The sequence below is a fragment of the Hyla sarda genome, chromosome 4 (genome assembly GCF_029499605.1).
Source record: "Hyla sarda isolate aHylSar1 chromosome 4, aHylSar1.hap1, whole genome shotgun sequence".
Taxonomy (NCBI): Eukaryota; Metazoa; Chordata; class Amphibia; order Anura; family Hylidae; genus Hyla; species Hyla sarda.
In genome coordinates this window covers 4,334,324-4,406,412 of record NC_079192.1, presented here as the reverse complement: position 1 = coordinate 4,406,412, position 72,089 = coordinate 4,334,324, and the positions used below count along the sequence as shown (strand labels likewise).

General features: G+C 43.6%; 2 protein-coding genes across 2 annotated transcripts; both read left to right on the top strand.

The window, feature by feature from the left end:
• The first annotated feature begins 16,149 nt into the window (after positions 1–16,149).
• On the top strand, positions 16,150–17,085 carry LOC130366717 (olfactory receptor 11L1-like). Its single transcript, XM_056569038.1, has one exon. It carries the CDS (start codon positions 16,150–16,152, stop codon positions 17,083–17,085), a length of 936 nt encoding a protein of 311 aa, XP_056425013.1.
• A 4,148-nt stretch (positions 17,086–21,233) lies between these two features.
• On the top strand, positions 21,234–46,832 carry LOC130366716 (olfactory receptor 11L1-like). The gene is made up of 4 exons (XM_056569037.1): positions 21,234–21,669; positions 40,333–40,497; positions 40,676–40,710; positions 45,903–46,832. The coding sequence occupies exons 1-4, from the start codon at positions 21,234–21,236 to the stop codon at positions 46,830–46,832; spliced, it is 1,566 nt and encodes a 521-aa protein (XP_056425012.1).
• The last annotated feature ends 25,257 nt before the right edge of the window (positions 46,833–72,089 follow it).

Genomic DNA, 72,089 nt, shown 5'->3' with positions numbered 1-72,089 from the left:
GACGCAAAAGATAGACTCCTGTTAAAGTCAATAATTATACAATTGCATAATCTAAATGCTAGTGTGTATAGTCACTATCTCAGTCTACACGTCTCCAATATATAGCCCGACGCGTTTCTGACAACAGTCAAATGTCTTCCTCAGGGGCATAAGAGGAGACAGTGACTCAATAGAGCAAAAATTAAATCAAGTCCCAGTCGTCGATACAGTAGCGACTTGGGTTGTGCCTGACATAGTTAAATACAGTACACAAATGAAAAAGGGAGCTGGGAATGCCTCATGTGGTCCAGTCTGTAGACCCTGCAATAAAAGAAACACATATGGACAATATGCAATGAGGCTCATCGGTTAATCCATTAGACCTGTGGAGATAACATCAGAGCTCTTACTTACTGTTTGAGTTCCTGCGTCCCCGCTCGTCTCCCGCAAACCCGCTGTGGCGGGGATCCGTGCAATTGTGCCGGCTACTGTGCGCACGAGTGAGCTAGAGCGGCGTCTGATCTCATATCCGCTTCTGGAGCGGCGGGTGGAGCCTCGTAAGGGACGTGTGCCACAGCTGACGCCGCAGCAGCGCACACATCACTCGCGCACAGGAAAACCCTGTGAGCGGACGAAACCCTGTTAACTCCGTCGCTCCCGGATTTGGATACATAGTGAAACAGCTGCTATTATCGCAAGTTAAGATACATATCACTGCTGGTAATGTTTTTAAAAGCAGGCTAATCTCCGAACATACCACAGAGGGATCAGAATCCACTCAGTTTATATAGATGTAAGGCTGATAGTAGAAACATATAGATGAATTAAGGTACTTCCCTTATTTACTGGGAAAAAAAAGATATATATATCTCCACAAAATATATATATATATATATATATATATATATATATATATATATATATATAGAGAGAGAGAGAGAGAGAGAGGCTCTGTAGGTGCATGTGGGGCTCGAGGAGGGGAATAGACAGGGCGGGCAGAAAGGGATAAATTGGATCAGAGGACCTATGTATTACGAAAAAAATATATATATATAAATATATATATATATATATATGTTTTATATATATTTGGACTTTATTACAAGTGCCGACAGTAGGGTGGGATATATTTTTCGTAATGCATAGGTCCTCTGATCCAATTTATCCCTTTCTGCCCGCCCTGTCTATTCCCTTCCTCGAGCCCCACATGCACCTACAGAGCCTCTATATATATATATGTTTTGTGGAGATATATATATATTTTTCAGTAAATAAGGGAAGCACCTTAACTCATCTATATGTTTCTACTATCAGCCTTATATCTATATAAACTGAGTGGATTCTGATCCCTCTGTGGTATGTTCGTAGATTAGCCCGCTTTTAAAACCATTACTAGTGTTGCTCGCGAATATTCGTAATTTTTTTTTCACAGTACATATCACAGTGATCATCCCTCTCTGCTTCCAGCTTGTGTGGTGTACAGAAGGCTCTAATACTACTGTGTGAGACTGGCGTACGAATTTTCGCATAATCGAAAATTAGCATATGCTAATTTTCGCATTTGCGAATTTTCATTTATGCTAATTTTTATTTATGCTGATTTTCGCATATGCTAATTTTGTATTCGCGAATTTTCGCATATGCGAAAATAAAACAAGGATATTACAAATATGCGAATATTCGCTAATATATGACGAATATTCGTCCATATATTCGCGAATATTCGCGAATTCGAATATGGCCTATGCTGCTCAACACTAACCATTACCAGCAGTGATATGTATCTTAGCTAGCGATAATAGCAGCTGTTCCACTATGTATCCAAATCCGGGAGCGACAGAGTTAACAGGGTTTCGTCCGCTCACAGTGTTTTCCTGTGCGCGAGTGATGTGTGCGCTGCTGCGGCGTCAGCTGTGGCACACGTCCCTTACGACGCTCCACCCGCCGCTCCAGAAGCGGATATGAGATCAGACGCCGCTCTAGCTCACTCGTGCGCACAGTAGCCGGCACAATTGCACGGATCCCCGCCACAGCGGGTTTGCGGGAGACGAGTGGGGACGCAGGAACTCAAACAGTGAGTAAGACCTCTGATGTTATCTCCACAGGTCTAATGGATTAACCGATGAGCCTCATTGCATATTGTCTATATGTGTTTCTTTTATTGCAGGGTCTACAGACTGGACCACATGAGGCATTCCCAGCTCACTTTTTCATTTGTGTACTGTATCTAGCTATGTCAGGCACAACCCAAGTCGCTACTGTATCGACGACTAAGACTTGATTTCATTTTTGCTCTATTAACAGAGTATTGATCTGTATATGCTAAACCTTATTGATTGAGTCACTGTCTCCTCTTATGCCCCTTAGGAAGTTTATTATTTTTGAGAAGAATCTCTTTGGGTGGTTCACCATCCTGCATTATAGAGTCTTCTGAACTGCTGTATATGCGCTTGTTTTTAAAAAACAGGTATTTTGTCAGTCAATTTCAATAAAATGTTGTGGTTTTTGGAGGGGATTGTGAAGCCCGGGTGTGTACTCGTGCATCAGCCAACTCCAGGGTGTGTCCTTCAGGCAATGTATGGGTTCCTGAGGTGGGGCCTGGGTCTGGAAATTTCTAATTTTTGGATAGCGGGTGCTACCTATGAGAAATCTTTGTAAAAAATGTCATATATTGTGTTTTTTTTTTTTTTTTGGGGGGGGGGGGGTATTGTGAAGCCCTGGTGTGTAGTGTACTAGTGCATCAGCTGCCATTCAGCCACTAAATGGTCTCCTCTTGCTGCCGCCACCTCCACGCTGTGCCATTCAGCCACTATATGGTGTCCTCATGCTGCCAACACCTCCACGCTGTGCCATTCAGCCACTATATGGTGTCCTCATGCTGCCAACACCTCCACGCTATGTCATTAAGTCACTATATGGTCTCCTGACACTGATGCCACCACCGGGCTCTGTCATTGTGCTGCTGTGCGGCAGTGATTCTAAGAGCGATGCCGGTAATCTGCATGCTATTCTGAATAACAGTATTATTTCACTACCCCAGCACACTCCATATGCATTTTAGGACACAGTAAAGTGTTCTATACCCCTACAGAGGCTGTATGTAGGCTACAAATAGCCTTTTTTAATATTGATTCGCCGCAAACAAATTTGGATAGAAACGAACTTTTCGGGAAAATTCGGCGAATCGGCCGAATCAAATTTTTGAAAATTTCGCTCATCTCTAGCCTCCACCCTAAAAAGGGTAGTAAATAACTTTGCAAAGTCTTCCATTTCGTGGATGGGAAGAATATCTACAGCTAAGATGATTCTGCTACCTAAAATTCTTTATGTATTGTGAAACATGCCAGTAGTTATTCTTAATAATGAAATAAGAATACTACAAAGAATCTCAGATTTCATATGGAAGGGGAAAAAGGCTAGAACATCAGTGGGTATTTTGAGCCTTCCAACAAGCAGAGGGGGAGTTGGATGCCCAGATATACAGCGTTACAATCAGGCAATCATTCTAGATCAAGCATGTTGGCGGGGAGACCTATCTAAGCAATGGGTTGTAATGGAACAGGAGGAGTCTTCTGCTCCTTCATTGGAGAGCCTACTGTGGGAAGCTCGACTAACAATAACAAAATGTAAACAGTATTTACCCACAACATTAGCATTACTGAGAACATAGTTAGTGCCAAAAATCAGTGAGAGTTTCCTGCCGTTATCCATTAAGGATCTACCCATTGAAGTAATTGAGAGACAAATACCAATTGTAACCCTCCGTAAGTGGAAAGAAAGGGGGATAAGCAAATATTCAGATATATCTGATAATGCAGGGCTTTTACCCTTTGAGGTAATAAATAAAAAATTTAACCCACCTCACTCTGAGTTCTACAAATATTTACAGATACGCCATTTCATGACAACACTCCCGCAAATTAAAGAGGGAAGGCACCCGTTTAGTGTAAAAAAAATTCCAAAATTTCCCTGCAAAAGGGTATATCACAAATATATGAAGCCCTAGCCCCAGAGTGAAAACATTTGCAAAAGGGTATATCCCAAATATATGAAGCCCTAGCCCCAGAGTGAAAACATTTGCCCTCAAGTACAAAATGGGAAAGAGATTGGGACAAAACTTGCAATAAAGAATAATGGGGAAAGGCTTATAACTTACCAGTAGAGATGTCTAAATGTACTTCCCATTTAGAAATACATAGAAAAATGTTATATAGATGGTACCAGACCCCACACCTGCTTTCTAAAATGTATCCATTAACCCCTGGTTATTGTTGGTGGTGCAATAAAGCTAGAGAAACGCTCATCCACATATGTTGGGATTGTGAAGTTATAAGAACTCTATGGAAGAAAATAATAGAGCTGTTGAAGGATATAATAGGTAGACCTTTATCAGAAGGTCCGGAATCAATGCTATTATATATAGGGTTGGAGGGCATGTCTGCACCAGAAATAACCGTTATAATTCATTTTACAACTGTTGCTAAGCTAAAAAGAGCGGCGAACTGGAAGAGTGTAGACCTACCTAACATATTTCACATAATTAACGGCACACATTCTAATTACTTGATGGAGAGATTAATCGCTACTATTCAGTATAAGCTACCCCAATTTGATGTTAAGTGGAGTAAGTGGATTGACTGGTCCCAATTTAGTAACATTACAGACAGATAGGGAAGGGGGGAGGAAGAGGGAGAAGGGAAAGAGAGAGAGAGAAATTAAGATTATATGGTATATTATTTTAATAAAGTACGAGAACATTCTTTGAGTTTCACTGCCCCCCCCCCTTTTCTTTCTTTTTCTTTGTCCTTTCTCTTCTTTTTTCCTTCCTTCCTTTTTTTTTCCTCCCTTTTTCCTTTTGGATTTGCTTGCTTTAGCTCAGTTGAGGTCTGTTTTGTTAGTGTTTTTTGTTTTTTGTTATTTACTTTTCTTCTGGGTCCTACAAGACCAATTGGCTGTATCGTGTTTTCTTTTTGTGAATAAAAAAAATGTTAAAAAAAAAATATAAAATAAAGTGAAGGCAGAAGAAAAACTAGCTCAGTCTGTGAAAAAAGGGGCTAAGACATTCTTCAGACATATATATGTGTCACGATTCGGCTGGCTGTGCCAGAGAGGGATTGGCGTGGACCGTGTCGGTGGACTGGTTCTAAGTTGCTACTGGTATTCACCAGAGCCTGCCGCTTTCAATGGCACAATGGCAACAAGATCCGGCAAGGGAGTGCAGGGGAAGTGAGGTATAAGTAGGGAAGTGCACAGGTGAAGGTACTGATTAAACCTCATGCGCCAATCAGTAGCGCACGGCCCTTTAAATCGCAAAGGAGCGGAGCCGCGCGCGCCGGGACAGCACAGACGGGGAACGGGTCTGGTAAGCGAGTCGGGATGCGCATCATGAGAGGGCGCGTCCCGCATCGCGAATCGCATCCCGGCTGGGAACATTATCGCAGCGCACCCGGTCGGCAGGTCTGACCGGGGTGCTGCGAATAGGAGAACGCTGTGAGCGCTCCGGGGAGGAGCGGGGACCTGGAGCGGTCGGCGTAACAGTACCCCCCCCCCCTTGGGTCTCCCCCTCTTTTTGGGAAGTGAGAATTTGAGGAGAAGATTCTTGTCCAGGATGTTGTCCTCAGGTTCCCATGACCTCTCCTCTGGGCCGCAATTCTCCCAATCAACCCAAAATTTTTTTTTTACCTCTGACCGTCTTGGATGCCAGAATTTCTTTCACCGAAAAAACTTCAGAGGACCCGGAAACTGGAGTGGGAGAAACAACTTTGGGAGAGAAGCGGTTAAGGATGAGTGGTTTAAGGAGAGAGACATGGAAAGCATTGGGAATACGGAGAGAAGGAGGAAGAAGGAGTTTGTAAGAGACAGGGTTGATTTGGCACTTGATTTTGAAAGGACCAAGATAACGTGGTCCCAGTTTATAACTGGGGACACGAAAGCGGACATACTTGGCGGAGAGCCATACTTTGTCTCCGGGAGAAAAAATGGTGGGAATTCTTCTTTTCCTATCGGCATGTTTTTTCATCCGGGAAGAGGAGAGAATTTTGAGTCTCTTTCCATATGGTGGAGAAGTCCCGAGTCACCTCATCAACAGCGGGCAAACCAGAGGGCATGGGAGTGGGAAGGGGGGGAAGAGGGTGACGGCCATACACCACGAAGAATGGGGATTTAGCGGAAGATTCAGAGACTCTGAAATTGTACGAAAATTCGGCCCATGGTAGAAGATCTGCCCAGTCATCCTGGCGGGAGGAAACAAAATGTTGCAAATAGTCACCCAGAACCTGATTAATTCTTTCTACTTGCCCATTGGATTGGGGATGATAAGAAGACGAGAAGTTTCATTTGATTTTGAGTTGATTACAGAGGGCCCTCCAGAATTTAGACACAAATTGAACGCCTCTATCCGAGACGATATCCGTAGGCAGCCCGTGAAGGCGAAAAATGTGTATAAAAAAAATGTTTCGCCAACTGAGGCGCAGAAGGAAGACCTGGAAGAGGGATAAAATGTGCCATCTTGGAGAATCGATCAACGACCACCCAAATAACTGTGTTGCCATGGGATAAAGGTAAGTCAGTAATAAAGTCCATACCAATCTGAAACCATGGTCGTTCAGGAACAGGCAGAGGATGGAGGAGACCAGCAAGCTTCTGGCGAGGAGTCTTGTCCAGGGTACAGACTGTACAAGCCTGCACGAAATCAACAACATGAGTTTTCAGGGTAGGCCACCAATAAAATCGAGAGATGAGCTGGATGGATTTTTTGATGCCAGCATGGCCTGCGAGGTGTGAGGAGTGTCCCCACTTGAGAATCCTCAGGCGCTGGCGTGGAGAGACGAAGGTCTTCCCTGGAGGAGTTTGTCTGATGGAGGCTGGAGAAGTGGAGATCAGACATTCCGGAGGAATAATGTGTTGCGGGGAAGCTTCCACTTCAGAGGCATCCGATGAACGAGAGAGGGCATCAGCGCTAATGTTCTTGTCAGCAGGGCGAATATGAATTTCAAAGTTAAAACGGGCAAAGAACAACGACCACCTAGCCTAGCGAGGGTTCAGCCGTTGGGCAGACTGAAGATAAGAGAGATTCTTGTGATCAGTGTATATAATAACTTGATATTTGGATCCCTCCAGCAGGTGCCTCCATTCCTCAAGCGACAATTTTATGGCCAGTAGTTCTCGATCACCAATGGAGTAGTTTTTCTAATAGAAAAAGAAACCACAAGTAACAGCATGTCCGGAAGAATTTTTTTGTAGGAGTACTGCTCCAGCTCCCACCGAGGAGGCGTCTACCTCCAATAAGAAGGGTTTAGATGGGTCAGGTCTGGAGAGTACGGGAGCAGAAGAAAAGGCAGTCTTAAGATGATTGAATGCGTCTTCCGCTTGAGGAGGCCAGGACTTAGGGTTGGCGTCTTTCTTGGTTAGAGCCACGATAGGGGCCACAATAGTGGAAAAGTGCGGAATAAATTGTCTATAATAATTGGCAAACCCCAAAAAATGTTGGATAGCACGGAGTCTGGAGGGGCGTGTTCAATCCAATACGGCTTATAGTTTATCTGGGTCCATTTGTAGTCCCTGGCCAGAGACTAAGTATCCTAGGAAGGGAAGAGATTGACATTCAAAGAGACATTTTTCCATTTTGGCATATAATTGATTGTCCCGAAGTCTCTGAAGAACCATGCGGACATGCTGGCGGTGTTCTTCTAGGTTAGCAGAAAAAATAAAAATATCGTCTAGGTAAACCACAACACAGGTATATAGAAGATCACGAAAAATTTCATTTACAAAGTCTTGGAAGAAGGCAGGGGCGTTGCAAAGCCCAAAGGGCATAACCAGATATTCAAAGTGTCCATCTCTGGTGTTAAATGCGGTCTTCCACTCGTCCCCCTCCCTGATGCGGATGAGATTATATGCACCTCTTAAGTCCAGCTTGGTAAAGATGTGGGCGCCTCGTAGGCGATCAAAGAGTTCCGAGATAAGAGGTAGGGGATAGCGTTTTTTTACGGTGATTTTATTAAGTCCGCGGTAATCAATGCAAGGGCGTAAGGAGCCGTCTTTTTTGGAAACGAAAAAAAATCCAGCTCAGGCAGGGGAGGAAGACTTGCGGATAAACGCCTTTTTTAAATTCTCTTGGATGTACTCCGACATGGCTTGTGTTTCTGGAGCAGACAGAGGATAGATTCTGCCCCGGGGTGGAGTAGTACCAGGGAGGAGGTCAATAGGACAGTCATAAGGCCTGTGAGGAGGCAAAGTCTCTGCTTGTTTTTTGCAAAAAACATCAGCATAATCCAGATAGGCCTTGGGGAGACCAGATATCGGAGGAACCACAAGGTCTTGACTGACTGTACAGGGAGCAGGCTTAAGACAGTCCTTGTGGCAAGAAGTACCCCAGTTCTTGATTTCCCCAGTGGTCCAATCGAGGGTTGGGGAATGGCGTTGAAGCCACGGTAGTCCAAGAAGAATTTCCGAAGTGCAGTTAGAGAGGACCAGAAATTCAATTTTTTCGTGATGGGGTCCGATGCACATTAAGAGGGGTTCCGTGCGGTAACGCACAGTACAGTCCAATTTTTCATTATTAACAGAGGCGATGTAGAGGGGTCTGGCGAGACTGGTCACCGGGATGTTGAACCTGTTGATGAAAGAGGCCAAAATAAAATTTCCTGCAGATCCGGAATCCAAGAAGGCCGTAGCTGAGAAGGAGAAGGTAGAAGAAGAAATCCGCACAGGCACAGTAAGACGTGGAGAAGCAGAGTTCACATCAAGAGCTGTCTCACCTTTGTGCGGAGTCAGCGTGCATCTTTCCTGACGTGGAGGTCGGATAGGACAATCCTTCAAGAAATGTTCGTAACTGGCACAGTACAGGCAAAGGTTTTCCATGCGGCGTCGTGTCCTCTCTTGAGATGTCAAGCGAGACTGGTCAACTTGCATAGCCTCCACGGCGGAAGGCACAGGACCAGAGGAGAGAGGAGTCGGGGAGAGAAACCGCCTCGTGCGAACAAAGTCCATATCTTGGCTGAGCTCCTGACGCCTTTCGGAAAAACGCATGTCAATGCGGGTGGCAAGATGAATAAGTTCATGCAGGTTAGCAGGGATTTCTCGTGCGGCCAGCACATCTTTGATGTTACTGGATAGGCCTTTTTTAAAGGTCGCGCAGAGGGCCTCGTTATTCCAGGACAATTCGGAGGCGAGAGTACGGAATTGGATGGCGTACTCGCCAACAGAAGAATTACCCTGGACCAGGTTCAGCAGGGCAGTCTCAGCAGAAGAGGCTCGGGCAGGTTCCTCATAGACACTTCGAATCTCCGTGAAGAAAGAGTGTACAGAGGCAGTGACAGGATCATTGCGGTCCCAGAGCGGTGTGGCCCATGACAGGGCTTTCCCAGACAGAAGGCTGACTACGAAAGCCACCTTTGACCTTTCAGTTGGAAACTGGTCCGACATCATCTCCAAATGCAGGGAACATTGTGAAAGAAAACCACGGCAAATTTAGAGTCCCCATCAAATTTGTCCGGCAAGGATAAACGGAGGCTGGATGCGGCCACTCGCTGCGGAGGAGGTGCAGGAGCTGGCGGAGGAGATGATTGTTGAAGCTGTGGTAGTAGCTGCTGTAGCATCACGGTCAGTTGAGACAGCTGGTGGCCTTGTTGCGCTATCTGTTGCGACTGCTGGGTGACCACCGTGGTGAGGTCAGCAACAACTGGCAGCGGGACCTCAGCGGGATCCATGGCCAGATCTACTGTCACGATTCGGCTGGCTGGAGGTGGATCCTCTGTGCCAGAGAGGGATTGGCGTGGACCGTGTTGGTGGACCGGTTCTAAGTTGCTACTGGTATTCACCAGAGCCCGCCGCAAAGCGGGATGGTCTTGCAGCAGCGGTAGCAACCAGGTCGTATCCACCGGCAACGGCTCAACCTCTCTGCTGAGATAAGCGCGGTACAAGGGAGTAGACAAGAGCAAGGTCGGACGTAGCAGAAGGTCAGGGAAGGCAGCAAGGATTGTAGTCAGGGGCAACGGCAGGAGGTCTGGAACACAGACTAGGAACACACAAGGAAACGCTTTCACTGGCACAATGGCAACAAGATCCGGCAAGGGAGTGCAGGGGAAGTGAGGTATAAGTAGGGAAGTGCACAGGTGAAGGTACTGATTAAACCTCATGCGCCAATCAGTAGTGCACCGGCCCTTTAAATCGCAAAGGCCCGGCACGCGCGCGCCCTAAGGAGCGGGGCCGCGCGCGCCGGGACAGCACAGACGGGGAACGGGTCTGGTAAGCGAGTCGGGATGCGCATCGCGAGCGGGCGCGTTCCGCATCGCAAATCGCATCCCGGCTGGGAACATTTTCGCAGCACACCCGGTCGGCAGGTCTGACCGGGGCGCTGCGAATAGGAGAACGCTGTGAGCGCTCCGGGGAGGAGCGGGGACCCGGAGCGCTCGGCGTAACAATATGAAAAAAGGAAATTAAAACAAGAAATAACTAAATTAAAAACAAAGGAAGGAAGGTATGTAGAAGAGAATAAGGGGCTAGCTGACTGCCTTAATTAATACTTCTGTTCAGTTTTTACAGAAGAAAAAGAAGGAAAACGATCTCCATTAGAGAGGAAGACTAATGAAACCTTTGCTGCATGTGTCTTTACAGAAGAAGAGGTTCTACGTTTCCTGTCTAAAGTGAAGACAAATAAATCACAGGGCCCTGATGGGATACACCCAAAATTATTAAAAGAGCTTAGTGGTGAACCAGCAAAACCATTAACAGATTTATTTAACCAATCACTGGTAACAGGAGTCGTCCTGGAAGATTGGAAATTAGCAAATGTCGTGCCCATTCACCAGAAAGGTAGTAGGGAGGAATCAAGCAGCTATAGGCCATTAAGTCTGACATCAATAGTGGGGAAATTAATGGAAACCCTACTAAAGTATAGGATTATGGAACATCTAAAATCCCATGGATTGCAAGATGAAAAACAACATGGGTTTACTTCAGGGAGATCATGTCAAACAAATCTTATTGATTTTTTTGACTGGGTGACTAAAATAATAGATGGCGGAGGGGCAGTAGACATTGCATATCTAGATTTTAGTAAGGCTTTTAATTCTGTCCCACATAGAAGACTTATCAATAAACTAAAGTCATTGAGCTTGGACTCCAATATTGTTGAGTGGATTAGGCAGTGGCTGAGTGACAGACAACAGAGGGTTGTAGTCAATGGAGAATATTCAGAGTGAGGTCTTGTTACCAGTGGGATACCTCAGGGATCTGTACTGGGACCAATATTGTTTAATATCTTCATTAGTGATATTACAGAAGGTCTCAATGGTTCGGTGTTTGTCTTTTGATGATGACACAAAGATTTGTAACAAGGTTGATGTTCCTGGAGGATCCGCCAAATGGAAAAGGATTGAGGAAAACTAGAAGAATGGTCAGAACTCTGGCAACTGAAATTTTAGGTGGATAAGTGTAAGATAATGCACCTGGGGAGTAAAAACCCTCGGGCAGAATATAGAATATTTGGCACAGTCCTGATTTCAGTATCTGAGGAAAGGGATTTAGGAGGAATTATTTCAGAAGACTTAAAGGTAGGAAGACAATGTAATAGAGCAGCAGGAAACGCTAGCAGAATGCTTGGATGTATAGGGAGAGGTATAAGCAGTAGAGAGAAGTGTTCATGCCACTGTACAGAACACTGGTGAGGCCTCACTTGAAGTATTGTGCGCAGTACTGGAGGCCGTATCTCCAGAAGGTTATAGATACTCTAGAGAGAGTTCAGAGAAGATACTAAACTAGTACATGGATTGCAGGATACAACTTACCAGGAAAGGTTAAAGGACCTTAACATGTATAGAAGAAAGAAGAGACAGAGGGATATGATAGAGACTTTATATACATAAAGGGAATCAACACGGTAAAGGAGGAGAAGATATTTTAAAGAAGAAAAACTACCACAAGAGGACATAGTTATAAATTAGAGGGGAAAGGTTTCTGCAGTAATATCAGGAAGTATTACTTTACTGAGAGAGTAGTGGATGCATGGAATAGCCTTCCTGCAGAAGTGGTCACTGCAAATACAGTGAAGAAGTTTAAGCATTCTATGTTTCTATGTTTAAAAAAACATTTAAAATGATTCCAAATTTACTTTACATTTTCTCCTCTCTTGACTTTCACCCTAGCGAAATTACTTTGATATATTTATAGCTTTTCAGATCAAGTCGGTAATTACAGTTTAATTATTATATTTTTTCTTTTTCCCTATAGAGAAATCTAAGAGCAACAGTAACAAATCTCGCAAGACTTGTTATCTGGCATTTGGCCTGTTATTTTCTATATAAAGATCCGCGGTAGTTTTTCTATTCATATAGCCAGATGGCCTCACACAGGGGCTGCGATGCCGTTCAATCACTTCCTTCTAGGATTTTTCTTGAGAAAAATGAATTTTAAGAGCAAAATGATGTCTGATGTAAGTGTGATAAGGAAGATTAGGAGTCAACACATAAAGAATTCTCTCCCAGCTTATGAAATAGAATTATTTAAACAGATGGTCACATATTTCCCAAATGTTTTGTTGTCGAATTAAGAATTTCAGGTTTAAAAGAAAATGCAAGATTATTGATGCTTAATGTACACTTAATGTCATACCATAAAAACAAACACACACACACACACACACATATATATATATATATATATATATATATATATTTATACAGCTCTAGAAAAAATGAGAGACCTAGAAAGAATAGGAGACCACTGCAAAATTCTTATTCAAATTAAGAGTTTTGTTTTATTCTATAAACTACTGAAAACATTTCTACCAAATTCAAAATAAAAAAATGGAGTCACATAAAGAAGGAAGCGGAGAAACTCACCCAGGTGGTCGAAGACGATGCAGATTGTCATGTCACGATCAGGCGACGTAGGAGTGGGGAGGCGCCTGATTCCCCCCGTTCCACCCACTGCCTCCCCGCTCCTACACCGTCTGATCGTGACCTGACAAGCTTCATCGTCTTCGCTCACCTAGGTGAGTTGCTCCGCTTCCTTCTTTATGTGATTCCATTATGCTCTGCACTGTTCAGCGTGTAGCACCACTCACAGGATCAAATCTAACTGCAAACACTGGTTCCTTTACTGCACGTATACCTTACTAGTTTTAAAGAGACAGTGCCAGATTTTTTTCTATTTCTTTTTTCTCTTGTGATTATATATCAAAATAAAAAATATTTTTATGTTGAGAGTTTATTTGTAGAAAAAAATGGTCAAAAATAAAAACATTTTTATTGTTTTCAAACCTCAATAATGCTAAGAAAATCCCAGCCTTTCTGCATCTGGTAGTGCTCACCTTCGGCTGTTGGACGACTCCTGGCACAAAAGTTCAAGTAGCTCGACTTTGATGGTTTGTGACTGTCCATTTTCCTCTTGATCAAATTCCAGAGGTTTTCAGTGGGGTTCAGGTGTGAAAATCGAGCTGGCCATGACAGGGTCTTGATCCTGGTGGTCTTCCATCCACACCGTGATTGACCTGGCGGTGTGGCATGGAGCATTGTCCTGCCGGCAGAAACAGTTCTCAGAGTTGGATAACACTGTCATAGCAGAAGGTGGAGGTTGTTCTTGCAGGATACCCTTGTACTTTGCTTGATTCATGCGTCCTTGACAAAGACAATTGTGCCCAATTCCAAGCATACTAAAGCATCCCCAGATCGTCACTACTACTCCAGAAAATGTCACCATTGGTGAGGGACCCACAACCTCTCCAGGTCTCTGTTTAACCATTAGATGATCAGAGGCTGTGCAAAGCTGAAATTTTGATTCATAATGGATGATAACCCAACTCCATTCCTGTATGGTCCAATTCATATGGTTTTTGCAAACTTTAGTCTGGTTCTTCTTTGCTTCTCATTGGTGAAGGGCTTTTTTTTTCCAGCTTCGTACTACTTCAGTCCTGCCACTAGGAGTCTGTTTCCTACAGCCCTTGGCATGCACATCTCCCCAGCTGCTGTTTGCCCTCTTTTTTGTAGATCACATCAATCTATGATTGTTGAGTGACATTCTCAAGGAGTTGTTGGTCATCTTAATCATTGGACAGTTGTTTTTGCCCTCTGCCAGTCTGTAGCTTTGTTGTGCTTAATGTATGTTGCTGGACCTTGTTCTTATGAGCTACTTTCTTTGGCCTGATGCTCGGTTTTAAGTATTGCAAGAATGGAAGCTTGCACTCAACCCTCCCTTCACATTTTTTGTAAATTTTTTAATTGTTTTTAGTTTTGTTTTTTAACTGGGGCTACAATTGTCACCCTAGGAGCTGTGAAAAATCACATAACAAGCAGAAGTAATAGAAGTATGGGGCATCAGGCTTAAACCTGCAGTTTATATGAACTTTGGCATAGATAGAAGGACCAGGACCACCCAAAAATTAATGAATATTACTATAAAGTACAGGGTGGGCCATTTATGTGGGTACACCTTAATAAAATGGGAATGGTTGGTGATATTAACTTGCTGTTTGTGGCACATTAGTATATGTGAGTGGGGGAAACTTTTCAAGATGGGTGGTGACCTTGGTGGCCATTTTGAAGTCAACCAATTTGTATCCAACTTTTGTTTTTTCAATAGGAAGAGGGTCATTTGACACATCAAACTTATTGGGAATTTCACAAGGAAAACAATGATGTGCTTGGTTTTAACATAACTTTATTCTTTCATGAGTTATTTACAAGTTTATCTTTGTTTACAGCCATTGACATGTCGTTAACACGTGAGGAGTGGATAGAAATTGTGTTGATGTCTGGTGAATGCAGTAACCGGGTCATTGCAGCAGATTTCAATTCAAGACACCCTACAAGACCACCCATCTCCCATGCTAGAGTTAGTAAACTGCTTGCTAAGATTCGTGAAACTGGTTCAGTGTTGGTTTTGCCAAAATGTGGACGCATGAAATCTGTCACTAAAGAAACATCAGTGGCTGTCCTAGCTTCATTCAGCAAGAGCCCACAGCATAGCACTCGCCGCATGTCACTGGAGAGTGGCATTAGTTGAACATCCCTTCGGCAGATATTAGCTACTCACAAATGGCCCCCTTACAAACTCCAGCTACTGCAGCATCTCAACGAGGATGACCCACATCGGAGCACTGAATTTGCAGAATGGGCAAAACAAAAATTGGAACAGGACCCTCAGTTTACGCAGAAGATTTTGGTCAGTGATGAGGCAAAATTTTATGTGAATGGTGAAGTCAACAAACAAAACCACCGCTATTGGTCTGACACAAACCCACATTGGATAGATCCCTCCAAGACTGTTGGAACACAAAAATTGATGGTATGGTGTGGTATATGGGGTGCAACGATAGTGGGGCCATTCTTCATCAATAGAACCTCAAGGCCACTGGATATGCAAAATTGCTACATGATGATGTGTTTCCCTCGTTATGCACTGAAGCTGGAACGTTCCCTGAGTTTTTCCAGCAAGATGGTGACCACCACATTATGGGTGTCAGGTCCGAGCATTCCTAGATGAACAGTTTCCTGGAAAGTGGATTGGTTGTCATGGGCCAGTTGAATGGCCCCCATGGTCTCCCGATCTGACCCCCTTAGACTTTTATCTTTGGGGTCATCTGAAGGCAATTGTCTATGCTGTGAAGATACGAGATGTGAAGAACCTGAAACTACAGATACTGGAAGCCTGTTCTTGCATTTCTCCTGTGGTGTTGCTATCAGTGTGTGAAGAGTGGGAGAAGAGGGTTGCATTGACAATCCAACACAATGGGCAGCACATTGAACACATTTTTTAAGTGGTCAGAAACTTGTAAATAACTCTTGAAAGAATAAAGAAATGTTAAAACCGAGCACATCATTGTTTTTCTTGTGAAATTCCCAATAAGTTTGATGTGTCACATGACCCCCTTCCTATTGAAAAAACAAAACTTGGTTTCAAAATGTCCGACTTCAAAATGACCGCCATGGTCACCACCCATCTTCAAAAGTTTCCTCCCTCACATATACTAATGTGCCACAAACAGGAAGTTAATATCACCAACCATTCCCATTTTATTAAGGTGTATACATATAAATGGCCCACCCCATATTTTAAGATACAACACATTACATAAAATCTACTATAATAATTATGGATCTTGAACATAAATCTTTACCACTTTAGCTTTTAATTATTCAAAGAATTTAGCATAACTACTATTTGTTATATATGCAGGAAATCAATCAGACTGTGATCACAGAGTTTTTTCTCTTAGGATTTCAGGTCAGTCGAGGGTTAAGACTTTTCCTGTTCTGCCTGTTCCTTGTGGTTTATTGTCTGATAATATGTGGGAATCTCCTGATCATCACCCTGGTGTCCACCAGCAAGAACCTCCACACCCCAATGTACTACTTCATCTCACATCTGTCCATCAGTGACATCTTGTTATCCACAGATATTGTCCCCAATATGCTCCACATCCTACTGAATAATGGGGGGACCATGACTTTTATTGGTTGTATGGCTCAGTTTTATTTCTTCTGCACCTCAGAAGTATTTGAGTGTCTTCTCCTCGCTGTGATGTCTTATGACAGATATGTGGCCATCTGTAATCCTCTCCGTTACTCTTCTATAATGACAAGTGCCCATTGTGAGATGTTGACCACCAGCTGTGCGTTGCTTGGATCTTCCATTATTTTAATTTACATTATTACAATAACAAAGCTAAGTTTTTGTGGATCAAATATAATTGGCCACTTATTTTGTGACGTTGTTCCTTTACTAAAACTTGCCTGTTCTGACACCTTTATTGTTCAATTGGAAATTTATATACAAAGCATTCTACTTGTCTTCATCCCAACCATCATCATTGTAGTGTCTTATACTTATATTGTCCTAGCAATCCTAAGGATCCCATCCAATACTGGTAGACAGAAAGCCTTCTCCACCTGTAGCTCCCACCTCATTGTGGTCTCCATATTCTATGGGACGTTGTTCGGTGTTTATGTTGTTCCAGGAAAAGGACAAACTGTGACCATGAGTAAAATCCTCTCCCTGCTATATACTGTGTTTACTCCATTGGTCAACCCCATTATATACAGTCTGAGGAATAAAAATATCACAAAAGCCATAAAAGAAACACTTCGTAAGTGTGAGATCTGGTAAATTTGAAGAAAGAATATAAACATCATTGAAACCTGAAGATGCTATGTTGCGAGCATTTCCTTAATTGTCATTTGCTCCATCTTGTTAGATTTCATTAGAAATGTTTGTTTGTCTTTTTTTTTTTTTTTTACACATTATGTATCCTAAGTAGAAAAAATAAACAAGCTTGAAAGAATATTCAGAAACTATTTTATATAAATTGTCGGGGTCGTAATGAAAATATCCAATGACACATACTCACCTACCTCGCTCCCTCAGGGTTCCGCCCATGATGACTTCTTGCTCCCCGCTGTTTGTTATGTGTGGACTCCTGATGATTGTCATATAAATGAAGTCTTCTAATAACATGTTGTAATAATATGTAAAATAGTTTCATAAGAAATTGGAATGTTTAAATACACTAAAGGAAAGAAAGGGTGGACATACCTGTAAATATAAAACAATGAAATTCTGGTGCTATCAGCAAGAATATTTAAATGTTCACTTGGACACAGGCTGGAGTATAATGCTAATGTATTAATGTTTGATGACAAGTTTTGGTGACAGATAATACTTAGATATAAACAGAGGGATGCTTGTTTCTTTTTAGTAACAAGATTTTAATTGCCCCTTGGAAATAGGCTGACAGGCTATAATGCTGTATTAATGCTGGCTTGACGCATAATATAGAACAATACCTATTTTAATAAAACTAACAATAAGTTGCCAGACAATCCAGATTTTCAGCAACACAATTTTAATTGTCACTTGGAAAACAGGCTTGAAGAGTACCTATCATCAAAAATTTTATTGATATGTCATAGTTTATTAAATATTTAGAACAACTTTCTAATTGGATTTATTGGAAAAAATTGCTTTATTCTATGTCTATTTTCACTTTGAAAACGTGGCCACTAGGGGTCTCCCTTGGAGTCCCTGGCCGCAAGTGTTTTCAGTGCCTGGCAGTGAGTCCGAAATCGCAGACCACTGGCTGAGCATGTGACCAACTCTGCTCATCTTCCTGCCTGTCAATCAGACAGACGGGAGAGCTGTGCTCACTCTCAGGGCTCTGTACTCTGAGGACAAGTGGCGCTCTGTGCAGTGAGGACAAGCGGTGCTCAATATACTGAGGAAAAGCGGCACTCCGTACACTGAGGACAAGCGGAGCTCAATGCAGAGAGGACAAGCAGGGCTCTGTACCCGGAAGACAAGCGGCACTTTGTGCAGTGAGGACCCCCCGGCAAAGTAAGGGCGGAAGCAGTCCCCCCAGCAGGCTTCAGTGAAGCAGTGCCTGCCGGGGCACGCCCACATCCTCCTGCCGGGTGCTCACACTAAGTGAGTAAGAAGGTAGGTGAGATACAGAGCTTTTTAAAGCTCTTAAAAAAATGTAAGGGCAGGGAAGGTGTTAGGTGTAGTTAGGAAACATAGCTTAAGTTAATTTTGAAAAGTTTATTTAGTGATAGGTACTCTTTAACCTGTTGGGGAGGAAGGGCGTATGCATACGTCCTTGCGTCCTGGTACTTAAGGACGAAGGGCGTATCCATACGCCCGTGGGAATTTCGGTCCTCGCCGTGCGCCGGGAGGGGACCGGACCAAGGTGACTGCTGATATCAAACAGCAGGCACCCCGTTCAAATGCCCAGGGGGGTCATTAGTCCCCTCCCCATATCGGCGATCGGCGCAAATCGCAAGTGAATTCACACTTGCTATTTGCGCCGATTCCGGGTAATTACGGGTCTATGGTGACCCGGTGACCCAGAATATAAGGGGGATCGTGGTTGTCTAAGACACCTACGATCCCCCTGAAGGGATAGGAGTGAGGTGGCATGGGTGCCACCCCTCCTATCCCTGCTATTGGTGGTCTAGATGCGACCACCAATAGCAGATCGGGGGCGGGGGGGTTAACTTTTGTTTTCCCCGTACTGCCCACCCACAATAGGCGGGGCAGGATGGGGAAACCGGCGGGGACCGGCGCCGAAGATCTACTTACCAATCTGGAGGCTGCGGGCGATGGTGATCGGCGCGGGAGGCTATGACGTGCAGCAGAAGAGGACGGCTCCCTGGATCCTACGGAAGCCGGCAAGTAGCCTAGCAACATCTGGAGGGCTACAGTCTGAGACCATTATACAGTGGTCTCTAACCTGTAGCCCTCCAGATGTTACAAAACTACGACTCCCAGCATGCTGAGACAGCTGTTTGGGCATGATGGCATATGTAGTTTTGCAACAGCTGGAGGGATACAGTTTGAGACCATTATACAGTGATCTCAAAACTGTGACCCTCCAGATCTTTCAAAACTAAACTCCTAGCATGCCCAATCAGCTGTTTGCTGTCTGGACATACTGGGATTTGTAGTTTCACAACATCTGGAGGGTCACAGTTTGGAGCAGTGGTCTATAAATTGCAGCCCTCCAGTTGTTGCAAAACTGCAAATCCCAGCATTCCAAAACAGCAAACAGCTGTCTCAGCATGCTGGGAGTTGTAGTTAAGTACCTCCAGCTGTTGCATAACTACATCTCCCAGCATGCCCTTCGGCGATCAGTACATGCTGGGAGTTGTAGTTTTGCAACAGCTGGAGGCACACTGGTTGGAAAATACTGAGTGAGGTAACAGAACCTAACTGAACGTTTTCCAACCAGTGTGCCTCCAGCTGTTGCAAAAGTACAACTCCCAGCATGAACGGTCTGTCAGTACATGCTGGGAGTTGTAGTTTTGAAACAGCTGAAGGTTTGCCCCCCCCATGTGATGTGCAATTTTTCGCCGCAACGCAAACTCCTTGCGGGAAACTCACCGTAACACGCCCGTGCGAATGTACCCTAAAAGCACTACTCTACACTACACTAACACATAATAAAGGGTAAAACACTACATATACACCCCCTTACATTGTACCCCCCCCCCCCCCCCAATAAAAATGAAAAACTTATTGTATGGCAGTGTTTCCAAAACGGAGCCTCCAGCTGTTGCAAAAAAAACAACTCCCAGCATTTCTGGACAGCCACTGACTGTCCAGGCATGCTGGGAGTTTAGCAACAGCTGGAGGCACCCTGTTTGGGAATCACTGGCCTAGAATACCCCTATGCCCACCTCTATGCAATCCCTAATTTAGTCCTCAAATGCATGGAGCTCTCTCACTTCGGAGCCCTGTCGTATTTCAAGGAAACAGTTTAGGGCCACATATGGGGTATTTCCGTACTTGGGAGAAATTGCACTACAAATTTGGGGGGATTTTTCTCCTTTTACCCCTTATGAAAAGGAAAAGTTGGGGGCTACACCAGCCTGTTAGTGTAATTTTTTTTTTTTTTTTTGTTTACACTAACATGCTGGTGTTGCCCCATACTTTTTATTTTCACAAGCAGTAAAAGGAATAAATAGACCCCCAAAATTTGTAACGCAATTTCTCCTGAGTACGGAAATACCCCATATGTGGGCGTAAAATTCTCTGCGGACGCACAAAAAGGCTCAGGAGTGAGAGCGCACTATGTACATTTGAGGCCTAAATTGGTGATTTGCACAGGGGTGGACGATTTTACAGCGGTTTTGACATAAACGCAAAAAAATAAATACCCACTGGGGGGCGTGGCTTGGAGCGCCAAGAGATGAGCCACATGGAGTGAGTGCTCCTGCCTGGGCTACTGCATCTAGGGCTTTCTAAGTGTCATAGGAGGCAACTTTGGAAAGAAAAGCAAGAAAGCAGCAGCCCTCTTGGCCCTGCTCCCAACCAAAAATGATATGCTATCCCTGGCTACCAACCTAAAAAATGCCTGGAGACAGGACCTGAAGCCTGTGAAGGCCGAAGTCACTAAACTAAATGAGCGAGTACAAAGCCTTGAAGATTTCAGATCGTCAGTTTCTTCTCAAATTCAAGATCTTCAAAACGCCACCAAAACTCTGACTATTCAGCGAGCGCAAGATGTTGATCACCTAGAAGACCTGGATAACAGGAACAGGAGAAATAACATCAGGATCAAAGGACTGCCGGAATGAGTCTCATTGCAAGAACTTTCAGGGACTCTGCAAAAGATCTTCAATGGCATTCTCCAAAGACCCCCCGACACACCAATAGAGCTAGACAGGGCACATAGAGCCCTCAAAGCAAAGAGCCCAGATCCGAAGAAGCCGAGGGATGTAATATGCAGAATCCACCACTATCTTCTAAAAGATGAAAAAATGACCAAAGCAAGAAACCTCCCTAATCTGGTTTATAATGGGACTGGCATCAGACTCTTTCCGGACCTTTCACTTCGCACGCTGAAATTGAGGGCGACCTTGAAACCACTCCTTCATAGGCTTCAAAATGACAAAATCATCTACCTCTGGGGATACACATTTTCGCTAACTGCAAGACATGGCTCCACCGTTGCTGTTCTTCGCAGACCGGAAGATCTCCCTGCCTTCCTAGAAACATTCAAATTGTCACATGTCCCGCTCCCTGATTGGTGCAGCTTATTCCCACCATGTAAGCAGGTGCCACCCCCAGTGTTGGATTGCCGTAAGCATCTGGACATCAGAGAAGACACACAAGCGCAAGACCTAGGACTACTGATATGCCTGCACATCCTTCGCATTGAGATCTACCGGTTTACCTCAGCTGAGGCCCCCCCGTGTGAGCGATCGGCTCAGTGGCCTTAGTTGGGACGGTTCCTGAACCACCTTATAGTTACCAGTTTGCACTACGTATTCTTCAACCTTAGTTAAAAACTCTCATTCACCTCCCCCCTTCCACCACCACATTTAGATGTCATGTTTAACTTTTGCCTCCCACCATTTTGTTGTTAAGTGGCCCTTTGGTCACCTTCTGTTTGTAAGCCCTAGTCCATGTTTCCTCTCCCCCCCCCCTTAGTATTTGGGGGAGTTACTTTAGATAGTATGATTAGAGATGAGCGAATCGAACTTGACGAACCCGAATTCGTTATGAAGTTCATGAAAAATTTGATTCGCAAGGAATATGAATATCGCTGCGATTCTTTCGCACAAATCGCTTCATTAACCCCTTAAGGACTCAGGGTTTTTCCGTTTTTGCACTTTCGTTTTTTCCTCCTTACCTTTTAAAAATCATAACCCTTTCAATTTTCCACCTAAAAATCCATATTATGGCTTATTTTTTGCATCACCAATTCTACTTTCCAGTGACATTAGTCATTTAACCCAAAAATGCACGGCGAAACGGAAAAAAAAATCATTGTGCGACAAAATGGAAAAAAAAACGCCATTTTGTAACTTTTGGGGGCTTCCGTTTCTACGCAGTGCATATTTCGGTAAAAATTACACCTTATCATTATTCTGTAGGTCCATACGGTTAAAATGATACCCTACTTATATAGGTTTGATTTTGTCGCACTTCTGGAAAAAATCATAACTACATGCAGGAAAATTTATACGTTTAAAAATGTCATCTTCTGACCCCTATAACTTTTTTATTTTTCCCCGTACAGGGCGGTATGAGGACTCATTTTTTGCGCCGTGATCTGAAGTTTTTATTGGTATGATTTTTGTTTTGATCTGACTTTTTGATCACTTTTTATTCATTTTTTAATGTTATAAAAAGTTACCAAAATACGCTTTTTTGGACTTTGGAATTTTTTTGCGCGTACGCCATTGACCGTACGGCTTAATTAATGATATATTTTTATAGTTCGGACATTTACGCACGCGGCGATACCACATATGTTTATTTTTATTTTTTTTTACACTGTTTTATTTTTTTTATGGGAAAAGGGGGGTGATTCAAACTTTTATTAGGGAAGGGGTTAAATGACCTTTATTAACACTTTTTTTTTACTTTTTTTTGCAGTGTTATAGGTCCCATAGGGACCTATAACACTGCACACACTGATCTCTCATCCTGATCACAGGCGTGTATTAACACGCCTGTGATCAGCATTATCGGCGCTTGACTGCTCCTGCCTGGATCTCAGGCACGAAGCAGTCATTCATCGATCGGACACCGAGGAGGCAGGTAAGGGCCCTCCCGGTGTCCGATCAGCTGTTCGGGACGCCGCGATTTCACCGCGGCGGTCCCGAACAGCCCGACTTAGCAGCCGGGATACTTTCAGTTTCACTTTAGAAGCGGCGGTCAGCTTTGACCGCCGCTTCTAAAGGGTTAATATCGCACATCGCCGCGATCGGCGATGTGTGGTATTAGCCGCGGGTCCCGGCCGTTGATTAGCGCCGGGACCCACGCGATATGATGCGGGATCGCGGCGCGATCCCGCTTCATATCGCGGGAGACGGCGCAGGACGTAAATATACGTCCTGCGTCGTTAAGGGGTTAAACACCATTTTACAGCCTTCCAGGCTATTGGATACCTAAGATGGCGGATCCACATGTGAGTACATGGGGCAGGGGATTATGGGAGGGCGGGAAACAGTGGCGGGAATGAAGGTAGGCGGGCTGACCCTGAACCACATGTGAGATTCAGCCTATCAGCATTCATTGACCCCTGTGATGTCACAGACCTATATAATCGGCGGCCATCTTGCCTCTCTTCATTTCATCTATGCTCTCAGATACAGAGGATGGGACTGTGTGTGTGTGAATAGGTCATACCACAGCGTTACACTGCAACTGCTAGTCACATCAGCATTAGGGAAAGGCAGGAGTGCAGAGTGCTGTGCTGTTACACTGAGAAGGATCATTGATTGCTAAACCTCCTATTCACGTTATTGAGCATTGCAGCAGAGAGGGGCAGATAGCTGTCAGCTGCCTCATACAGATCTCCAAGTTGCCTGAACTTTATCAACCATCTTATCTCCTCATTTTTCAGCTCTATTGAGTTTATTTTATTTTTTTGGTGGTGCTGCACTGTTGGGTCCTGCTGCTGTTCAGAAATAAGTCATATTAGTGTGGACGTTAGTGCCTTTTTACAATTTTTCACCTGTTACTCTGTCTCTGTGCTAAATTCAGTGTTATACCACACGTTATACACCTGCCGGTGTATTAAAGAAAAAAAAGGTTTTCCTGCGTAAAAATACGCTTAACAGAGGCCTTATCATTGCAAAGGGCCTAAATTCAAGCAAATAGTGTACCATATACCACCTTTTTTTCTGTCTCTGTGCTAAATTAAGTGTTATACCACACGTTATACACCTGCCGGTGTATTAAAGAAAAAAAAAGTTTTTCCTGCGTACAAATACACGTAACAGTGTGCTCATCATTGCAAAGGGCCTACATACAACCAAGTAGTGTACTATTTAGTACCTGTTATTCTGTCTCTGTGCTAAATTCAGTGCTAGTCCACACATTAGTATACACTGGCTGGTGTATACAACAAAAAATGAGTTTTTTTCTGCGTATAAATACGGTTAACAGTGCGCTCATCATTGCAAAGGGCATACATAGAACAAAGGAGTGTACTATTTAGTAACTGTTATTCTGTCTAGGGCCTATATACTTTGAAAGGACAGCCGTAAGTAATCGCCTGCTGCTGTTCTATACCCTCATAAACGCACTAAGTATGTCAGGCAGGGAAGTGCCAGGACGTGCACAGAGAAGGGGCAGAGGCCTATATACGTCAGGCAGAGTTGGCAGTAGACTTGGGGCGAGTGGCAGCAGGAGTCACAGCAATAGGCCTGAGCTCCCGTTAACACCCAGCGGTCGTGTCGTCGACCCTTCTCTCCTCGTCAATTGGTTTGCACACTCATCCCCATCATCACAAGTGACATCTGACAACCCCAGTCAAGAGTCAGTGTGTTCCTCAGACACAAACCTCAGTTGGCATGGCCCGGGAGCAGTCCCCGTAATCACATTGCCTTTGTCCTATGCTGTTCCCTCTCCCAAAGAAGTATCTCATGCTTTGGGTTCAGCTCCACTATTTAGCAAGGACGATGTAATAGAGGACAGTCAGCATCTAATGGGCAGCCAAGAATGTGAGGAGACATGCGTCGCTTGCTCCGCAAGGCGGCCAAGTAGTGATGCGGAGAGTGACGTGGGAGGCGGTGTTTCAATTGTTCAGGGTCCTGAGGCAGACACTGTAGTGTAACACGAGGAGGACATCAGTGACGTACACACATCTTTTGATGATGATGAAGCCGATCGCAATTGGGAGCCGGGTGCAGAAGCCGGGACTTCATCATCATCAGGAGAGAGATTTGCTCTTTGTCTATGAGGCAGTAAGGCGGTAGCACGATTGGCAATCAGCGTGGTGGTGGCAGTAGGGAAAATTCAGGAGCCAAACGTGCCAGGGGGAGACCACCTGTTTCGCGGCAAGCAACCATTCAGGGAGGTAGTGGAACAGGGGTTCCTGGAGACGGCGCCAATAGCAGTGAAATAGTGCGAACTACGGGTGGGAAAATCAGCTACTCTGCGGTGTGGTTGTTCTTCATAAAGAATCCGGAGGACCTTAGCGTAGTCACATGCAAAATCTGTGGACAGAAAGTGAAGCGTGGTCAGGGTCCCAATCTCGGCACCACGGCCCTGCATCAACACATGATTCGCCACCATAAAGCGGCCTGGGATAACCGTGGCTCCGAGGTAGTGGTCCAGCCTGCCGCATCACCCAGTGGCCATCCGCTCCCTCCGTCATCCAGCCAAGGCTCTACCACCTCAGCCGAAGGGAGCATTGTGTCAAACCATCCTTCTTGCCCTCCTGCTTCCTCCGCTCCTAGTCAGCCATTCCGCCAACAATCTATCGGCGAAGCCATGTCCAAGAGACAACAGTATGCGCCCACTCATCCAACGGCGCAGAAGTTGAATGTGCTCCTGTCCAAGTTGCTGGTGTTGCAGTCCCTCCCTTTCCAACTGGTGGACTCTGCAGCTTTCAGGGAATTGATGGCTTGTGCCAAGCCGAGGTGGAGAGTCCCAAGCCGTCATTTCTTTGCGAAGAAGGCAGTACCAGCCCTGCATAAGTTTGTACAAGAGAAGGTGGGCCAGTCCTTGAGCCTGTCGGTGTGCTCAAAAGTGCATGGCAGTGCCGACGTGTGGAGCTGTAACTACAGGCAGGGACAATACATGTCTTTTACGGCCAACTGGATAAATGTTGTTCCTGCACAGCCACAGCAGCAACTTGAACAAGTCACACCGCTTCCTCCTCCACGCTCTGGCTCCCAGGCAGTTGGTCCTTTTACAGTAAGCGCCTCCTCCTCCTCCTCCCCCGTGTCCTCAGCCTCCACTGCACGTCCAAATCTCGGTGGTCCTTCATCGTACCACTTGTGTAGGGCACAGCGGTGTCAAGCCGTCCTTCACATGGTTTGCCTTGGCGAACGGGGTCACACAGGGGAGGAAATGCTGAAGTTCATTAGGGAAGAAATCTGAGTATGGCTTACTCCACGAAATCTGGAAATGGGAACCATGGTGACCGACAATGGGAGGAACATTGTGGCCGCGCTGCGACAAGGAAGTGTGAAACATGTGCCCTGCATGGCACACGTGTTGAATCTGGTTGTCAAGAAGTTCATCAAGTCTTCACCCTATTTGCAAGACATCCTGACAATGGCAAGGAAACAGTGCATGCACTTCAGCCACTCGTACTCCGCCAAGCACACTTTGCTTGAGCTGCAGCGTCAGAACGGTATCCCACAACATAATCTCATTTGTGATGTTGCCACACATTGGAATTCCACCCTCCATATGTTGGACAGACTATACGAACAAAGAAAAGCCATCACGGATTTTTTGATGATACAAGCAGATAGGAGTACTCCCCTGTGTAACTTCAATGTGAACCAGTGGCAGTGCGTTCACCTTCCACTGCCACGGCTGCTGGGGAGGGGAGGGGTGGCAGGAGCAGTACTGGCTCAATCAGCAGCAGCCTGAGTCTACAGTCGCTGATGAGTAGCTTCCTTCAGCCGCTTAGTGAAGCTACTCATCAGCAGCAGGTGGACATGGAGCAGGACCTGAACCAGCAGGTGGTGGCTTACCTCGACATGACCCTGCCAACAACCTTTGAAGATCCGCTGGACTTCTGGGCAGCCAAACTCGATTTATGGCCGCAACTAGCAGAGTTTGCCCTGGAAAAGCTGTCCTTTTGATAATAGATAGAATCCTTTTGCCATCTGATTTTTTGGAGACAGATGCACTTACACACATGCAATAATTTTTTTAACCAGATTTCAAACATTGTGTGGTTTATTACTTTTGAGAAGAATGTTTTTGGGTGGTCCACCATCCTGCAATATAGAGTCTTCTGAACTGCTGTATATGCGCTTGTTTAAAAAAAAAAAAAAAAAAAGGTATTTTGTCTGACAATTTCGATAAAATTTTGCGGTTTTTTGGGGTGGATTGTGAAGCCCGGGTGACGGGTGTGTAGTGTGTACTCGTGCATCAGTCAACTCCAGTCTGTGTCCCTTAGGCAATATATGGGTTTCTGATGCAGTAGAGGTGGGGCCTTGGTCTTGGAATTTCAATTATTTAATAAAAATTGAACATATTGTGTGGTTTATTATATTATAGAAGAATGTCTTTGGGTGGTCCACCGTCCTGCCTTATAGAGTCTTCTGAAATGTTGGATATGCGCTTGTGCTTACACAAAGTTGTAAATTAAAAAAAAAAATGTATACAATTTTGGGGCGGATTGTGAAGCCCTGTGTGTACTGGTGCCAACTCCATGCTTTGTCCTTTAGGCAATAAATGGTTTCCTGATACTGCAGAGGTGGGGCCTGGGTCTGGGAATTTAAAATTTTTGGATTGCGGGTGCTACAAAAAAAGATGGACACACCCTAATCCGTTCAGTGGAGCGCGCCTGCGGCCCCGGACATCTGAGGGCATAACACACCTGTTATTGCTCGATCTCAGGAGAAGGGGCTTCATCATCGGGAGAAGAGAGTTGCAGGTTGCCCTTGAGTCAGCAAGGCGGTAGCACAGTTGGCAGTCAGCGTGGTGTGGCAGTAGTGGAAATTCTGGAGCCATACGTGCCCGGGGGAGACTACCTGCTTCCCAGCAGCTTATCTTTCCGGGAGTTAGCGGGTTACCAGCACCGGTCGATGAAAGATAGAGACACGCTAATCCGTTCAATAGAGCGCGCCTGCGGCCCCTGAAATCAGAGGGCATAACACACCTGGTATTGCTTGATCTCGCAATTGATCGTGCAAAGGTAGGGGGTTATTAAAGCCTCTTGGGTACTGCTGAGGCCTACTTGTTACGATTCGGCAGGCTGGATGTGGATCCTCTGTGTCAGCGAGGGATTGGCGTGGACTGTGTCGGTGCACCGGTTCTAGGGGTGCTACTGGTTTTCACCAGAGCCCACTGCAAAGCGGGATGGTCTTGCTGCGGCATTAGCAACCTGGTCGTATCCACCGGCAACGGCTCAACCTCGCTGACTGCTGAGAAGGCGTGGGACAGAAGGACTAGGCAGAGGCAAGGTCAGACGTAGCAGAAGGTTGGGGCAGGCGGCAAGGTTCGTAGTTAATGAGGATAGCAGGAGATCTGGAACACAGGCTTTGGACAACACTAAACGCTTTCACTGGCACAAGGCAACACGATCCAGCAAGGAAGTGCAGGGGAAGTGAGGTAATATGGACAGGGAGCAGGTGGAAGCTAATTAGGCTGATTGGGCCAGACACCAATCATTGGTGCACTGGCCCTTTAAATCTTAGAGAGCTGGCACCCCCGCGCCCTAAGGAGCGGAGCCGCGTGCGTCAGGACCTGACAGCCGGGGGCCGGGACAGGTGAGTGGCTTGGGATGCGATTCGCGAGCGGGCGCGTCCCGCTATGCGAATCGCATCCCCGCCGGCAATGTCAGTGCATCGCTCCCGGTCAGCGGGTCTGACCGGGGCACTGCAGAGAGAGAGACGCCGCAAGCGCTCCGGGGAGGAGCAGGGACCCGGAGCGCTCGGCATAACAAACCCCCCCCCCCTTAGGTCTCCCCCTTTTTTTGTCAGGTAATTGCTTCACGTGGGACGAGGACACTGGGAGCGATTGTAGGGTTTTCTCATCAAAGGCAGGCAGTTCAGAAGGAGTGGGAATGGGGAGGGAGGGCAGAGGGTGAAGCTTGGCACGGGGCAGAGTGTTACCAGGACGGGGGCTATGAGGAGGCAAAGCATAGTCCTGATAGGCCTTGGGGAGACCAGGTGTAGGAGGAGGCACTGAGGCTTGCCTGACGGGACTGCGAGCAGACGTGAGGCATTTCTTGCGGCAAGCAGGACCCCAATTCTTGATCTCCCCGGTGGTCCAGTCAAGGGTGGGAGAATGATGCTGGAGCCATGGCAGACCGAGGAGGACTTCAGAGGTGCAGTTGGGAAGGACGAACAATTCAATCTTTTCGTGATGGGGTCCAATGCACATTAAGAGCGGTTCTGTGCGGTAACGCACAGTACAGTCCAACTTCACTCCGTTGACCGAAGAAATGTAGAGCGGCTTGACGAGACGGGTCACTGGGATGCAGAACTTATTCACCAAAGAGTCCAGAATAAAATTTACAGAAGCACCAGAGTCCAAGCAGGCCAAGGCTGAGAGGGAGGAGTTGGCAGAAGGAGAAATCCGCACGGGCACAGTGAGACGTGGAGAAGCAGGCTTTGTACCAAGAGACGCCACACCCACGTGAGCTGGGTGCGTGAGTGCGTTTCCCAGACGTGGAGGGCGAATAGGGCAATCCACCAAGAAGTGTTCAGTACTAGCGCAGTACAGACATAAAATTGTTATCCCTACGGCGAGTCCTCTCTTCATGGGTCAGGCGAGACCGATCCACTTGCATAGCCTCCTCGGCGGGAGGCACAGGGGTAGATTGCAAAGGATACTGTGAGAGAGGTGCCCAGAGATCAAGGTCTTTTTCCTGGCGGAGCTCCTTGTGTCTCTCAGAAAAACGCATGTCAATGAGGGTGGCCAAATGGATAAGTTCTTGCAGGTTGGCAGGAATCTCTCGTGCGGCCAGCACATCCTTGATGTTACTGGATAGGCCTTTTTTAAAGGTCGCGCAGAGAGCCTCGTTATTCCAAGATAATTCGGAAGCGAGAGTACGAAATTGGATGGCGTACTCGCCTACTGAAGAATTACCCTGGACCAGGTTCAGCAGGGCAGTCTCGGCAGAAGAAGCTCGGGCTGGTTCCTCGAAGACACTACGGACTTCAGCGAAGAAGGACTGGACTGTGGCTGTGGCAGGATCATTGCGGTCCCAGAGCGGTGTGGCCCAAGACAAAGCCTTTCCAGATAGAAGACTCACTACGAACGCCACCTTAGACCGTTCTGTAGGAAATTGGTCCGACAACATCTCCATATGTAGGGAACATTGAGACAAGAAGCCACGGCAGAGTCTAGAGTCCCCATCAAATTTGTCCGGCAGGGACAAGCGGAGGCTAGGAGCGGCCACTCGCTGCGGAGGAGGTGCAGGAGCTGGCGGAGGAGATGGTTGCTGCTGTAGCAGTGGCAGAAGTTGCTGTAACGTGGCGGTCAACTGCGACAGCTGCTGTCCTTGTTGGGCAATTTGCTGCGTTTGCTGAGCGACCACCGTGGATAGGTCAGCGAGACTTGGCAGCGGCACCTCAGCGGGATCCATGGCCGGATCTACTGTTAGGATTCGGCAGGCTGGATGTGGATCCTCTGTGTCAGCGAGGGATTGGCGTGGACCGTGTCGGTGGACCGGTTCTAGGGGTGCTACTGGTTTTCACCAGAGCCCGCCGCAAAGCGGGATGGTCTTGCTGCGGCGGTAGCAACCAGGTCGTATCCACCGGCAATGGCTCAACCTCGCTGACTGCTGAGAAGGCGTGGGACATAAGGACTAGGCAGAGGCAAGGTCAGACGTAGCAGAAGGTCGGGGCAGGCGGCAAGGTTCGTACTCAATGAGGATAGCAGGAGATCTGGAACACAGGCTTTGGACAACACTAAACGCTTTCACTGGCACAAGGCAACAAGATCCGGCAAGGAAGTGCAGGGGAAGTGAGGTAATATGGACAGGGAGCAGGTGGAAGCTAATTAGGCTGATTGGGCCAGGCACCAATCATTGGTGTACTGGCCCTTTAAATCTTAGAGAGCTGGCGCGCGCGCGCCCTAAGGAGCGGAGCCGCGCGCGCCAGGACATGACAGCTGGGGGCCGGGACAGGTGAGTGACTTGTGATGCGATTCGCGAGCGGGTGCGTCCCGCTATGCGAATCGCATCCCTGCCGGCAATGTCAGTGCAGCGCTCCCGGTCAGCGGGTCTGACCAGGGCGCTGCAGAGAGAGAAACGCCGCGAGCCCTCCGGGGAGAAGCAGGGACCCAGAGCGCTCGGCGTAACACTACTCTTGACTGCTCCTGGTGCAATGTATGGGGTAATTAAACACTCTTGGGTAGCGTTTTCTTTTTTTTTTTATTTACTGATAATTTTATCAGTAATAAAATTTAATTTTCCAGAATGCTAATTGTTACACAATGGAACGCTTGTTGCGTGTGATTTTTTTATGAAAAAAATAAAATAAAATACGGACAGGGATTAACTCTGCTTCATCATTTTGGGCGAAAAAAGTCCTTTGGTGATCTGATCTTTTGGAGACAGATGCGCTTACACACATATTGAATTAGTTTTTGTAAAAAAAAATTCAAACATTGTGTGGTTTATTATTTTTGAGAAGAATGTCTTTGGGTGGTCCACCGTCCTGCATTATAGAGTCTTGTGAACTGTTGGATATGTGCTTGTTCTTACACAAAGGTATTTCTTAAAAAAAATTCTAAAATGTTGTTGTTTTTTGGAGGGGATTGTGAAGCCCAGGTGTGTACTGGTGCATCAGCCAACTCCAGGCTGTGTCCTTCAGGCAATATATGGGTTCCTGATGCCACAGAGGTGGGGCCTGGGTCTTGAAATTAAAAATTTTTGGATAGCGGGTGCTACCAATGAGAAATCTTTGACAAAAATTTCATATAGTGTGTTGGTTTTTGGGGGGGATTGTGAAGCCCTGGTGTGTACTCTTGCATCAGCCAACTCCAGGCTGTGTCATGCAGGCAATATATGGGTTACTGATGCCACAGGGGTGGGGCCTGGTTCTGGAAATTTCAAATTTTTGGATAGCGGGTGCTACCAATGAGAAAATCCTTGATAAAAATTTCTCATTCTGTTGATTTTGGAGGGGGGATTGTGAAGCCATGGTGCGTACTGGTGCATCAGCCAACTCCAGTCTGTGTCCTACAGGCAATATATGGGTTACTGATGCCGCAGAGGTGGGGCCTGGGTCTGGAAATTTCTAACTTTTGGATAGCGGGTGCTACCAATGAGAAATCTTTGTCAAAAATTTAATATATTGTGCTGTTTTTTTTTTTTGGGGGGGGGGGATTGTGAAGCCCTGGTGTGTAGTGTACTAGTGCATCAGCCAACTCCACGCTGTGCCATTCAGCCACTAAATGGTCTCCTGACACTGATGCCACCACCAGGCTCTGTCATTGTGCTGCTGTGCAGCAGTGATTCTAAGAGCGATGCCGGTAATCTGCATGTTATTCTGAATAACAGTATTATTTCACTACCCCAACACACTCCATATGTGTTCTAGGACACAGCAAAGTGTTCTATATCCCTATTGAGGCTGTATGTAGGTTAGAAATAGCCTTTTTTAACATCGATTCGCCGCAAATAAATTCGGATCGAAACAAACTTTTCGGGAAAATTCGGCGAATCGGCCGAATCGAATTTTTGAAAAGTTCGCTCATCTCTAAGTATGATAGCCCAGAGTGCTACTTACATGCTACTCTCTACTTTCTACACTACTTAACATATTTAACAGTGCTATGTCTCTGTCGCACCTTCCACGTTGCCCACACTAGCTAGCCGTTCGGTCCCGTTTTGGTCTTTGGCCCTTATGGCCTCCTCTTATAGTACCCATTCACTTATGGATACTTCTCCTTCTAATCCTCTCCATCTCTTGTTTTTTTACTGTTCTTCTTTATACCTCCCCTTCTAGGATTCGTGTTTCTCATCTTCTCCTGCCCAGCGGACGGAGCATTCTAGGGACTCATGGCATGGCTGGTAAGTGGACCCATATTACACAACCACACAATGGCAGCTGACATTACACTCACTACCCTTAATGTTCAAGGGTTTAATACACCGGAAAAAAGGGCCCAAATACTGTATTCCCAACATAAACTGAAAACTCCTATCCTAGTGAGACACACTTCAAAGAAGGACACCTACCCAAATTAAATAACAGATATTACACTTCCTAGTTGCACAGCGTTAACACTGAAGCAAGGACTAAGGAAGTTTTGATGGCTTTCCACAGATCCCTCCCCATCACGATTAATTCATCCCAACTAGACCCTAATGCACGTTACGTATTCGACAATTGTACACTAGTTGACCAGCCACTTACTATTGCTGCTGTGTATGCCCCCAACCACAACCAGATACCCTTCTTTCTGAAGCTTTGAGAACCTTTGCAACGGGACCGATCCTGTTATGTGGTGACTTCAATCTACTTCTTTTCCTTCAGGTAGATACATCTTCTGGTCATTCTACTCTGTCGTTCCGCAAACTCAGCGCTCTCAGAAAGAAATTGCACTACTTGCAATTAGTCGATGCCTGGAGAGCCTTACATTCCCAGGATAGGAATTACACCTTTTATTCTCATCCAAGAGTCTAAAGTCGTATAGATTACGTTTTCTTCACACACCACCTCCTTCCTAATATCACACGTACTCGCATAGATGTCCAAACCTTGTCGGATCATGTACCCGTGAGATGCTCATTTACGCTTCCCTCTTTGGCCAAACCCCACTCCTCATGGAGACTAAACGAATCTCTGCTCTTAGATACCCTGTGTATACAAGACCTCAAAAAATCAATTACTCACTTTCACTCCGACCATGTCTCAGACTCATCATCGCCTCTGATAAAATGGGAGGCGTTGAAATGTGTCTTGAGAGGAATACTTATGAGTCACGGGGCAAGGCTGAAGAGAGAAGCGTCCGCAAAGTTGGCTTCTCTATACGAGGAGCTTCAACACCTTGAATCCCTCCATAAGAAATCTCAGTTAGACTCCACTTATCGAGATCTCATAAAGATACGTACTGAGCTTCTATCTTACATAAATATTAAACACAGACACTATAAACAGATTACAGGACGCCTCTTCTACGAATGGGGCAATAAGTCGGGAAGGCTTTTGGCAACTGCCCTCAGGGAAAGAGATCCTCACTTTACATAGCATCTATTAAATCCCACACGGGCCTGCCAACTTACCTAACCCCGGAAATACTTGAGGCGTTTCGGCAATACTACTCAGCGTTATACTGTCTGCCCAAACCACAAAACCTAATATCTCCGTCTCCTGACACCCCCTCTTTAATGCAAAATATATCTAACACAGCTCTCCCCCAACTACCCAAACAGACAATATAGACACTGGAAGAGCCCTTTTCATCTGAGGAGCTGGACTTAGCCATCTCTTCCATGCCGGCGGGGAAAAGCCCTGGCCCGGACGGCTATACGGCTAAATTTTACAAATCACTTAGAGAGGATTATCAGGTCCATTACTCAGTGCATTCAACAATATCTCTGATTCCTCCCCCCCCCCAACCAGCTCCTTTCTGCGAGCCGTTGTAACTGTAATCCCAAAAGAGGGCAAAGACCCGCTAATATGCCAAAGCTACCGACCTAAATCTTTAATTAACACAGACGCAAAACTGTTTGCTAATCTGATTGCTAATAGATTGGCGATGCATATGCCGTCCCTAGTACACCCGGATCAAGTGGGCTTTGTAAGCGGCAGAGAGGCGAGGGATAATACACTCCGGACCTTTTCTGTAGTATCTTACGCTAGAAAAAGTTCCTCTATTTCTGCTGTTGTTAGATGCAGAAAAGGCTTTTAACCGGGTGGACTGGGACTTCTTATATGCGTCGCTGGGTCAAATTGGTATAGGCTCCCGTATGCTGGCCCGTATACAGGCATTATATTTCCACCCACAGGCTCAGATAAGAATAAATGGCCAATTGTCGACCCCATTCAATATTTGTAATGGCACTTGACAGGGATGCCCGTTATCCCCTTTATTATATGTCCTGTATATGGAACATCTTCTGGTTGCCATTCGCAATAATGAGGACATTATGGGACTTAATGTCTCGCCTCGGGCCATTACAAATGTTCAGCCTTCGCCGATGATCTGCTGTTATCTCTTTCCTCCCCATTGACTACCTTCCCTTCCCTATTGCCCACAATACGCCAGTTCTCTAACTATAGCAATTACAAACTCAATACTTCCAAATGTGAAGCTTTAAACATCACACTCCCTGCTCACACCCTACAACAGTTGCAGGAATGTTATCCCTTCCGATGGCAGGCTAAATCAATTAAATACTTATGTCCATGTTCCCGCTGAACCATCTGAAACTTTTTGCATCAACTTCCCACCACTCTTACACTCTCTCAAATCCGACTTGTCCAGATGGGAGTGGAGATACTTTTCTTGGCTGGGGAGGGTAAATATCCTGAAAATGAATATGCTACCTCTTCTCTTATATCTGTTCTCCTGTATTCCCTGCCTAATACCCAGATCCTATTTCAGGGAACTCTCCGCTCTCAGCTCTGGATTTGTATGGACGCACAAACCGTCAAGACTGGCCCACACCATATTGATTAGAAGGAAAAGAGAGGGGGGTTTGGCGATGCCTGACCACCTCTCGTATTACCTGGCTGCCGTCCTCTCCCGCGTACTAGATTGCTTTCACCATTATACAGACAAACAATGGGTACAATCTGAGGGTACTATATTGAATCAAAACCCCAAATTCTTACTTTGGCTCCCCCACTACATCTCTTCCACTAAAGACGTGGCCAGTCTCCCGGCTGTCCTTAACTCAATCGTTCGCACTTGCAATACATATCTTAGTCGTCTTTCGCTCTTCTCCCCAGACGGCCCCCTTACCCCATTATTTGACAACCCAGCTTTTCCCCCGGCCTTATCTACGAGCCCCTTTCTCACCATCCAAAGGGGAGATGGCAATTGTTTTTCCAAATTAATATCTCAGACATCGTTGAAGAGCCTACCTGATCTCTTACAGGAGACCGAGGTGACTACCCACTAATTCTTTCAATACGCACAACTTTTATCTGTCTAACAAAAGGAAGCTATCACTTCATCGTCCACTCACCAACTTTGAAAACCTCTGTGTTTCCTCGCATAAAATCAACCATAAAATCAGTGTCCTTTACTCTCTCCTCATACATGAATTTACAACTGATCCGCTTCAATTCCGGTTAGGCTGGGAAAAAGAAATAGAACATTAATTTGCGGAGGAAGACTGGAACAGGGCTCTGAACCAGTGCCATCGCACCTCCATCTCTTGTAAAGCACAAGAAATCATTAGATGGGAAAATGAAAAAAATAATTTTTTTCACTAAAATGCTGGTGTTACCCTAAATTTTTCATGTTCACAAGGGAAAAAAAGGAAAAAAGCCCCCCAAAATTTGTAACCCCATTTCTTCTGAGTAAGAAAATACCCCATATGTGGATGAAAAGTGCTTTGCGGGCAAACTACAATGCTCAGAAGAGAAGGAGCGCCATTGAGATTTTGAAGAGAAAATTTCTCTGGAATTGAAGGCCACGTGTGTTTACAAAGCCCCCATAGTGCGAGAACAATGGACCCCCCACATGTGACCACATTTTGGAAGCTACACCCCTCATGTACTGTTATAAGGGGTACAGTGAGCATTTACGGCCCACAGGTGTCTGACAGATTTTTGGAACAGTGCTCCGTGAAAATGAAAAAAATTTATTTTTCATTTGTACAGCCCTCTGTTCCAAAGATCTGTCAAATGCCAGTGGGGCATAAATATTCACTGCACCCCTTATTAAATTCTGTGAAGGGTGTAGTTTCCAAAATGGGGTCACATGTGGGGGGGTCCACTGTTCTAGCACCACGGGGGACTTTGTAAACGCACATGGCCCCTGACTACCATTCCAAACGAATTATCTTTCCAAAAGCTCAATGGCGCTCCTTCTCTTCTGAGCATTGTAGTTCGCCCACAGAGCATTTAAAATCCTAACATGGGGTATTTCCATACTCAGAAGAGATGGGGTTACACATTTTGGGGGGCATTTTCTCCCATTATCCTTTGTAAAAATGTAAAATTTGGGGGAAAACAAGCATTTTAGTGAAAAAAAATGTCATTTACACATCCGACTTTAACAAAAAGTCGTCAAACACCTGTAAGGTGTTAAGGCTCACTGTACCCCTTGTTGCATGCCTTGATGGGTGTAGTTTCCAAAATAGTATGCCATGTGTTTTTTTTTTTTGCTGTTCTGGCATAGGGGCTTCCTAAATGCGACATGCCCTCGAAAAACCATTTCAGCAAAATTCGCTTTTCAAAAGCCAAATGTGACTCCTTCTCTTCTGAGCATTGTAGTGCACCAGCAGAGCACTTGACGTCCACAAATGGGGTATTTCCATACTCAGAAGAGATGGGGTTACAAATTTTGGGGGGCATTTTGTCCTATTATCCCTTGTAAAAAATGTTAATTTGGGGGAAAACTAGCATTTTAGTGAAAAAAAAAATCATTTACACATCCAACTTTAACAAAAAGTCGTGAAACACCTATGGGGTGTTAAGGCTCACTGGACCCCTTGTTACGTGCCTTGAGGGGTGTAGTTTCCAAAATAGTATGCCATGCAGTTTTTTTTTGTTTTTTTTCTGCTCTGGCACCATAGTGGCTTCCTAAATGTGACATGCCCCACAAAAAACATTTCAGAAAAACTCACTCTCCAAAATCCCACTGTGGCTCCTTCCCTTCTGAGCCCTCTAGTGCACCCGCTGAACACTTGACATATACATATGAGGTATTTCCTTACCTGAGAGAAATTGGGTTACACATTTTAGGAAGATTTCTCTCCTTTTACCCCTTGTAAAAATTCCAAAACTGGGTCTACAATAACATGCCAGTGTCAAAAATAAAGATTTTGAATTTTCTCCATCAATTTGCTGCTACTCCTGTGAAACACCTAAAGGGTTAACAAACCTTTTGAATGCCAGCTTGAATACTTTGAGGGGTGCAGTTTTTATAATGGGGGGATCTGTGGGGTATTTCTAATATGAAGGCCCTTCAAATCCACTTAAAAACAGAACTGGTCCCTGAAAAATTTCGATTTTGAAAATTTGGTGAACAATTTGAAAATTGCTGCTATACTTTGAAGCCTTCTGATGACTTTCAAAAGTAAAAACATGTCAACTTTATGATAGAAACATAAAGTAGACATATTGTATATGTGAATCAATATATACCGTATTTATCGGGGTATACCACGCACCGGCCTATAACACGCACCCTCATTTTACCAAGGATATTTGGGTAAAAAAAGTTTTTTACCCAAATATCCATGATAAAATGAGGGTGCGTGTGTGCGCGTGTATACCCCGATATACCCCCAGGAAAGGCAGGGGGAGAGAGGCCGTCGCTGCCCGCTTCTCTCCCCCTGCCTTCCCTGGGGTCTAGAGCGCTGCTGCCGGCCCTTTTCACCCCCTGGTTATCTGCGCCGCTGCCCGTTCTGTCCCCCTGACTATCGGTGCCGGCGCCGATAGACAGGGAGAGAGAAGCGGCGCCGACAGCCAGGGGGAGAGAAGGGGCAGCGGCCCCCATTGCCTGCGCCGCTGCCCCGTTGCCTCCCCCCATCCCCGGTGGCATAATTACCTGAGTCCGGTCCGCGCTGCTCCAGGCCTCCGTCGTGCGTCCCCAGCGTCGTTGCTATGCACGGCGCGGCGCTCTGACGTCATGCGCCGCGCCGTTCAGCGCATAGCAATGACGCCGGGAACGCACAACGGAGGCCTAGAGCAGCGCGGACCGGACTCAGGTAATTATGCCACCGGGGATGGGGGGAGGCAACGGGGCAGCGGCGCCGGCAATGGGTGCCGCTGCCCCTTCTCTCCCCCTGGCTGTCGGCGCCGCTTCTCTCTCCCTGGCTATCGGCGCCGGCACCGATAGTCAGGGGGACAGAACGGGCAGCGGCGCCGATAACCAGGGGGTGAAAAGGGCCGGCAGCAGCGCTCTAGACCCCAGGGAAGGCAGGGGGAGAGAAGCGGGCAGCGACGACCTCTCTCCCCCTGCCTTTCCTGGGGGTGTATCGGCGTATAACACGCACACAGACTTTAGGCTAAAAATTTTAGCCTAAAAAGTGCGTGTTATACGCCGATAAATACGGTAATTTATTTGGAATATTCATTTTCCTTATAAGCAGAGAGCTTTAAAGTAAAAAAAATGCTAAATTTTCAATTTCTTCATCAAATTTTGGAATTTTTCACCAAGAAACGATGCAAGTATCGACAAAATGTTACCACTAACATAAAGTAGAATATGAAAAACAATCTCGGAATCAGAATGAAAAGTAAAAGCATCCCAGAGTTATTAATGCTTAAAGTGAAAGTGGTCAGATGTTCAAAAAAGTAACCACAACAAATTTAGATACATATTTAGAGCAATAGTATAGCCTACATACAATGATAATTTCTTCTCAATGTAACTTATGACATATTGTCTCTTGAATCCTGGGAAAGGTCACAGACAAAGATAAAATAAGAAGACCTACGGGCATGGGTCATGTGAATAAAAACGTCATTATCATAAGAACAAGACAGCATCACACCAATATCCAAAGTCACAGTGTCAGTTATTCAGCCAATGAACAAAGCACGGTTTCATGACCCCCCCAGTCGTTTATTCATTGTATGATAGGGCTGAATCTTTCATGTTTTTTACTTAATGGGATACATTTTGGTATAATCAAAGTTCATTTCAGCCATAAAATATAATTGCGTTTTCTGCTTTTGCCTGGGAAACCCCATGCATGTCATGCACCCCATGCTGTATACTGAGGGGGAAGATTTCCAGGAACAGGCTTGGTTCTCTTAACTTAACTTTTTCTTGATCTTAACTTTATTATTATTGCAATTCTTTGGTTTGGATATTTTTGCAAACAATCCAGTAATTATATTGTTATTTTTCTGTTCCTCTAATGACTTAAACTAAGGGGACTCGTGAGACACTGACAAAAAATCTCCCGAGACTCATCCTGTCTGCCACCTTTCCTTTATTTAGTGTATATATGCCAAGACCTAAATATCATTTTGCTCTATTTTCTTGAGTCTGACGTCTGTAATGTTGGCTTAAACTCCAATCCCTTGACTCTGCAGAATTTGTTAACACCACACTATGAAATTTAAAAAAAATTATAAATACATTTCCAAATGAATATCAATAACAGAGAAATATATGATGTAAGTAATGTAGGGTAACCTCTATGTAACCTACAGAATGCAGCCTGCAAAACACTTGTTTCCCAATGTCTGGAATATACTGATTTAATAAGAATTCAATTTTAATAATTTCTTAACATCATCATCAACATTTAATATTCAATCGGTTATTGTTCTCAAATATTTGTAGTGTCTTATTCTTATATTGTTCGACAAGTCTTAAGAATTCCAACCAATACTGGTAGACAGAAAGCCTTCTCCACCTGTAGCTCCCACCTCATTGTGGTCTCCATATTCTACTGGACTCTGTTCAGTGTTTATATTGTCCCAACAAAAGGCCAAACACTGAACATGAGTAAAATCCTCTCCCTGCTATATACTGTGTTTACTCCTTTGGTCAATCCCATTATATACAGTCTGAGGAATAAGGACACTAGGAAAGCCGTACAGAAAACACTTCATAAGCGGGTGATCTGGTAAAATATTTCCTACCTTGTCTTCTAAAAATCATAACTCTTTTTTTCTATCCACAGGATCATATGAGGGCTTGTTAACTGCTCGACCAATGGTACTTTTTTAATGTTTTTTTTTTTTTTTTTCAGAAAATGCACAGTGAAACAAGAATAATATAATATTTTGGAAGAAATTGGAAAAGAAAACACAATTTTGTTACTTTGGAGGGATTCTTTTTTTTACGCAGTGCACTTTATGGTATAACTGACATGTTTTCTTTCTTATGTGGCTCAATACAATTAAAATGTTATCCATATTTACATTTACTTTTTTGAGTTGCTGTATGAATTTTAAAAAATGTTAAACTTATTTAAACCCTTAAGGACAAAGGCCATTTTGACCTTAAGGACACAGCCATCTGACATGAGTCACTTTATGCATTAAAGGGGTACTTGGTTGAAAATTGGTGCCAAAAAGTTATACAGATTTGTAAATTACTTTTATTTACAAATATTAATCCTTCCATTACTTATCAGCTGCTGCTCCAGAGGAATTTTTTTATTTATTTATTTTTTTTATTTATTTTCTGCCTAACCACAGTGCTCTCTGCTGACACCTCTGTTCATGTCAGGAACTGTCCAGATGTCCAGAGCAGGATAGGTTTTCTATGGGGATTTGCTCCTGCTTTAGACAGTTATTGACAAGGACAGAGGTGTCAGCAGAGAGCCCTCTGGTCAGACAGAAAATACATTTAAAAAGAAAAGAACTTCCTGTGGAACATACAGCAGCTAATATAAGTACTAGAAGGGTTAAAAATTTTAATAGAAGTAATTTCCAAATCTGTTTAACTTTCTGGCACCAGTTGATTTAAAAAAAAAAATAGTTTTCTGCCAAAGTACCCCTTTAATAACTCTGAGATGCTTTGACTTATCATTCTGATTCCGAGAGTGTTTTATCATGACATATTCTACTTAAAGATAGTGGTAGATTTTCTTCAATACTTGCCTCATTTATTTGTGAAAAATTCAAAAATGTCATGAAAATTTGGAAAATTTAGCATTTTTCTAACTTTGAAACCCTATGCTTGTAAGGAAAATGGATATGCCAGATAAATGATATTTTGCTTCACATAAACAATATGTCTTCTTTAGGTTGGCATCATGAAGTTGACATGTTTTTACTTTTCAAAGCCATAAGAGGGCTATAAAGCAGCAATTTTCCAAATTTTCTTGAAAAAATCTAAATCAAATTTTTTTCAGGGACCACTTCAGCTTAAAGTGGATTTGATGGGCCTTTCTGTAAGAAATCCCCCATAATTGACCCCATGATTAAAAAACTGCACCCCTCAAAGTATTCAAAATAACATACAGAAAGTATGTTAACCTTTAAGGTGTTTCACTGGAATAGCAGAAAAGTGGAGAAGAAAACTAAGAATCTAAATTTTTACACTAACATGTTCTTGTAACACCTTTTTTTCAGTTTTACAAGGGGTAAAAGGAGAAAATCCCCCCCAAATTTTGTAACCCAATTTCTCTGGAGTATGCAAATACCTCATATGTGGATGTTCTACGGATGCACTACAGGGCTCAAAAGACAAGGAGCAAAATTTAGATTTTCTAGAGAGAACTTTGCTGAAATGGTTTTTGGAGGGCCTATTGTATTTAGAAAGCCTCCAGAGTACCAGAACAGCAAAAGAAAAAAACAAAAACAAACTGGCATGCTGTTTTGGAAACTACACCCCTCAGGGAATTTAGCAAGGGGTATAATGAGCCTTAACACCCCAAAGGTGTTTGATGAATTTTCGTTAAAGTTGGACATGAAAATGAAAAATTTGATTTTTTTGCTCTAAAATGCTAATGTTACCCAATTTTTTTCATTTTCACAAGGGTTAATAGAACAAAAAGCTCCCAAAATTTGTATGGAAATATGTGGATGTAAAGTGCTCTGTGGGCGGACAACAGGGCTTATAAGTAGAGATGAGCAAACTTTTGAAAAATTTGATTCGGCTGATTCGCAGAATTTTCCGAAAAAGTTTGTTTCGATCCAAATTTATTTTTTTGCGACAAATCTATATTATAAAAAGCTATTTCTAGCCTACAGACAGCCTCAATAGGGGTATAGAACACTTTGCTGTGTTCTAAAACGCATATGGAGTGTGCTGGGGTAGTGAAATAATACTGTTATTCAGAATAACATGCAGATTACGTGCATCGCTTTTAGAATCACTGCCGCAGAGCAGCACAATTACAGAGCCTGGTGGTGGCATCAGTGTCCGGAGACCATATAGTGACTGAATGACACAGCGTGGAGGTGTTTGCAGCATGAGGAGACCATATAGTGACTGAATGACACAGCGTGGAGGTGTTTGCAGCATGAGGAAACCATATAGTGGCTGAATGGCACAGTGTGGAGGTGTTAGCAGCAGGAGGAGACCATATAAAGGCTGAATGACACAGCGTGGAGGTGTTGGCAGCATGAGGACACCATTAAGTGGCTGAATGGCACAGCTTGGATGAGACTGAAGCATGAGGAGACCATATAGTGGCTAAATGACACAGTGTGGAGGTGTTGGCAGCATGAGGACACCATTAAGTGGCTGAATGACACAGCTTGGATGAGTCTGAAGCATGAGGACACCATATAGTGGCTGAATGACACAGTGTGGAGGTGTTGGCAGCATGAGGAGACCATATAGTGGATGAATGGCACAGCATGAAGGTGTTGGCAGCATGAGGAGACCATATAGTGGATGAATGGCCCAGCCCGGAGTTGACAGCAGCATGAGTAGCCTTCACAATCCCTACGATTAAAAGATGAATTTAGAAATTTAAACCGAAGATTTTGGATAGCGGGTGCTACCTATGATAACATTTGAAATTTCCAGACCTAGGCCCCACAGCGGCATCAGTAAACCATATTTTGCCTGAATGACACAGCCTGGAGTTGGCTGATGCACGAGTACACACCAGGGCTTCACAATCCCTGCCAAAAAACACAACAATTTTAGAAATTTTTGAAGAAGATTTTGGATAGCGGGTGCTACCTATGAGAAAATGTGAAATTCCAAGACCCAGGCCCAGCAGCGGCATCAGTAAACCATATATTGCCTGAATGACACAGCCTGGAGTTGGCTGATGCACGAGTACACACCAGGGCTTCACAATCCCTGCCAAAAAACACAACAATTTTAGAAATTTTTGAAGAAGATTTTGGATAGCGGGTGCTACCTATGAGAAAATGTGAAATTCCCAGACCCAGGCCCAGCAGCGGCATCAGTAAACCATATATTGCCTGAATGACACAGCCTGGAGTTGGATGATGCACGAGTACACACCAGGGCTTCACAATCCCTATTGTTGAATGACATTCTCGAGGATTGTTGGTTATCTTAATCAGTGGGCAGTTGTTTTTGCCCTCTGCCAGTCTGTAGCTTTGTTGTGCTTAATGTTTGTTGCTGGACCTTGTTCTTATGAGCTACTGTCTTTGGTCTGATGCTCGGTTTTAAGTATTGCAAGAATGGAAGCTTTCACTCAACCCCCCCTTCACATTTTTTGTCATACTGAATTTTTTTGTTCATTGTTTTTGTCATCCAGTTATCCCTATTGAAGGAGGATAGTGTTGACCACATGTAGAGATCTTGGTTTAATAACAATTACCAAAGGTCTGCTAATCTTTTCCAAAGTTTTAAAGATAAATATAAAGTTTTCATGTTTCAGGACTGAAAATAATTACTTTTTTTTTCTTTATTTCTCACCATGTTTCCCTATTCAGGTTTTTGTGTTTGAGACCAGGCACAGATTAGTTCCCATTTTACACAAGCATAATATTATAAGTCTGTATTATGGACCAATGTCATTTCATCCATTATTATGGCTCAAATGGCATTAGCAGGTGTTTGAATCAGATAAAAAATAAAAAATAATGGCCTTAAATAATAGCTGTACATGTAATATGGATGCAAAATAGGATTCCCTGTTTATCAGCATTTTCAGATACATAAAGGTTCTTTAGAATTTTTTTTATAATTAGTTTTAATTATATTTAGCAATTATGTTTACTATTATTATTATTATTATTATTATTATTATTATTATTATTATTTTGTAGATAAAAATCATCTTGTTATTATTATTAAACTGTAAAAAATATTTTAATATCTTAATTAATTTATATTGTGTCAGTAATCTAAATATATAATATTTTTCATTTAAAGTCATCAGGTTTGGTCTGCTGGTACATAACTGTGACAGTTTTGAAGGGTTTATATTATGTGCAATTTTTATAAATAGTTTTTATTTTTTATTTTAGTATTTTTGTTTTTTAACTGGGGTTACAATTGTCACCCTAGGAGCTGTGAAAAATTACATAACAAGCAGAAGCAATAGAAGTATGGTCCATCAGGCCTAAGCCTGCACTTTATATGAACTTTGGCATAGATAGAAGGACCAGGACCACCCAAAAATAAATGTACAGTGACCCCCCGACCTACCATGGCCCCGACATACGATAATTTCAACATGCGATGGCCTCTCAGAGGCAGCATCAACATACGATGCTTTTGTATGTCAGGGCCATCGCATAAACGGCTATCTGGCAGCGCTGACTGATTCAGCTGCCGCTGGATAGCCGTTTACGGTGCCCCGTGTGGTCCGTTGATGATCACTTACCTGTCCTCGGGGGTCTGGCACATCCTCTTCGGGATCCTCTGCATCGTCGGCGCTCTCCATCGTCGTCATCACGTCGCTGCGCACGCCGTCCTGTCATCCAATAGGAGCGGCATGCATAGCAACGTGATGGCGTCGACGGAGAGCATGGATGCCAGGAAGCAGAGGCCTTGCCGGAGCGTCGGGGACACCTCGGGGAAGCGGCGATAGCGATGAACGGCGACATCCCGGGCAGCGGTGACAAGCGGTGACGGTCCAGAGTGCCGGGGTCAGGTGAGCATAACTTCCTCTGACAGTGGTCTACAACCTGCGGACCTTCAGATGTTGCAAAATTACAACACCCAGCATGCCCAGACAGCCAACGGACAGCCATCTGGAGGTCCGCAGGTTGTAGACCACTGTCCTATACTTTACATTGCACGGATCCCTCAACATGCGATGGTTTCAACAAACGATGGTCCGTTTGGAACGGATTACCATCGTATGTTGAGGGACCACTGTATATTACTATAAAGTATATTAAGATACAACACGTTACTTAAAATCTACTATAATAATTATGGATCTTGAACATAAATCTTTACCGCTTTCGCTTTTAATTATTCAAAGAATTTAGCATAACTACTATTTGTTATATCTGCAGGAGAACAATCAGACTGTGATCACAGAGTTTTTCCTCTTGGGATTTCAAGTCAGGCAAGATTTAAGAATTTTCCTGTTCTGTCTTTTGTTTTTGATTTACTGTGGGACAATATGTGGGAATCTCCTGATCATCACCCTGGTGTCCACCAGCAAGAACCTCCACACCCCAATGTACTTCTTCATCTCACAACTGTCCATCAGTGACATCTGGGTGAGCTCAGATATTATCCCCAAACTTCTCCACATCCTACTGAATAATGGGGGGACCATGACTTTTATTGGTTGTATAGCTCAGTTTTATTTTTTATGTGCCTCAGAAACATTTGAATGTTTCCTCCTGGCTGTGATGTCTTATGACAGATATGTGGCCATCTGTAATCCTCTCCGTTACTCTTCTATAATGACAAGTGCCCATTGTGAGATGTTGACCACCAGCTGTGCGTTGCTTGGATTTTCCATTATTTTAATTTACATTATTACAATAACAAAGCAAATTTTTTGTGGATCAAATGTAATTGACCATATATTTTGTGATGTTGTTCCTTTACTAGAACTTTCCTGTTCCGACACCTTTATTGTTCATTTGGAAATCTATATACTAAGCATTCCACTTGTCTTCATCCCAACCATCATCATTGTAGTGTCTTATACTTATATTGTCCTAGCAATCCTAAGGATCCCATCCAATACTGGTAGACAGAAAGCCTTCTCCACCTGTAGCTCCCACCTCATTGTGGTCTCCATATTCTACTGGACTATATTCAGTGTTTATGTTGTTCCAGGAAAAGGACAAACTGTGACCATGAGTAAAATCCTCTCCCTGCTATATACTGTGTTTACTCCATTGGTCAACCCCATTATATATAGTCTGAGGAATAAAAATATCACAAAAGCCATAAAAGAAACACTTCGTAAGTGTGAGATCTGGTAAATTTGTAGAAAAAATATAAACATAATTGAAACCTGAAGATGCTGTGTTGCGAGCATTGTCTTAATTGTCATTTGCTCCATCTTGTAAGATTTCATTAGAAATGTTTTTTTTTACTCATTATGTATCCTAAGTAGAAAAAATGAACAAGCTTGAAAGAATATTCAGAAACTATTTTATATAAATTGCTGGGGTCGCAATGAAAATATCCAATGACACATACTCACCTACCTCGCTCCCTCAGGGTTCCCCCTATGATGACTTCTCCCTGGTACTATCAGCAAGGACATTTAAATGTTCACTCTGACACAGGCTGGAGTATAATGCTAATATATAAATGTTTGATGACAAGTTTTGGTGACAGTTAATACTTAGATATAAACAGAGGGATTCTTGTTTCTTTTAGCAACAGGATTTTAATTGTCACTTGGAAATAGGCTGACAGGCTATAATGCTGTATTAATGCTGGCTTGACGCATGATATAGAACAATACCTATTTTAATAGAACTAACAATAAGTTGCCAGACAATTCACATTTTCAGCAGCACAATTTATATTGTCACTTGGAAAAAAGGCTTGAAGAGTACCTATCATCAACATTTTCATTCATGTTATAGTTTATTAAATATTAAACAACTTTCTAATTGGATTTATTTTAAAATATGCTTTATTCTATCAAAACATAAGGAAAAATAGCCAGCACAACAACCTAAAACACAGGTGCCCGCTGCTGTGGCAAATACAAAATGTACAAAAAAGAAAGTTGCAACAGCACTCTTGGTCAAAAAATGGAGGCTCTTAGCGCACTTTTTGATCAAAATGTGCCCCCCCCATCCACCACGCTGAGGTGGCCTCACATCGGATGGGACCCTAACATGATAACATGTTAAAAGTTTTTTTTTATAAGTATAAATTAACAGCATGAATATGTGCAAAAGCAGGACATTAAGGTTTCTTGTTGAGAAACACTGACTGCACACTACTATTAGGAAGAAGATTTAAATAGATATATAGAGACAGGCTGAAGGATAGTGGTGTTCTATGTAAGCTTGCTTGACACTTGACACAGAACAATATTGTCATGGAATTTATCTGCTAAAACAATTATTGAGATTATGTTGATTTGGCATGCATATGGAGCCCAGGCTACAATATTTTGTTCTTATTTACCTCTTCACTTAAAGACGCAGGGCATACTGGGCTTACCAGCTCAGGAGCTGAGCACGCTTCAAACTCGGGGGGTCCCGACTGCTATCAGCAGCCAGGACCCAAGGATAATACCAGGCACCTCCGATCGAGCCAATGCCCTGCATTAACCCTTTAGATGCTGCAGTAAAAGTTGATTGCGGAGTCTAAAACTAAGGTGAAACGATCCCGGCAGCTCAACGAAGCTGATTGGGACCATCGCGGTCAAAATACTATCTCCCGATCAGCTGAGAGGCTAGCGAGAGGGCCCTTACCTGCCTCCTCTCCATCTTATCGGTGCTCTGATGCTTCCAACTAGCTATTCAGGAGTAGACCACCGATAACACTGATCAATGGTGAGCCAAAGCTCAGTGTATGCAATCACAAGATTGCATGGTACAGCCCCCTATGGGGACTAAAAAAAAAGAATCATTAATAACTCTGGGATGCTTTTTTTTTCAATTCTTGGTGAAAAATGCAAAAATGTTATGAAAAATTAGAAAATGTAGCATTTTTTTAAATTTTGAAACTCTCTGCTTATAAGGAAAATGGACATCCCAAATAAATTATATATTGAATCACATATACAATATGCCTACTTTATGTTTCCATCATAAAGTTGAGATGTTTTTACTTTTGGAAGACATCAGAGGGCTTCAAAATTCAGAAACTATTTTCCACAAAATGTTCAAAATCTGAATTTTTCAGGGACCAGTTCAGTTTTGAAATGGATTTGAAGGGCCTTTATATTAGAAATACCCCATAAATGACCGAATTATAGAAACTGCACCCCTCAAAGTATTCAAAATGACATTCAGAAAGTTTGTTATCCCTTTAGGTGTTTCACAGGAATAGCAGCAAAGTGAAGGAGAAAATTCAAAATCTTCATTTTTTACACGCGCATGTTCTTGTAGACCCAGTTTTTGAATTTTTACAAGGGGTAAAAGGAGAGAAATCCCCTTAAAATGTGTAACCCCATTTCTTTTGAGTAAGGAAATACTTCATATGTGTATGTTAAGTGCTCTATGGGTGCACTAGAGGGATCAGAAGGGAAGGAGCGACAATGGGATTTTGGAGAGTGAGTTTTTCTGAAATGGTTTATGGGGGGCATGTCACATTTAGGAAGCCCCCATGGTGCCAGAACAGCAAAAAAAAAAAAAAAAACATGGCATACTATTTTGGAAACTACACCCCTCAAGGAATGCAACAAGGGGCACAGTGAGCCTTAACACTCCACAGGTGTTTGACAACTGTTTGTTAAAGTTGGATGTGTAAATAATTTTTGTTTTCACTAAAATGCAGTTTTTTCCCAGAATTTTAAATTTCTACAAGGGGTAATAGGATAAAATGTCCCCCAAAATTTGTGTGGACGTCAAATGCTCTGCTGGCGCACTACAATGCTCAGAAGAGAAGGAGCAACATTTGGCTTTTGGAGAGAGAATTTGTTTGGAATGGATTTTGGGGCCATGTGCATTCACAAAGCCCCCATACTACCAGAACAATGAACTCCCCCACATGTGACCCTATTTCGGAAACTACTCCCCTCACGGAATGTAATAAGGGGTGCAGTGAGCATTTATACCCCACTGGCGTTTCACAGATCTTTGGAACAGTGGGCAGTGCAAATGAAAAAGTTTATTTTTCATTTTCATGGACCACTGTTCCAAAAATCTGTCAGACACCTGTGGGGCGTAAATGCTCACTGTAATCCTAATTACATTACACGAGGGGTGTAGTTTTCAAAATGGGGTCACATGTGGTGGTCCATGGTTCTGGTAGAACGGGAGCTTTGTAAACGCACATGGCCTTCAATTCCAGTCAAATTCTCCCTCCAAAAGCCCAATGTCGCTCCTTCTCTTCTGAGCCCTGTAGCGCACCAGTAGAGTAGTTTATGTCCACGTATAGGGTATTTATATACTCAGAAGAGATGGTGTTACAAATTTTGGGGGCCTTTTTTCTAATACCCCATGTGAAAATGAATAATTTAAGATAACACCAGCATTTTAGTACATTTTAACTTTACCTTTTCATAAGGGGTAAAAGAAGAAAAAGCCCTCCAAAATTTGTAACGCAATCTCTCCTGAGTACGGAAATACTCCATATGTGGCCCTAAACGGTTGCCTTGAAGGGCTCCGAAGTGAGAGAGCACCATGCGCATTTGAGGCCTAAATTAGGGATTTGCACGGGCGCGGACATAGGGGTATTTTACACCAATGATTCCAAAACAGGGTGCCTCCAGCTGTTGCAAAACTCTCCCACAATTGTGGGAGTTGTTGTTTTGCAACAGCTGGAGGCTCCGTTTTGGAAACAGTGCTGTACCAGATGTTTTTCAATTTTAATGGGGGGGGGGGGTAAATGTGTAAGGGTGTTTATATGTAGTGTTTTACTTTTTATTTTGTGTAGTGCAGTGTTTTTAGGGTACATTCACACGGGGGGGGCTGGACAGTGAGTTCCCCGCGGGGAGTGTGAGCCTCAGCGGAAAACGGAAAATTTGCTGCATCTCAAACTTGCAGCGAGAAACTCACTGTAAACCCCCGCCCGTGTGAATGTACCCTGTACATTTACATGGGGCAGGGCAAACCTCCAGCAGTTGCAAAACTACAACTCCCAGCATGCCCTTTTGCTGCCCGTGCATGCTGGGGGTTGTAGTTATGCAACAGCTTGAGGCACACTTGTTGCAAAACACAGAGTTTGTTATTTAACCCCTTAAGGACCCAGCCATTTTACACCTTAGGACCAGAGCGTTTTTTGAACATCTGACCACTGTCACTCTAAACATTAATAACTCTGGAATGCTTTTACTGATCATTCTGATTCCGAAACTGTTTTTTCGTGACATATTCTACTTTAACAAAGTGGTATTTTTTTGTGGTAACTTGCATCCTTTCTTGGTGAAAAAATCAAAAATGTGATGAAAAAATTGAAAATTTAGCATTTTTACTAAATTTGAAGCTCTCTGCTTGTAAGAAAAATGGATATTCCAAATAAATTTAATTTTTATTCACAAATACAATATGTCTACTTTATGTTTGCATCATAAAGTTGACATGTTTTCACTTTTAGAAGACACCAGAGGGCTTCAAAGTTCAGCAGCAATTTTCTAATTTTTCACAAAATTTTCAAACTCACTATTTTTCAGGGACCAGTTCAGTTTTGAAGTGGATTTGAAGGGTCTTCATATAAGAAATACCCTACAAATGACCCCATTATAAAAACTGCACCCCCCCAAAGTATTCAAAATGACATTCAGTAAGTGTATTAACCCTTTAGGTGTTTCACAGGAATAGCAGCAAAGTGAAGGAGAAAATTCAAAATCTTCATTTTTTACACTCGCATGTTCTAGTAGACCCAATCTTTGAATTTTTGCAAGGGGTAAAAAGGAGAACATTTTTACTGGTATTTGAAACCCAATTTCTTTCGAGTAAGCACATACCTCATGTCTATGTAAATTGTTCGGCGGGCGCAGTAGAGGGCTCAGAAGGGAAGGAGCGACAAATGGTTTTTGAGGGGCATGTCACCTTTAGGAAGCCCCTATGGTGCCAGAACAGCAAAAAAAACAACAACATGGCATACCATTTTGGAAACTAGACCCCTTGGGGAACATAACAAGGGATAAAGTGAACATTAATACCCAACAGGTGATTCACGACTTTTGCATATGTAAAAAAAATAAAAACATTTTTTTACCTAAAATGCTTGGATTCCCAAAAATGTTGCATATTTAAAAAGGATAATAGCAGAAAATAACTCCCAAAATTTGAAGCCCAATTTCTCCCAATTCAGAAAACACCCGATATGGGGGTGAAAAGGGCTCTGCTGGCGCACTACAGGTCTCAGAAGAGGAGTAGTCACATTTAGCTTTTTTTAAGCAAATTTTGCTCTACGGGCATGCCACATTTAGGAAGCCCCTATGGTGCCAGAACAGCAAAAAATACCACATGGCATACCATTTTGGAAACTAGACCCCTCGGGGAACGTAACAAGGGGTAAAGTGAACCTTAATATCCCACAGGTGTTTCACGACTTTTGCATATGTAAAAATATGGTTTCTCAAAAATTTTACATTTCTAAAAAGGGTAATAGCAGAAAATACCCCCAAAAATTTGTAACACAATTTCTCCCGAGTACGGCGATACCCCATATGTGACCTAAACTGTTGCCTTGAAATACGACAGGGCTCCAAAGTGAGAGCGCCATGCGCATTTGAGGCCTAAATTAGGGACTTGCATAGGGGTGGACAAAGGGGTATTCTATGCCAGTGATTCCCAAACAGGGTGCCTCCAGCTGTTGTAAAACGCCTGGACAGTCAGTGGGAGTTGTGGTGCTCTGCCTCCTGCTGTTGCATAACTACAGCTCCCAGTATGCCCTTTTTGCTGCTGGGAGCTGTTGCTAAGCAACAGCAGGAGGCTGTCACTCAAGTCAAACTGCTGATCCACGCTGCAGGTCAGTCCCTCGCCACCGCCGCTCCTGGGGCCCCGATCCCAACAGGGACGCCGGGGATCGGGGTCCCCAGCTGCCGGGGTCCACGTCCCACACCCGCTCACGTCCTCCGGAAGAGGGGCGGAGCCGGTTGCGGGAGTGACACCCGCAGCAGGTGACCTGATTGGTCGGCCGGTAAACCGGCCGACGAATCACGGCGATCGTGAGGTGGCACCAGTGCCACCTCACCCCTGCTGGCTATGGCTGTTTGGGGCCGTCAGAGAGGGCCACGATCAGCCAGTAATTCCGGGTCACCGTGTCACTGGAGACCCGATTGACCCGGAATCCACCGCAGATCGCTGGGCTGAATTGTCCAGCGATCTGCGGCCATCGCCAACATGGGCGGTCATCATGACCCCCCTGGGCGTTATGCCTCAATGCCTGCTGAACGATTTCAGCAGGCATTGGGCACCGGATCCCCTCCAGATGGCTGCGTGGGGCTGGGAAAGCGCATCACGTTCTCATACGTCATGTGTCCTTAAGGACTCGGAAATGGAGACGTATGAGAACGTCATGTGTCCTTAAGGGGTTAACTCAGTGTTTCCCAACCAGTGTGCCTCCAGCTGTGGCAAAACTACAACTCCCAGGAAGTACAGTCTATCGGTGCATGCTGGGAGTTGTAGTTTGCAGCAGCTGGAGGCACACTGGTTGCGAAATACTGACTTAGGTAACAAACTATGTGTTTTGCAACCAGCGTGCCTCAAGATGTTGCAAAAACTACAACTTTCAGCATGCAGTGACAGCAGAAGAGCATGCTGGGACTTGTAATTATGCAACAGCTGGAGGCATACTACTACTACTTCCAGCATGCCCTTTGGCTATCCGTGTATGCTGGGGGTTGTAGTCATGCAACAGATGGAGGCACACTGGCTGCAGAACACTAATATTTTGTTACTTAACTCAATGTTTCCCAAATCACGTGCCTCCAGCTGTTGCAAAACTACAACTCCCAGGATGTTTGGTCTGTCAGTGCATGCTGGGAGTTATAGTGTTGCAACAGCTGGAGGCACACAGTTTGGGAAACACTGAGTTTGGAAACAGACAATGTTTCCAAACCAGTGTGCCTTCAGCTGTTGCAAAACTACAAATCTCAGCATTCCCAAACAGTCCAGGCATGCTGAGATTTGTAGTTTTGTAAGATCAGGAGGGCACCTTTTTTATGTCTGGCAGTGCGAAATTTCATTTACACCTTGTGTAAGTTTTTTAACCCCTTAAGGATCAAGGGTTTTTCCGTTTTTGCACCTTAGTTTTTCCTCATCCCCTTCTAGAAAGCAGAACGCTTTAAATTTTGCACCCACAGACTCATATGAGACTTATTTTGTGTGCCACCAATTGTACTTTGTAATGACATCAATATTTATACCAAAACAAAACAAAAACAAAATTTACGTCAAACCCAGAAAAAAAATATTTTTGGGGAAACATTGAAAAAAAAACACAATTTTTTACCTTTCGGGAGTTATGATTCTACACAGTGCACTTTTCGTAAAAATGAGACCTTATATTTATTCTGTAGGTCCATATGGTTACAATGATACCCAATTTGTATAGGTTTTTCTTTATTTTACTGCTTAAAAATGTTTTTTTATCTACATGCGCCAAAATTAGTATGTTCAAAATTGTCCCGTTCTGACCCCTTTAACTTTTTTTTTTCTGTATAAGGGGTGGTCAGAAAGCAAATTTTTCACGCCGTGATCTGAAGTTTTTATTGGTACCATTTTTATTTTTATCAGACTTTTTGATTGCTTTTTATTCATTTTTTATGGTATAAAAAGTGACCAAAAATACTTTTGACATTCAAATTTTTTTTTACGGGCACATAGAATCTTTTCCATTTAAGAAATAAAATAAAAAATGTAAAAAAAAATATATAAACATATGTGGTAAATGTGCGTAAATGTCCGAACTATAAAAACAATATTGTAACAATATTTTTTTTATAGTTCGGACATAAAAAAGAGTTAATAAATGTGATTTAACCCTTTCTCTAATACAAGTAAAAGTTTGAATCACCCCCCTTTTCCATAAAAAAATTTTTTTTTAAATGTAAAAAAAAAAATATAAACATATGTGGTAAATGTGCGTAAATGTCCGAACTATAAAAACAATATTGTAACAATATTTTTTTTATAGTTCGGACATTTACGCACATTTACCACATATGTTTATATTTTTTTTTTTTACATTTAAAAAAAAAAATTTTATGGAAAAGGGGGGTGATTCAAACTTTTACTTGTATTAGAGAAAGGGTTAAATCACATTTATTAACTCTTTTTTTACACTTCTTTTTTTGCAATGTTATAGCTCCCATAGGGGACTATAACATGTATTACACTGATTAAATACACTGATCAATGCTATGCTATAGCATTACATTAATCAGTGTTATTGGTGGTCAATTGCTCAAGCCTTGATCTCAGGCTTGGAGCAATCTAGCGCCGATCGGACAGCCTGGAGAAAGGTAAGAAGACTCCCGCTGTCCTCTCAGCTGCTCGGGATGCCGCAATTTCACTGCGGCGGTCCTGAACAGCTCCGCTGAACTAACCAGTAGTGTATTCTCCCGTTTTAAATGCTGCAATCAACTTTGATTGCAGCGTCTAAACGGTTAATACCAGACATCAGCCAGTATCAACCCATCAGCCAGTATATCCGGTATTAGCCGCCGCGGGTAGCAACCGGGACCCAGCAGACTTGAAGCGCCCTAAGCTTCTGAGCGTGCTTCACATTATTAAAAAGTCTCAGTAAATGCAAAATGTCTCACGTGTGACATTTTGTGAGACAAATATAAGCAAAAAAAAAATCATAAATCCTTTCACAAATGTCCCCCAATGTAAATATAAAATGCTCTATTGCATGCATTATCAATATGCATCCTTTATAGAATGTTTAGTTTTGGATACTTTACCTGTATCCAAAGTGGATGTGCTAAAAGGGTTATCTTCTTGTTATCTTCATCCAGAGCTACCGAGTGCAGGTTACCCTCAGGCCCCGACCATGAAAAAAATTATGCTCTGGGACTATGCAGTAGCGGGTTGGTATTAGGCTGATAATGGCCAAAATAATCCTACCCTGGTAATGTCAGACTATTACTGCTTAATTTTGTATCTGTCTAGTTTTGGAAAATAGGAGGAAACTCACACATTTTTTCATCAATAAATATATTTTTTATAGATGTTTTTGGTCCCCCTATTTTCCATAACCAGCCTGCTTTTGGCTGGGAAACCCCCTGAGCAGATTACAATTGTCAGCAAGCCAAAGCTTTGTAAAGCAGTGTTGGCTTGCTTGGTAAGACTGAAAAAAAAACAATTAGTGAAGTTGGATGCAGTGCGCTTGGCCTGGGGACTCTATTAAAACCTAGAACTGAACTTTTTGTTGAGGCTCAGTCCAAGCATCCGAACAAAATTTTTGAAAAGTTTGCTCATCTCCAATAATGTTAATGACAATGAAGCGTGCCATGACCTGCAATCAAAGTTGATGTAGTTGACATGTCGTACCAAGAGCCCCTTCTTGTCTCCCTGCCGAGTCATTGCTCCATTGCCTTTTCAGCTAGTAAAGCAGCAGATAATTCAGCTTGTAATGCATAACATGGTGGAACAGTTTTTAATTTCTCCATGAGAAGCTGACAATAACACCCATTACAGTGCTATTTATTTATTCATGGTCAAGCAACATGACCCCTTCATAGACATGAATGGAAGGGGTGTGGCATGATGTCATGACCACCACAGCCCGAAGCCAGTGTTCAGACATCTTATCCCTTATCCTTTGGATAAAGGATAAGATGTCTAGGGGCATAGTACCTGTTTAAGAAGTTTATTACAGAAGAGGCACCTGTCACCTGTCCAAATGGTCTCCATGCCAGCTGGCCTTTATTGCATAGCATTGTTCAGTTCAACCAAGCTAATAATAGCTTATAAAATTCCCCTATGGGTAATTAAAAAGTAATTATAGCCCATCCCCCAAATAAAAATTTAAATTAACCCACATGTCCCATTTTTCAAAAACAAAACTATTTAATATTGTCACTTGTGCAATTGCCTGAACTTTTAAGATAAAACTCAAAATATAAACAAAAACAATACCAAAGTCCAAAATAGCTTTTTGTCACAATAAATTTACTAAGTACAATTGCTCCTGCAAAAAACAAGCCTTGTATGGGTCTGTGGATGGAAAAATAAGAGTTATAAGAAGAGGTGAAAAAAAAGCAAAAATAAAAATTGACTGTGTCCTTAAAGGGGTACTCTGCTGCTCGGTGTTTGGAACAAACTGTTCTGAACGCTAAAGTCGGCACTGGGAGCTGGTGACGTCATAGCTCCCCCCCCCCCCCTCATGACGCCCCACCCCTTCAATGCAAGTCTACTTCATGGGGGAAATGCCTTAAAAATGAAAGAAAGTCATAACAACATAGAAAACCGCTTTAGAAACCTTAATATTTGTTCTTTATGTGACATATAGTGAAGTATCTGCCATCTCTGTACATGCTGCATTACAATGAGGAATAACTCTGCTATATACCAATGAATCAAGAAAAACACCACAAGAAGAACATATTCCGCATACAGTCCAAACAATAGTCACTTAGTACATAAAACCATGTAAAAGAATTCCATCAGGGAAGGTTCAAAATGAGGCTAAATGGGCTAAGATAATGGGATCTCCAGCGCTTCCAAACAGTCTTTAAGCCACCATATCCCATAGTAAATTTACGTTTTTTATTACTTTAAAAATATTGGTTTATCTCAGCATACTATGTTTTTTTTTTAATTTTCTTTCATTTGATGTTTTATTTACACATGAATATTGACCTTATTCTTGACCTTATGATCTGGCAGGAATTCAATGTCTGTATATTTAAGTTGGCCTGATAATTGGCCTGACGAAGAACCCAGTCCGGGTTCTAAACTTTTAAGTTGCACCTTTATACTAATAAATTGCCATTTCACAATCACTGTGGTAAGTCTTTTATCTGGGAAGGCGCCATCGGAGAAGTCCTACTTTTATTTCCTTTTCTTCCATTGATGTTACCGTACCTGGAGGTCACGGGCAAGGACACCGAGGCAGCCACCCGCTTGGATACCTACTCTCAGCTAGTCTACAGGCCAACCAAGGTGTTTGTACTCTCAGTACTACACCATACGGTAAGGGGCATTACTTGGCACACATCTTTCTGGTAACCAGAGTATTTCACTAGGAGCGCACGTCTCTCTTCTACGTTTACTTCTCAATCTCTGTACATGAGGTCACTGCGACTGACACATATTGTAGGTATTTGAATATAGATGAGGGGAGTAGCCAAAAAAATCTAGGTCTTCAATTGGAAAAAAAACATTTTTAACACATTAATAAATCCAATAAATTCATATATTAATATTATATTGTTATGTACAAAGTCATGTACTATTTCATGGTAAATTACAATGCATTCTGGTATATTCTGGGCCATCATTCTCTATAGATGGTCTAGATTACTGACCCAGGAGAAGGCTCTTGTATGGTTGGTCAATTGCTTCACAGGTGCTGACACCTCTGTCCATGTCAGGAACTGCCCAGAGCAGGAACAAAAACCCATAGCAAACCTCTCCTGCTCTAGACAGTTCCTGACATGGACAGAGGTGTCAGCAGAGAGCACTGTGGTCAGACTGGAAAGGAATTCAAAAATAAAAGAACTTCATGTGGAGCATACAGCAGCTGATAAGTACTGGAAGTTTTAAGATTTTTAAATAGAAGTAATTTACAAATCTGTTAAATTTTCTGGCACCAGTTGATTTGAAAAAATAAATTAATAAATAAATGAATGTTTTTCCACCGGAGTACCCCTTTAACATCTCTCCCTCTTTCCCCTCCCTCTCTGTCTTTTCCCACTCTTCCTTACAATACAACTCTTTCCTATGGCTTCCTTCATTCACGTCCCCTTACTCACCTTTAAGGCTGTATATCCATGTTGCGTACTTCACTATCACAGACGAGGAACCTTTTTCCTTTTCCTTTCATGTTTATATCCTACTTTATTCATGCAGATAATTTTCTATTTCATATACTAGCCTTATATCCTGCGGTGCACAAGTTTTGCATTTCATATTGTTACGGATATTGTAACGAGTCGCCCTTTTGCCCTTTGGAAGGGTTTGATGTTCTACAGGACAGAGCTTTCTTATCATTCTCTATTTTGTATCCTTTGTTAAATATTTTTTGAACATTTCCAGAAAAATTATTAAAGAAAAATAAAAAAAAAAGATTGAGATGAGGGAGGATTGTACATCCATAACCTTTGACCTTACCTAGAAGACAGTACCTGCCAATGATTAGGATTCGAGTGTAGAGAAATTTTCAAAAGTTTGGTTGACGGCGAACAGGTCCTTGGCAAAACATCAGAGAAATAAACCTCAAAAACATGTACAGCACTGCGTATGAACTCTAAAGCCCCGTATAACACTGCTGGGAATGTATTCAAGTCGTTTTAAAATGATTTTAAGACTCTGTTATGGCGACACGAGGTAACCAATGGTAACTAACAACTTGTTAAATGTTCTACCACATTTCAAAACAGAAAAAACAGATTGCGAAATGGCACGGATATATCTGACTGTCCATGCTTGTTGGTTGGGAATTAATTGGACGTGCTGATAAATGAACCGGGATCTCGGGAGGTGCTCACGTGGAACTAAAAAGACTCCAGTGAATATCAAAACATAAAGATAGATAACGGAGAACTCACACGACCAAATGTCCCAGGCTGGCAGGCTGTCACTGATGTGTAGTCATATCTTGGCAGGGAGGCGGTTGATGGTACTGGGGGAGCTCAGACACTGTCCACGGACTGTATCACGCCACTTAGCACTTCATCAGGCCACACACATGTCAGAGCTCCCCCTGGACCATCCACCTCTTCCCTGCCAAGATATGACTACACATCGGTGACAGCTTGCCAGCCTGGGACGTTTGACCGGGTAATTGCAAGCACAGTGATGAGGGGGCTGCATTGTTGCTGGTGAATGCATTACCTCGGGGAACACCTCGGTGCAGATTCCTCGCTGATGGCAATTGAGGTGCCCTTGAAGTTATAGGGTATAGATAAAGCCAAGATACCGGGGAGTCAAGGGGTTGCATGCAGCAGATTTCAATACTAAACAAATAAACTACTTCTGTTACATGGAGACACAAACTCTTTGAAGCATTTCTTACAATTCTAAAGGCAGTAACAAGTAGTAAAATGTGAAATCAGGGTTAACCTTGACAGTGTATCGAGTCTAGTGTTATTTATTCTGTTTCCAGAATGGAGTTCTGTTTAGTGATGAGCGGCAGGGGCCATATTCAAATTCGCGATATTTCACGAATATATTATCGATTATTTGTCCTATGTTCACGAAATTTGCATATTCACTTTGTTCACTTTTTGTTCCATGCGAAAATTTGCATAAAAATTTGCATGTGAAAAAAAAAATAATGAATATTCATTAAGAATATATAGCACTATATTCTAAATATTCTCAAAATCGCAAAGTGCCGATATTCGCAATAACAATTCGCATTACGAATATTCGTGCTCAACACTAGTTCTGATGTGGGAAATATTGTGACTGCCACAAAGTACTTGCCCAAGCCTGAGGCCCTTGCAGATACAAAGAAAGCTGAGAGGTCCATGTTCATCTAACCCTTGCTGGCCAGGTCTGACAGTGCTGCCAAAGTTGAATAAATGTTATTCTCTCAGTGGAGCCCTCAGATGGGGCAATGCTACTTTGGACTTTCTCCAATGCTCTTCAGAAACTACAGTATAATTCCAATCAATCATAAGTAGGCCTCTGGAACACTGACTAGAACTTGTGCTCAACTAAAAAAAAAAAAAGCCCTAAGCTAAACTTGGGTGGGTCAGTAAGGCTATGGCTCAAGAAAGAAAGTGAAATTATGTGGGGGGGGGTGGAATCGGATAGGGAGTCCTGCTCAAGAAAAGAGAGAGAAAAGGAGAAGGAAATACATGTTGTGGACAAGACATAAGATAGAAAGCCATTCTGTGGACTAGTATGAGATGGAAGACCAAAAATAAGACGGGAAGCCATGCTGGGGTATTCCTTTTGGTGATCGGGAATCACAGGGGCTCAAGGAAGGAGAGGGGAGTCATGCTGAGCACCATGAATGTGAGGGCATGGGATCATTTGAAGCAATATAATACTTTTTTTGGCCAACTTGCTGACTTCATTAGATAGTTTTAGAGTTGAGCAAACTTTTCAAAAGTTTGGTCTGCCAGACTCATTTTCTGGAAATCATGAGTTCGGTTTGGCCCAGTTCGACTTGAACCAGTAAGAAACACAAAACACTGCCTAACACCTCTAAACCCCTGTCTAGCACTGTTAGGAGTGTATTCAAGTAGTTTTAAAGTGTTTCTAAGGCTCAGTTATGGTGACATGTGTTAACCCATGGTGACTATTACAGCTAGCCCATTTCTAGGCCTATTCACACAAAAAAATGTGGCATAAAGTATCCCTGGTTGTCGGTAGATGTCTGCCAGTGTTAATATGCACACGGAGGCATGTGTGCAAAAATTATCCTTTTTTTGTGGATGATAGGTTGTGTACGTATGGGCCTGGCTGGAAGTAGGGTGATGGTGGATTGGTGTTATTAGTAGCCAGCGTACAGCAGGTGTCACTAGCGTACAGCATGAGATGGCAAATTTATGTCAATAGCGAACAGCAAGAGATGGCGGACTGGTAGTAGCAGGAAGGTGGTGGTTTTGATATTAAATTTGTTTCAATGTTTCAAATAAGTTTCTTAATCCCTTAACGACAATGGGCGTAAATGTACGTCATGGTAACGTGGTACAAACCATGACGTACATTTATGCGCCGCTATGATCGCAAGCACCAGAGAGGTGCTCGTGTCATGCGCGGCAGGTCCTGGCTGCTATCAGCAGCCAGGAACCCACCGGTAATGCCGGAAATCCGTGATCGTGCGGATGTCTGCCATTAACCCCTCAGATGCCGTAATCAATACAGATCACAGCATCTGCGGCAGTGCAATACTTTGAATGGATGATCGGATCGCCCGCAGCACTGCCGCGGGGATCCGATCATCCAGGATGGCGGCTGGAGGTCCCCTCACCTGGTTCCGGCCGTCTCACGGGGTCTTCTGCTCTGGTCTGAGACCGAGCAGACCAGAGCAGAAGATCACCGATAATACTGATCAGTGCTATGTCCTTTACATAGCACTGAACAGTATTGGCAATCAACTGATTGCAATGAATAGTCCCCTATGGGGACATAAAAAGTAAAAAAATAAAGTAAAAAAATGTAAAATAAAAAAGTTAAAAAAATGTGAACCCCCCCCCCCAATAAAAAAGTAAAACGTCTGTTATTTCCATTTTACCCCCAAAAAAGCGAAAAAAATAATATACATATTTGGTATCGCCGCGTGTGTAAATGTCTGAAATATTAAAACAAATTGTTAATTATCCCGTACGGTGAACGGTGTAAACGTAAAAAAAAAATTAAAAAGTCAAAAATTCCTGCTTTTTTGTCACATTTTATTCCCCAAAAAATGTATACAAAATTTATAAAAAGTAAAATCTGAGCAAAAGTGGTACTGATAAAAACTACAGATCATGGCGCAAAAAATGAGCCCTCATATCGCCCCATATACGGAAAAATGAGAACGTTATAGGTGGTCAAAATAGGGCAATTTCAAACATTCAAATTTTGTTAAAATAGTTGGAGATTTGTTTTAAGCGGTACAATTATAGAAAAGCATATAACATGGGGATCATTTTTATCACATTGACCCACAGAATAAAGAAAACATGTCATTTTTGCCAGAAAGTGTACAGCGTGAAAACAAAACCTTCCAAAATTAGCTAAATTGCAGTTTTCTTAAATTTTCCCACATAAATAATATTTGTTTGGTTGCGCCGTACATTTTATGGTAAAATAAGTGATGTAATTACAAAGTACAATTGGTGACGCAAAAAACAAGCCCTCATATGGGTCTGTGGATGGAAATATAAGAGAGTTGCAAGGAGGAAAAAATGAGAAAATAAAATTGGTCTGGTCCTTAAGGCCAAAATGGGCCTGGTCCTTAAGGGGTTCATTTTGAAATAAAAATACAAATTCTATTATATGGTTCCTGAACTGGTGATGCTGACATGCCTGGGTAGTGTATGCATAGATCTGGCTGAAACTACCAGCAGAACATGTCATAGAGGCTTACTGGAGGAAGTTTTAGTAGTCTGAGTAAAGCAGCAGGTTCAGACACCTTTCAAATCAATTTGAATTTGGCCGCCCCCATGTGACGTCACGCTCCGCCCCTCAATGCAAGCCTATGGGAGCTGCGGGACCCCCGCAATCAGGCATCTTATCCCCTATCCTTTGGATAGGGGATAAGATGTCTAAGCGCCGGAATACCCCTTTATCAGTTTTGGGTGTTTTTCAGTTTTTGCATTTTCGTTTTTTCCTCCTTACCTTTTAAAAATCATAACCCTTTCAATTTTCCACCTAAAAATCCATATTATGGCTTATTTTTTGCACCACCAATTCTACTTTGCAGTGATATTAGTCATTTTACCCCAAATTCCACAGCAAAACAGGAAAATAAATCATTGTGCGACAAAATTTAAGAAAAAACGCAATTTTCTAACTTTTGGGGGCTTCCGTTTCTGCGCAGTGCATTTTCTGTGAAAATTGCACCTTATCTTTATTCTGTAGGTCCATACGGTTATAATGATCCCCTACTTATATAGGTTTGATTTTGTCGTACTTCTGGAAAAAATCATAACTACATGCAGGAAAATGTATACGTTAAAAATTCTCATTTTCTGACCCCTATAACTTTTTTATTTTTCCGCGTACAGGGCGGGTTGAGGGCTAATTTTTTGCACCGTGATCTGAAGTTTTTTATCGGTACCAGTTTTGTTTTGATCGGACTTTTTTATCGCTTTTTAATAATTTTTTAATGGTATGAAAAATGACCAAAAATATGTTATTTGGGGCTTTGGAATTTTTTTGCTCGTACGCCATTGACCGTGCGATTTAATTAACGATATATTTTTATAGGTCGAAAATTAACGCACACGGCAATACCACATATGTTTATTTTTATTTACACATTTTTTTTTCATGGGGGAAGGGGGCTGATTCAAACTTTTATTAGAAAAGGGATTAAATCACATTTATTAACACTTTTTTTCACTTTGTTTTTGCAGTGTTATAGCTTCCATAACACTCATCTTTTAGACTGATCACTGGCATGTATTAACAAGCCATTGATCAGTGTTATCGCTGCTTCACTGCTCCTGCCTGGATCTCAGGAATGGAGAAGTCATTCTCCGATCGGACACCGAAGAGGCAGGTAGGGATCCTCCCGGTGTCCCATAAGCTATTCGGGATGCCGCGATTTCATTGCGGCGGTCCCGAACAGCCCGACTGAGCTGCCGGGATACTTTCAGTTTCACTTAAGACATGGCGGTCAACTTTAATTGCCACGTCTGAAGGGTTAATACAGGGCATCACCACGATCGGTGATGTCCTGTATTAGCCGCGGGTCCTGGCCGTTGATGGCAGCCGGGACCAACCCAATATGACGCGGGGTCACCGCATGACCCCGCATTATATCACGGGAGCCAGCGCAGGGCATAAATATACGTCCTGCAGCGTTAAGGGGTTAAAGAATGTTTTTTTATTTGACTATGCTACAGGGGCTTTAAAGTTAGTGTAGTTCATAATATAGTGTCTGTACCCGTGTGTAACGATTTTCTCACAATTCTTCTGTGATTTTCACCTCAATATTTATTTTTAACAGCATAAAAAATGACTGTTGTCTCAGATATTTCACAGCTTGCAATGCGGCCGAGACCTGACATCACTAGTCAGCTGATGATAGGGAGCCTGTCTGCTTCAATGGCTGGGAGAGAGATCAATCTGCAACAGCTGTAGGCACCCTGATTGAAAACCACAGGTGTTTTGAATGGATGCAGCTCATTTATGTTTCAATGAGTGGGGTAGCTGAGTGGGGTAGCTGAGTGGGGTAGCTGTGTGGGAGGGAGGAAAATTGAATTGTGGGATTTGTAGTAAAAAAAAGAAAAGTCAAACAGAAAATACCAGTTCACAAGAAGCTAGCCACAGTGCTATGGTGATCACACAACATAGCCATTTAGCCCCAAGACAAGTTCTCGTCCCCTCTCTCTTCCATGAAGTCCATCTCCAAATCCTCCTCTTCAGGTCCCACCACCTCCTCATCCAACTCCTCCTCCTCAAGGAGAACATCCGTACTGCTGCCATCAAGATATGAAGTCTCCTCCATTTCTCCTTCTTCCATCATCGCCGTCAGCGTCTGCTCCCAGAGGAATCTCAGAGACATCACATCCCCAATGCCACTGTTTTCCTTGCTGACATAACCGTTCTGTACTAGTAGTGCCACGAACATTCTTAATGGCAGAGAACATGGTGTGGGTCTTCTGCCCTCTACCCTGTCCATCAAATCTTTTCCAGACATTTTTTTTTATTTGCTTTTATTGTTTTTGGGTGAATTGTTACCAACCTACTTGTCAAATCTAAGTTTCAAGGCTTTGAACACTTTTTGTGTGGCAGAGATAACAGCACAAGGAGCACTGAATGCGTTTGCCGAACAATATTAAATGCACCAGAAACGTATATCACTACAGGCTAGGTACGTGTAACTTCAACATGCTTTTTGTGTGGCAGAGATGACAGCACACTATTCGCTACTGTGTTGATGGGCCCTATAGGTTGAATATGCTTTGTGGTGGGTGGCACAGATCAATGTACCTTACTGTCTACTGTAGCTGGTTCAGGAACACTATTCAATTCGCGGGTATGAGCCTTCAGAGGCTGTGATTAGTATGATCCCTCATATGCTGCTTTGGTGTATAGGAACCCCTATAGGAATCTTGTATGGGGATTAAATTCTGTTCACGCACACACACGTGGTCTCTCTTTCTAATATATATCTCCATCTTTCTAACTAACTGTCCCTATGTTTGTCTCTCTCTATCTCTCTGTCTCCTCTCTGCAGAAGTTCAGAGCGCTGTGAACGCTGTGGGTAACATCACTGGCCTTTTATCTGTGTCTCTTGCTATTGGCCTTTGTGCTGATTGACACAGTAAGCAGTGAATCACATGATAGACCTAGGTGGTGATGTGATCTGCTATGTCCTCTAACTGTCACCTGCCCACCCTACTTCTACCGTCTGCCAAAAAAACATGTTTTCAGGTTTTTCGCACTATTTACTGCCTTGAGCGAGCCGAATTGGTAAGAGCCGAGCCGAGGTAAGAGCCGAGCTGGAAAAATCCTAATGTTCAGGTCTAATCCAGGTTCACCGGATTCAGCACCAAAATCCCTAGACACTTTAACCAATATTTTTTAAGCTTTTTATTATTTGAGAAAACCATGCACCACTTTTGCACAAATGTGGGAGTTCGGCCCAAAATAAAGCCTCCTGATCAACCTATTTCCCCCAAGCAGCATTTACCAATGAAATTTATTACCAATTACCTGATACTATATGACTGTTGACCAATTGTTTGTCCTAGATGGCTCACTCCTCCTTCTGCCAGGTTTACCCTCTGCTTCAGCCACCAGGTAACCTGCACTCTCCATGCTGTGGTCCGCACTCCTTCCAGCTGTCATACTCCTGCACTTGGTGCTGGCACTGCTCATAGGGTCCCTACATGCTCTCTGTCTGCTTCCTAAAGGAACTGTGTGCTTCCAAATCCTTAAAAATTCAACTCTTGTTCATCACCTGAAATATCGGACAGATTTAAAAGTAAACCTCTTCCTGAACAATAGGTTCTTCATTTACTAGAGTCCTGCATAGGTGTTCCTATTCTGTGCTATCTGTTACCGGATATGACCTTGGCTTGTTATCTGACCTTATTTCTGTCCACTGTCCTGGAATCTGACCTATATCTGTATTTTATCTAAGTCTATTCCTGACCACTGATGCTATGCTTCCCATCCTGAGCATTTGTCTGACCTGACTATTCAGAACTTGGCCTTTTCCTGGACTTCTCTCTTGCCTAACCCCTTGGCGCTTCACAACAGTGTGTCTTGGCCCACTTTGCCAACTATCACCCACTTAGAACCAGTCCTAGAGGTGGTGAGCTGGTGGTCTCCTGCAGCAAACCACCATATCTGTGTAAAGAACTTGAGGGTAAAACCAAGAGATCACATAGACAACTCCTCAGTATAACCCTAAGCTAAATCTCTTATAATCCAGATCATCAGTATTTGTCCAGGTAGACCTCCAGGAACATAGAAGTCTAGTGACCCTACTGTACTTTTGTATTCCTCTAATGTCTTATTGAAGTGTTCATTCCACATTCCATCATATTTCCCATTACAGAATATTCATAGCATTGGTTCTAGGGCAGAATATCTCCATAATATGGTGCCCTACAGAGCGTCATATGGCAGCACAGGGGGTGTCTATGGCTCTATAGTACTGAGGGCTTTGTATTATATATATGTGGCTTTTCCATGTAACTTTGTTATCACGTTCACTAGAATCATATCAGCAGCCTATGAGGATGTGAGGTAGAGGGATAATACAATATACACTGAGCTGGTGGAGGGATCGGGGCCTGTATAACTCTATATACATTGGGTTTACAATGACCAGTAACTATAAGTTATCAATCTGAATGACAGAACATTGGTATCATTGTAATAATAGGAAACATTGACCTGGAGTTACCTCATTACTATTGTGCTTATTAGAATTAGTAAATTATCCCAAATTCTATGGAGACGATAATCATTTCTATTACCATCCGAGATAACTAATCCCATCAGGACGTCCCCGGTACAATGTCTATAGTCACAATGTAATCATTCACTTACATTCATCCCTAATGAGCCCATTACATCATCTCTAGATCTGAGTGAGGAGAGAAACCACTAGAGGAATGGAGAGGAGAGATGTGAATAATGTGTGGTTAACTGTGTGATGGCGGCTCAGATCACACTGACTATAGACATAGGATATTACATTATGTTCTATCAGTCTATAGTGATTGTACCCACACAGTATACATTCATAAGGATAGTCATCAGCACCAGAAGACTATATATCACATATAATACAACAAAAATAAAATATTAGTAATAAAAAAAATTGTAAAACATAAAATAAAAAAAGATTTACCAATTGTTGTGCAATACTTTGTTCCTATATAGTAAAAGAAAATATACTAGGACGTCCCTATACTATCCAAGGTTACAGTTTATCCAATGGATGGATGCCTTTAGGGTTATATCCTTAATTACCATATTACAATGAATGTTATGTTACCTGTCCTGTATGACACCATAGAGGTCTGGAGGCAGATATACAGCAGGTTATGTATCTGATCTGTACAGCTCCTGGCTCCTCTGCGGTGACCTCCTCTGTCCAATATGGAACAGTAGAGCTCTGCAGGGACTTTTTGGATATAAATCTGCTATATACAGCTCCTGGCTATTCTGCAGTGTCCTCACCTGTCCTGTATGGCACCATAAAAGTCTATTTAATGTTGTGGGTTGTGTTCTGATCTGTACAGTTCCTGGCCCCTCTGCAGTGTCCTCAACTGTCCTAAATGGCCCATAGAGGTCTCCAGGAGGTTATTGATTTTGTTTTGTTCTGTACAGCTCCTGGCTATTCTGCAGTGCCCTCACCTGTCCTGTATGGCCCCATAGAAGTCTGTAGGATGTTGTGGGTTGTGTTCTGATCTGTACAGCTCCTGGCTCCTTTGTAGTGTCCTCACCTGTCCTATACGGCTAAATAGAGGTCTGCGACCAGTTATAGGTTTTGTATCTGAACTGTAAAGCGCTTGGCTTCTTTGCAGTGTCCTGACCGGTCCTGTATATCACCGGAGAAGGCTACAGGCATGTATGGGTTATGTACCTGGTATGTACAGCTCCTGAATCATCTGCAGTGTCCTCACCTTTAGTGTAGGATAATATAGAGTTCTGGAGGCAATTATGGGTTACACAACCTATATGTACAGTCCATGGCTCCTATGTAGTGTCCTTACCAGTCCTGTCTGACCCCATAGAGGCCTGCAGGCAGTTATAGGATATGTATCTGAACTATACAGCTACTAACTCCTCTGCAGTGTCCTCACCATATCCTGCATAACACTATAGAGATCTGCGGGCAGGTATGGGTTATATATCTAATCTGTACAGCTCATGGCCTCTCTGTAGTGTCCTCTCCTGTCCTATATGGCACTATACAGGTCTGCGGGCAGGTATGGGATATATATCTAATCTGTACAGCTCATGGCCTCTCTGTAGTGTCCTCACCTGTCCTACATAGCACTGTACAGGTCTGCGGGCAGGTATGGGTTATGTATCTGCTCCTGGCTCCTCTGCAGTGTCCTGTCATGAATTGCACCAAAACTGCATGTAGTTATGGGTAATGGATCTCCCCTGTACAGATCTTGACCCCTCTGCACAGTCCTCACCTGTCCTATATGGTACAGTAGAGGTCTGCAGGCATTTATAGGTTGTGTGTCTAATATGTACATCTCATGGCTCCCCTTCTCCCCCAGAAGACTCTTCACATTACTCTAGCAATACAGACTCAGGGTCCAGCATATTAACGGTGCGACACAGGAAATTCAATATGCACCTTGGCTGGGTCTCTTTCCCTGCCCCACCTTTTCGTCCTTTGGAAGCTTCTCCCATTCTTGGGGATCACCCTGAATTAGAAACTTTATTGACTCTATTCCCAACAAAAGCTGACCTTTCCACACTTGTGGTCCTGGATGAAGAATATAAAAGGTGTGCAGACTGAGGTCCACCCGCTAGAAGCTGAGGTAGAAGTGTTTTTTTATTTTTATTTTTTTATTTACATTTTTCATAACAATAACAGGTAGGGACAATTCAGATTAAGAAACGTGTATACAATGCATCTCTATACATAGTGTGACGGACTGACTCCGCCAAAAGTGACTTTTCCTTCCCGATGACAAGCTCCAGCATATCACAGGAAATATCCCCAGGCAGAACTAGAGATTATTGCATCCTTGTACCCAAAGAACCAGGCAACACCAGTCTTCAGGTATAAAATCAGAACTCTTTATTGAGGAACAAGTGTTTTCTTTTATAGGAAGGACATCACAGGGGGAAGGGTCAGTAAAGACAATAAAGGTGACGGTGAGTCTGGGAGATAATCCAATAAAGTTGATTAGCTCTCCCTATACAGTGCCTTGAGTGCAAAAGGTGGAGGTGTGCAGAAGTCGGACTGTGTGCAAAAAGGAGAAGCATGTGTAGAATTAGTGTATTGTACAAAAAGTGAACCGTGTGCAACAAGTGGACCGTGTGCAAAATGTGGACCGTGTGCAAAAGGTTGTATTGTGCACATAAAGTGTATGAAAACAGTAAATAAAATTATTTTAACTCTGAGCTTTATGTCACTGGACACATCAACTAAGGGGTACAAATAGTGATGTTCTAAAGTTCATCCAAGTAGGTAGGGTGACTCTAGGATCCGTCACAGTGCTCCCCCCTAATAAAACAGCAGACCCGGTGCGATCCCAACTTGGGGCTTTCCGGGCTTCAACCACCAGACTCAGTTGTCCTGGTCCTCCTCTTGGTTGGGGTGTGCGGCAACAATGTAATCCAACACCAGCAAACCCTGTATGAAGCTTACTGGGGCTCCCCACAGAAAATGTTTCTGCTTTCCCCCCCCCCCCAGCCAGGGGAGGGGGAAGGCCTGGCCCATAGTCTGTGGGAAGGAGGCTAGCTTCCGAGCCCCTCCGAAGCAACCTTTCCCAAAGGAAAACTCCATCTGTCACCAGTTGAAGGGGCAGGGGGCCGACTGCTTCCTCACTCGGTTGCAATATCTGCCACTGAGGAGCTGCACCGACTTTGACAGCCCCTGTACGGTTTCACAGCCGCTGGGGATCCGGGTCGACCGTCTGGGATCCTGACTGGACCGATGCAGGGACCACAGTCCCATCTGTAACTGCAGACCTGCCGGCAGTCTTCAGGGCTAGGCAGATTGTAGCAAAACTCTGCCCTGATGCCAATCCTTCAGCCGGAGAAGTGATCACTAGGCGGAGAGAAAGGTCGACTACCTTCTCACCTGTTTGCAATGTCTGGCGCTGGGGAGGTAAACCGACCACTCCATCTCCCAATATGGAATTCTGCAGCGGGGGAGCTGCACCAACTGTGCTTTCATCAGTACCGTTAAGCATCCGCTGGGGATCCAGGTCGACTGCCTGCGATCCCAGCTGTACCAGTGTGAATATCACAGTTCCCTCTGTAGCTGCAGTATTTGTTGTTGAGCAGAGTATAGTAGGACTCTGCCCAGAAGCCAGCGCTTCAGCCGGGGCTGTGCTCAGTAGGTGGAGAGGGAGGTCAACTGCCTCCTCATCATGTTGCAACCTCTTGCGCTGGGGAGATGGGCCGACCGCTCCATCTCCGGATGTAAAATTCTCCATCTGGGGAGCTGCACTGTCTGTGCTTGCTCCTGTGCTGTTAAACAGTCTCTGTGGATCCATGCCAACTGCCTGCGATCCAGGGTGGACTGGTACAGGGATCACTGACCCCTCTGTAGCTGTAGAGCTGGCACTGGTATCTGATGCTGGACAGAGTGTAGCAGAACTCAGCCCTAATGCCGACGCTTCCACCCTGGTGTCCTGACCAGATACTGCTAAAGCGTCGCGGTCCGGTGTGCAATCCAGGGGAAAGGGAAGACAGAGACAAGCCGTCTCATCTGTGCTGGTTTCCTCAGCTGTACATGGCTCCTGACCGTAGAAATCCCCCTCAAACAAGGACAGGTAGTCTTCCTCGAGGTACCATTCCTGATACGTCAGCCAAGATAGATCCGGTTCCAGGTCTAGCACCTCCGACTGTGGCAGCATCTCTCTCCGCTTGTCCTGGAAGTCCCAGAGTCTGTATGCCTCGGTACGGCCAAAGTCGTACCGCTCCTCGAATACATCCCACAATAGACCAGGCCAGCCGAAGTCTGTCCCTTCCGGAGAACAGGCTGTGTTTGGCTCCGACTGCCTGCAGCTTGCCCACCAGTACAGGGCACGGTATTGAGCCTCAAGCTCCATTTCTTTTGGCACCAATCTGTGCAACTCAACCATTTCGCTGCCCGTGGGTTGCTCTCTGAGGTAGCGAAGCCGCAAGTGGACCTGTTCCCTGAAGTGCTGTTCTGGGGTGGGCAGGACTTGTGCTCGGCTTCTCACCGACTCCTCAAGAACAACTTCCCAAATCTGCAAGCGAATTAAGGCTCTCTCTTGCATGGACATCTCTTCCATGGCATACTGCAGCTTCGCTATACGGAGTTGTGTAAGCTGTGTAAGGACCCTGTTCGCACTCTCTCGTGGAGGATCTTTGAAGAGACCCAGGAACCATTGCACGTCTCTTCGGAAATCCTCCATCCTTACCGGGGTCAAGCCAGCGGCTGTATCTCCCCCAGCTGGGCTGGTCTCAGTGCCGATCCTGGAGAAGTCAGATCCCACCGGTGCCACCAATTGTGACGAACTGACTCCGCCAAAAGTGACTTCTCCTTCCCGATGACAAGCTCCAGCATATCACAGGCAATATCCCCAGGCAGAACTAGAGATTATTGCATCCTTGTACCCAAAGAACCAGGCAACA

Bases quoted from the DNA above. Each gene is read 5' to 3' on its own strand.
- LOC130366717 (XM_056569038.1), top strand. From the start codon at position 16,150: ATGCAGGAAATCAATCAGACTGTGATCACAGAGTTTTTTCTCTTAGGA.
- LOC130366716 (XM_056569037.1), top strand. From the start codon at position 21,234: ATGACCAAAGCAAGAAACCTCCCTAATCTGGTTTATAATGGGACTGGC. The intron at 21,670-40,332 runs GTGAGCGATCGG...AAATATTTGTAG, and splicing joins CTCAGCTGAGGCCCCCCCGT to TGTCTTATTCTTATATTGTT. The intron at 40,498-40,675 runs GTAAAATCCTCT...TTCTATCCACAG, and splicing joins AGGCCAAACACTGAACATGA to GATCATATGAGGGCTTGTTA.